This window comes from Lytechinus pictus, unplaced genomic scaffold (genome assembly GCF_037042905.1).
Source record: "Lytechinus pictus isolate F3 Inbred unplaced genomic scaffold, Lp3.0 scaffold_20, whole genome shotgun sequence".
NCBI classification, from domain to species: domain Eukaryota; kingdom Metazoa; phylum Echinodermata; class Echinoidea; order Temnopleuroida; family Toxopneustidae; genus Lytechinus; species Lytechinus pictus.
The window spans coordinates 15,825,021-15,894,299 of record NW_026974141.1 but is presented as its reverse complement, the minus strand read 5'-3'; the positions used below and the strand labels follow the sequence as shown (position 1 = coordinate 15,894,299).

Here is a 69,279-nt window from a genome sequence, read left to right as displayed (position 1 = left end):
TTTTTCATTCCTTCTCTTCTATTTTTTTTATTTCACCTTTGTATGTACCATCTCTCCCTTCTTTTATTTCTACCTCTCTTTTCTTAACTGCTTTAGTTCCCGTTTTTCTTCTACATACTGTACTTCTTTATAATAATTTCATGCTTGTTTTAATACTTTGATTCGGGGTAATTATAGTAATGTATTGTATACGCTATTATGTTAATGTAATCTATGTTATTTATGTATGCCCTGCTTGTTCTGTTACTCAGATATGTCCTGGGCGTTCCTTTCTTCTATGTTTGTATATATTTTATTCCTTTGTTTGAACGATTTGAATGTTAATAAAGTGATGAATTACTACTAATGCATGCCCAGAGATCTTGTGACCCAAGCAAGTACTCATATTCACCACCAAGACAAGTTATGATGTTGATGATGGGTTCTTGTAAAGCGCCGGTATCCGCCTCAGCTGGGCGCTCATGGCGCTTGCTCAGAAATAGGAAATATCTCACAAATTTCAATGTCTTCAAATTGTGCTTAGGATCATCATTCAGTTCAAGTACTGTTCTAGTAATGCTACAATGGAGTTATTCTTGGGATAATATGTTGGAGTGGGGAACAGAAAGGTACGACTCAAAAGTTGATTGGGTCTCTGCTCTCCTGGTAAATTGGGGAAGGCTATTCCACAGCTTTGGTCCAGAAATGTAGAAGGCTCTGTCACCCCAGGTTGTGTGGCTGAGAGATTCCCTCAGCAATGCTTGATCTGCTGATCTGAGACTGCGTGTTGGTCTATGCTGAGCTAAGAGCTCCGATATGTAGGGTGGAGATCTAAGGTTATAAGCTAAGTGGTGTGCTACAAGGACCAAATATTCGAAGCTAATGGGCTTTTATTTGTACGGGTGTGAAATCTTGTGCTGATCACTTGGCAATCCAGGAGCTTGCTAGCGTGGACTATACTCGCAAGAAACGCAAAGTCTCTACAAAGTCAAGAAGAGAGCAAGACTTGGATGGAAATAATGAAGCATTCAAGCAGTGGGATCCATGTAGAATGGAATCATCATTGTACAATATGAGTGGGGTAAATGCTCGTGACAAAAGTCAATATCAACCAAGCAAGAAGTGTAGGGAAGGTCATCATGGTTAATACACATAATCTACATGGAATTTTAGAGGAAAGTATCACTATTGTGTTTCCTTGATTATTTATAACATGTCGGATGCTTATTTGCATACTATGTAAATATTACACTTCAGATATTAAGCTGATAATTAATGTTTTTGCCATTCTTAGTGATCGCATCATATTGATCTAGACTGAAATGTTTTCATAACTGTTTTTGTGAAAAAAGTCAAAATTTTTGGATTTTTTTTCACATAAAAATGCTCATATACATGTATATGCAAATGAGGTAGATATATTTACGATTTCCTTTTTAAAAAATAACTAAATTTGTAAAACTTATCATGGGCTTCAGTTCAATTCATATTGTTTTCTGCACTTGATTTCCAATATTTGGATTATTTTCCTTATTTGTAATTTATTATGGCTAATTTGCATAAAATGCAAATTTTGTGATTTTTCTATATGCTTGTATATTTAAGGACTTTTAATATGGTGTTTAGGAAACCTTCCTGTAAGGTATTGCCATATTCCAATTTCAATAGATAATCTACTTGCAATTTTTGAGGGATGTATCACCAGTGTGTTTTCTTGAATATTTATAACATGTTAGATACTTTTATTTGCATAATATGCAAATTACACTACATACACTAAGCTGAATACAAATGTATTCAACGTCCTTAGTGATAGCAGCATGTAAATTTCAATATTAATGAAATTTTCAAGCAGTTATTGAGAGAAAAATCACAATACCTTTACATTTTTCCATATAAGGATGCTTATTTGCATATTATGCAAATGAGGTAGATTTTTTGCACTTTTGACAAAGAAACATTGAATACAGTTATTTATCATGGATGTTCGCTCAAATTAAATTGTTTTGGACACTAAATTTGTAATCTTTGGGCTATTTTCCTTATTTTTCTTACTTTTTATGGCTAATTTGCATAATATGCAAATTTCATAAATTTCCACTGCTTGGATTTCTTGGGACTTTTAGTATATTGTTTAGGGGACCTTCCTCGAAATAATTGCAGTGGAATATCTCGTGTTGCAATTAGTGGTGGGTCAAACTCTATATTGACTGGACTACATGGTGGGATTCGAACACACGACCCTCTGATTACAAGGCGAGAGTCAGAACCGCTACACCACGGCGCTTCCATATAATAAAAAAAAGTGTTAACATATTCCGTCAAAATATCAAAATGTCAATATGTACCAAATATATTTCTTCGCACTTCGAGTTAATATTGTTTTGTGTAGTGACATTATGCTTCTTTTTCATGACTACTTAAAGTGATTGCCCCATTTTAAGGTCTGCATATAAAAATGTCATGTCCGTGCTTACATTCGAATTAGTGTATTGGTGAGATATGTCTGTTTTTCATCATGTTCATGAATTCCTAAAATCAGTCATTAACAAATTTTGCCGTCCAATAGTATTAAAAAATCGTTTTGGTCGGTCTACTATATCGGGACACGCCAAACAAACGTGTTTTTTTTAGGTGGATGCCTCAACGTAAATTTTCATTCTATTTCCTCCTTTTCGGGCGAGGAAACTATTATAGTTCATTGTTGGTTTTGAGGTGATTATGTTTCCGTCAACTTTTCAATGCAAAAGTTTTCATCTGGGAGAGAAAATGAGAATGAGATGAACAGCTCTGAAACCTAACCTATTATAAATTCATTCTGTAAAATGACATGAATTAAAAAAATTGTTATTTTTTAGCCGATTCACCCCCGTCCCACAGCTCAAACCCTGCACCATAAAAAAAACACACATTGATGTCCCTGATAATATTATATATATTTTTTTCAAATATCTTGGTTTGGATGCTAACCATGGTAAGTGCCCCGGATGCGGGTTTTTTTTTTTTTTTTTTTTTTGTCGTAACGGGAAAAAAACTGGCCAGGTCGGTATTGATTCTTGTCTTTTCTACCGCGTTATTCGAAATTAAGAAAAGAAATTCGGAAAAAATAACAAACAAACAATATTAGAGTAGGTCAACATTTCCATGGGGGGGGGGGGGTGGGGGGCTAGGTCAAACAAGAATAATATTACCAATTCATCCCTTTGACAAGGGTCTGAGGACCGAGTTGCGACAAACAAACGTTGTGGGATTTAAAAAAAAAAGTAATCTAACCAAAAAATAAAGTCATGTTATTCTTTTAAGTAGATATTCGTGGAATTTTTGCAAAAGCACACTTTTCTATTCCCCTTTTATCTCTGTCTCTCTCATTCTCTCTGCCTTTCGTTCTCCGTGACATCTGAACATTTTGTCTATAATTTCCCAAAATGATTCTTCTTTCAACCCTATATGCATCATCACCCAGGGAACGCGCTTTTATGCAAAAATCACTGACGGTAAAAATTCATACGTGTCATAAGCACCTTGTCCTGTGTAGTCGGTAATTTTTTTAGATACGGTATGTATGTTGGTAGAAATAAAAAGAAAAAAAAAAGGTATTCATAAAATCTTTTTGTATTGTTAAGTACGAAAAGCATTCAATAGGTCATTCTGCCGATAAACACTAATCTTCCTTTTGTTCGGGGCGTTGACCATCTGTATCCTGCTCTTTTCGCCCGGGGGGGGGGGGGGGGGCACTTCCATTGACGAGTGGATACCATGCACGACCACGGGGTCTTGAAAAGCACCCTAAACACGTATTTTCCATATTCTGAAAATGCACCCCTTAACAAGTTTTGGCGTGTGAAACCCTACCCTTAACAAGTATTGGAAACAAATATTGGCAAGTATTCCCAGAACTGAGCCCCTAAACAAGTTCAGCGATGTATTTTCCATATTTTGAAAATGCACCCCTTAACAAGTATTGGAAACAAAACGATACTCTTATTAGCAAGTTTTATTGTTATGCCACGCGTCCGTCGGTCGTCGGTTTTACCTTTAGACACCATTATTTTGGTTTAGTACGGCCCCACCTTCCACACCTCGCGCAAATCGGACTCTAAACACGTGGTGTTGGGGCAAAAAGGACATCCTTTATAAAACATTTTGATTTTGTTTTATCATCCCCGCACATTTGACCCTAAACACGTATATTTTTCCGAGCGAAATAGATACCCTTTTTTCAATATTGTTGTGTTTTGACACCCTTATCACGTTACGTACGTAACGTGCCCTATCTTGAAAAAGACATCCTTTTTACGTGTTTTTTTGGTCGCGCATGGTATCCACTCGTCAATGTAAGTGCCCCCCCCCCCCCGGGTCTTTTCGGAAGGAATTTGTTTGAGTGGCCGCCCTGACAATCTTTTGTGCGGGTAGTCACAAGTGCCGATATCAAGAAATACATGGACGTTTCCCTTTTTAAAAGAGCATAAGATGAATGGTGTGCTACACTGCTTCCTTTTCTTTCTTTTTTTCAGAATAGTAGACAAAAATGATAACAACAATATGAGAAGAAGAGGGATGATGGGGAGGGAAAAAGTTCAAAAATGTACCGAGATCAGCTCAAGTACCAAGACATTACTCTTGTACAAGCTTGTTGTTTATCTGAAAATACAAGCGATTAAACCAAGGAGATATCATTCTAGAGTGATATAACCTTGATGAAACTATATTACCATGTTTACACTTAATCGGCATTTGAATCGGCTCGCGGTTCTGAACCGCGAGCCGATTCAGCATCGGCTTTTTCATAGCGTGTAAACGCGAGCAACTTGAATCGGCTCGCGGTTCAGAACCGGCAATTTGCACCACCAAAGTAGTATAGGTTCTGAACCGCGAGCCGATGCAGAATCGGCTTTTTTACTACGTGTAAACAGAAAGCCGATTCTGCACCGGCAATTTGTGCGCATTTCAATTACTTTACCATTGTGACGTAATTGTAAGCGCACTGATCCAGCGTTGTCTTTATTATGACGTATATTGTTGGTGTGCGTATCATTTTAGGTTTTTGCATCGGCTCGCGGTTCTGAACCGCGAGCTGTAACAACGTGTAAACGCAATCCAAATGCCGATTCTGCATCGGCATTTGGTTCAGAACCAATTGCCGATTAAGTGTAAACACGGTTAAAATGGTGAATAAACGCGTAGCTTATTATGTGATAAATCTTGCAGAAAAAATGTTAGATGGATCCGAAGAACAAATCAAGTGATCAGGTCTTGTGCGCACGCGTATGTGCTCGTCACAAAATTTATCCTCCCCGTCTGACTCCAACGAAAAAAATCGGGTAAAGTTAAAATGATTCCCAATTTTCGCGATTTTTTTCCCACGTAGCTGTATATTTTTTTCATTCTGTCATCGAAATAGGTTTATAAAGGAAATGTGGCAGATGTTTTAGTACATAACAATTACGAAAAAGCTGAAAAACTTCATCGAATTAAACCAAACAAATCTCGGCTTCTGTAGAAGCCCGTCGTAGCTAAGTGAACGACTCGCTGGGCTTCTGTGGAAGCCCGTCGCACCCAAAGTTTTTAGGAATCAATTAAGAGAATACATATCTCACCATACTTGAGTGCCAAATGCTTGCTGATTTTGTAAGAATTACATCTAAAGACATGAAACGCTTTTTGTAGTCATGTAATCATGATTAACATACGCATCTCACTAATACCGTGTTTACACTTAATCGGCATTTGAATCGGCTCGCGGTTCTGAACCGCGAGCCGATGCAGCATCGGCTTTTTCATAGCGTGTAAACGCGAGTAACTTGAATCGGCTCGCGGTTCAGAACCGGCAATTTGCACCACCAAAGTAGTAGGTTCTGAACCGCGAGCCGATGCAGAATCGGCTTTTTTACTACGTGTAAACAGAAAGCCGATTCTGCACCGGCAATTTGTGCGCATTTCAATTACTTTACCATTGTGACGTATTTGTTAGCGCACTGATCCAGCGTTGTCTTTATTATGACGTATATTGTAGGTATGCGTATCATTTCAAGTTTTTGCATCGGCTCGCGGTTCTGAACCGTGAGCTGTAACAACGTGTAAACGCAATCCAAATGCCGATTCTGCATCGGCAATTGGTTCAGAACCAATTGCCGATTAAGTGTAAACACGGTATTAATTGCGTGCGCGATGCGCGAGCTGAACATTTAGGAAATTCAGACCTGAAGAGAAGCATTTTATAAGGATTGTCTGTAGGAATTCACGAAGACCATACGTATTTCACTAACCAAGTGATGCGAGTGCGAAGCGCGATCTGAATATTTTTGATACTCTGATTAGAAAAAGAGACATTTAAAGGACTATTTTTAAATCCATTAAGAGGACATATCTCTCCAGTCATCTAATGCGAGTGCCAAGCGACTGCCGATTTTGTTAGAATCACATCTAAACACATGAAACACATTTTGTAGTCATATTAAATATGATGATTATACGCATCTCATTAGTGCAAAGCGCGAGCTGAGGATATTTAGATCTGAAGAGGGGCATTTTAAGGCTTGGCTGCAGGAATCTACTAAGACCATACGTATTTCACTAACGAAATGATGCGAGCGCGAAGCGCGAGCTGAAATTTTTTGATATTTAGATTAGAAAAAGAGACATTTTAAGGACTGATTTTAGGAATTTATGAACATGATGAAAAACAGACATCTCACCAATACACTAATTCGAACGTTAGCACGGACATGAAATTTTTATATGCAGACCTTAAAATGGGGCAATCACTTTAAGTTGTCATGAACAAGAAGCATAGTCACTACATAAAACAATATTAACTCGAAGTGCGAGGAAGTATATTTGGTGCATATTGATTTGAAAACAGGACGTTTTAGTGCAACATGATTATGTATCTCGTTAAACAGACAACGCGAGTACTAAGAATGATGAACAAATAGGCCCTGAGCATATTACGTTTTATAAAGTTATGAAAAAATATTTTTATGTAATATATCATAGCATATATAATATACAATATAAAATTATAATATACAATAATTTCTTCTTTCTTACTATATGCGTTTCTTTTTCTTTCTCCCTCTTTGTCTCCATTTTCTCCGTTTTTTTGCCAGCCGTATGGAGGGGGGGGGGGGGTGCACGTGCCCCCATGCCCCCCGTAGTTACGCCACTGGTAATGTATATTATGCATGTATACGTATGCCTGCCTTACAATAGGAAAACCGAGAGGGGTTTGTAAATCAAGGGTTTAGCTGGCTTTACTGCAGATCCGACTGATATGACTGTCCCAGCCCACTCATGTATAATGACAACAATGTACTTCATACCAGCATGGATCCATGATACCAGTCATGTTATCCAACATGTGACAATGCAGGTGGTTTAATGGGTCAAGTGGGTATCTGGTGAAAGACAGCGTTTCGTACGATGGAATATCATCTGAAATCACTGAAATTATCAAATTAAAGACTAAATACGAAAGTTTTTGTAAGTCTTTTTTTTTAGACAGGTGATAATTTAAATGCATGCATCATTCCAAAGTCTACACCTTCCCTCATGTATTTAGTCTTGTTTCACGACAAGTTGAGTAAAATTCTGTTTGGTTTAAATCTAAGATTTAGATTCAAATTCTAACAATTAAATATTAAATCTAGTTTGTGGCTAGTTCACTCATCAAATTCAATATGAATTAGGTCATACTAGTATAGTAGACATATTTTAAAGGCACATTTCTATAAATGTGAAGTTGTTTATACAAATCATATTATTGCTATGAAATCTTCATCAAGCTCTCTGACTTTGCAGCAAACCAAGTTTAGTTTTGGTTTAAATATAATTTATTTCATGCATGTTTGGTTTATTGCAATTTAGATTTTATTCTGATGGAGATATTGAATTGTTTGATACATGACAGCAGTTCTTGAATTGTTGAATGCTTCAGTAACTTACAATGTTTTAAGTTACATGAAATGCCGGTTTGAACAATGATTTTTTTTTTGTCATGTTTGTTGTAGAAATCACTGTATGGTATGAAGGGGGGGGGGGAGACATGACTGCGCACGGCGCACCTGTTTAAGTATGATTTAACATGAATTTCTTTTTATTTAAAAAAAAAAAAAATCAGTTGATAATGTTCCTTATTATGCTTTGAGTATGTGTGCCAAAAATCTCGTGAAAAATTGAAAGGAATATATATTTTTTGGATAAAGCCTCAACCATTTTCAGGGACCACTCACTTTCCTACATGTACATAAATTACCCAAAATGTCACTTTTCGCCAACGTTATTTAAAATTATATTTTTCATGAAGACATAAAACAATATTTATTTGTGTTATATGTTGATTAATGCCTAACTTTGCCTTGTAAGAGAAACACAATCCCTGATAATCAAGTATACAGACTTGACTCTACCACCTGTCAATTTTTTTTAAACAAATTACCAATTTTAAAAATTTACATGGTGCTATAGTCTTTGTAATCCAGCAATTAACTTTCTGATTTATTTCAAACTGTCACCATTCTTTTTTATTTAGTTTTCTCCTCTCACACACACAACATTGCCTACAATTCAAACAACAGCACGATTCGCTTATAAGATCGTAACAACCGTAGCATCCTCTCCTCGTATACCAGCACAGCTTTTCCCCAGTACCATCTGCTTGTGGAATATCCTGCCTACAATAGTGGTTTTGATTCCTTCAACTGAGTTTTTCAGGAGCCACCTGGAACCACTCGCCCTCAGTTAGCTCTCCAGTAAGTGTGGAGATGCATCATTTTACTTGCAATATAGTTTAAATTACCAATTTAAAATTTACATGGTGCAACAGTCTTTGTAATCCAGCAATTAACTTTATGATTTATTTCACACTGTCACCATTCTGTTTTACTTAGTTTTCTCCTCTCTCACACCAATGCATGGGTGGAAATCTGTCCCCAAAGGTGGGGGGGGGGGGACCAGGGGCTGGAAAATTTGACAAGCAAAGAAAACAAAAATAAAAAGGTTATCACCCAAAATGTAAGGTCAATTTAACCAAAACAAAATCTGATTGACAACCCCCCAAAAAATGAAAGAAAAAAAGGTTTTCACCCAGAATGTAGGGTCAAAATACGTGTATTATTTCCATTGTGAATGATGTATTTCTCTCCATCATGAAAGACCAAAAACAGAAGCAGGGGCGGATCCAGCCTTCGCCAATAGGGAGGGGGGGGGGGGATTTTTCAGCCATATATTTTCTCCGATCCGTCACTCGAAGATGATTTTTGGTTTCTTTGAAGGGGTAGTCCTAATAGTTACTTCTTAGCTTTATTCCTATAAATGAATATAAATATATAATATCATAATCCTTATTTAAACAATGCGAGCGCGAAGCGCAAGCTAAATTCTTTTGGAAATCTTATGTATTTTCCCCCCTAAAATTTGAACAATCTGGGCAATGTTTGTTATCCTGAAAAAGATGTATATGCAACTAAGTAATTACTACAAACGCGAAGCGCGAGCAGAAATGAACTGATGGAAAAGTATACCTGTTAAAGACTGCATGCAGTTAACCATGAAGATGTTAAATATTTAAAAAATCAAATAATGCGAGCGCGAAGCACGAGCTGAAATTTTTGATATTTTTACCTAAAAAATGGAAATTCTAAGCACTTTTTGTACCTTAAACAGAATAGGTATATAATTTAACAATTGATGCGTGCGAGCGCAAAGCACGAGCGGAAATTTTCGAGATTTAGACCTCCTGAACGAGACACTCTATTCATGTTTTGTAAATCATGAAAAGGATGAGTAATTGGGGATATTCCTTACATTAATAATGCGAGTGCAAAGCGCGACAGATTTTTTTTATATACGTTTTGAACTGATCGAAAAGGTACCTATTAAGGACTGCTTGCAATTAGCCATGAAGACGTTACATATTTCAACAATCAAATAATGCGAGCGCGAAGTGCAAGCTGAAAATTTTTGACATTTCTACGTAAAGAATGGAAAATTTTAATCAATTTTCGTAATCGTGAACAAGATAGCTATATAACTAAACAATATGCGAGCGCGAAGCGTGAGCGGAAACAAATCGAGATTTAGACCTAAAAACGGTCTAAATCATGAAAAGAATGAGTAATAGGGGATCTTCGTACATAATGCGAGCACAAAGCGCGAGCAGAAAATTTTTGATATTGTGATCTGAAACTGGAAAATGATTTAATCTAAGAGAACAAGTTGAGCATCTGAATAAATATGCGCGCGCGTGTTTCATATTTACACCTAGAATCTAGGCACTCTAAATACATCTTTTATCATGAAAATCAAATTGAGCGCGAAGCGCGAGCCTAAACTATTTGATATTCCGATCTGAAGAAATTTCAGCTCTATATATATTTTAAGCACTTTGTAGGAAAATTGTGAGGTGGATATATGGATCGCACTTAATAAAGAGCTGTTTATTTTTCATCATTACTTTGAGTTTTGACATAGGAACGGGACATCCTACATGTCATCATATGAAAATAATGACTGTCTTCTTATTCATCTTGCTAAGTGCGAGATGAAACAAAAGGGACAATTTAATTATTAAATAAATAGCTTATTCATTAATGCCTAAAGAGGGCGCGAAATCTGATGATATTAGTGCCTGAAAACTGGAAATTTCAAGCACTTTTGTAATTATATATCAAAAGGATGCATCAGTTAATATATTTTTAACCATTAATGCGAGCGCAAATTACAAGCCTAAATTTTGTATACACTGTCATGGAAAGGAGATTTTAAGTAGTTTGTTGTATAATCAATATTGAGACATACATAACGCGCCAATCAAATGCGAGCGTGCAGCGCTAGCTGATACGTTTTTACTATCAGACCTGAAAAGAGATATTGCGAAAACTTTATGGAATACACGAAAATAATACTTACCTGATAAATCAAAATTTTCGAGCGCGCAGCGCGAACAGAAAATATTAATATTCAGACCATAAAACTGACATTTTACAGAGCACTTTTTAAAAATCAATTTGTAAATCACACAAAATAATGAAAGTTCGAATTACGAGATAAAATATGTTTTGCATGTTGACTTCCAAACTTGATATTTAAACTCTGTATTGAACAAGATATGAAAATCATCTAACAAGTAATGCGAGCGCGAAGCGCGAGCGAAAAAATGTATATAGTACATGAAATATTTTTCTCATTTTCCAAGTCTTCCCCTCATCTTATTTTATTCACTCGTCTTTCTTCTCTTCTTTTTCTCCTCTCTTTTTCTCTCCCTTTTTCCTTTATTTTCTTTCCTTTTTTCCCCCTTGTTTTGCTCCGCCCATAGGGGAAGGGGGCCCTCGATCGGGCCCCCCTGGATCCACCTATATGAGTAGGGGGGACATTTGACATTGTGTCCCCCTACTATTTTTGGTAGGGGGGACATGTCCCCCCTGGGATTTCCGCCCATGCGCCAATGTAGTGTCTCACACACAACATTGCCCACAATTCAAACAACATCACTGTAGCATCCTCTCCTCGTATACCAGCACAGCTTTTCCCCAGTACCATCTGCTTGTGGAATATCCTGACTACAACAGTGGTTTTGATTCCTTCAACTGAGTTTTTTAGAAGCCACCTGGAACCACTCACCCTCAGTTAGCTCTCCAGTAAGTGTTGAGATGCATCACTTTACTTGCAATATAGTTTAGTTTTGTTTAACTGCACTAAAAGTCATATCATGTTTTTTTTTTTATTGCGGCCTCAGTCAAGTACCTTGGTACGACTTTACTCTATAAAAAGGACTGTACTCAACGGAATAAGAATATTTTACGACGAAGGTTGATTCACCAGGCCAGTGGTAAACACCAACTTTTGGAAGTATCAAAACATTCAACTTAAGGTTTCTTTTATTGTCTTAGATCTGAGAAAGGAAGATGGCAACTCTCACTAATAAGTTGATGGACATGGTCGTTGACCAACTGGACGACATATCACCAGCCAAAGTGACCATCGTTGGTGTTGGTCAAGTGGGCATGGCTTGTGCATACAGTATAATGACACAGGTAAATGTAAAATGGGAAGGTAACAAATATTTTTTTTTTACTTATTGCAGTAGATGGGAGGGGATAGTCCATTGAAAACTACTGCACACAGACCTGTATACATACTCATGAAATCATATTCTGTAGACCAGTTTAACATAGGTCATGGTCTTGTACTACATGCATGTTTTCCTAAATATTTTTACTGTCATTTTTCCACATGCTTTCCTTTTGGAGTTTACTATAGGTTTTCCCGTCCAATTTCATCAGAGTTGCATTTGAATTTAGTGAAAGGACGCTCGAATTCGAAATATTTCGTCCACCCTCTGCACACATGGTTCATTTTCATTTATTCAGCATTCAATTCCGTTCTATATCATTCCTTTGAATTTTAGAGAAATTCAATTTAAAGAGGAATTCGTTCAAATTAATGGCCCAAAGGTGTCATTTAATTTCGCGACGACGAACTGGTCGTTTAACATCGCCTAAAATGTCATTTTCAATTTCATTGATCGGCACACATATTTGCTCTTTAAACGTCCAAATTCAGATAACATGGTTTTGTGTTATTTTTTTATTACGTTATACAATACTTTTTTTTTCAAACTTTCCCTTATCTTTCTATTTTGTTAGAATCATTTTATTCCATTATGTTTGATAAAGACGTAATTCATGTAACGCTTATAGGATATGGTTGTAAACTCGTATTCTTTTAGAGATTGATGAGTGGGTGCAGGGGCTGATCCAGGATTTCCCAAAGGGGGGGGGGTACATTTTTTCCCGTGGAATTTGACGAGCAAAAAAAAAACAAAAGGTTTTAACAGAAGAATAAGGGTATTTTGTCCAAGAAAAAAAATTAATTGTGCCTCTCAAGGGGGGGGGGGGGGGGGCACAAGCCGGCTGTGCCCCTCTCCCCCCCCCCCTCTGGATCTGCCAGTGAGTGGGTGGATGGATGACCTATGCCAATGGTAGGTATTTTTATCATCATCTTGTTCTTTTTTATCTTACATAATTGCAATTTATATCCTTTTGGGGAAGGGATAAGAAACATGATATTGACCTCATGAAAGTGGAACAAAAACGAGTTTTTGTTTCGATGATGGTTTGTCAGATGGATGATACATTTCAGTAAAATTGTAAACATCCAATTTAGAAGTAAATCCATTTCCATATTTATTCAAAAGAAGTAAAAACAACAACGACGAAAAACAATGTCCATATCCTATAAGTAATTGCATATTAATGATTTTGAATTCCTAAAGGTACCGGTGCGAATTTGAAAACACTTCTTCAGCTATTTTAATTTGATCGTTCTTTGTACATGTTTAAATGAGATAACCATGAAATCGCGTGCCAATAGAATTAAATTGAATTAAGTATTTGGATATTTAAATGCTGATCTCATAGGTCATTCAAATTAGTTGGAAATTGAATTATTACATCATTAAGTCGGTTGAAATTTTGACGAAAATGGACGGGAAAACCTATATTTTAGTAATTATTTTTATTCATTTGTTTGTTAATTGGTTTAATTCAATCATTTATTTCATTGATTAAAATTCATAAAAATGTCTTTATATTCAGGCGTGTGTGTTTGTGTGTGTGTGTGTGTGTGGGGGGGGGGGGGCTCATTACTTTTTCCAAGAGGGAACCTGTATACACAACATGAAAAATTGGTGCCCCTTTTTATGTGAATTCATGAAAATAACATTCTTTTATCAATATAAAATTTTGTTTTGTTTCATGGTGCAGAATATAGCTAGTGAGATAGCGCTTGTTGATGTGCTTGCTGATAAGTTAAAAGGTGAAGTATATGACATGCAGCACGGTCTAGCGTTCGTCAAGGGATGCTGTGTAAAAGGAGATACAGGTATGATGATTGTTTTTAAAATACAATAAACAATTTAAGTTGATGAAGTGGATCCAAATCCAGGGGGAGGAGGAGGGGTGTTTCACAAATATTTAAGAGTGACTACTTAGAATTGCACTTAAATTCATATTTGCATTCTTTATGAAATCCATCACCATATTGATCAAAGCTGAGAGGTAGATATCTCTTCTAATATTTAATTTAGGGTCTCACACTAAATACTACAATGATTGCGATTGCACATTAAATATCACAAGCACATATCAGCACTAAGCGTGGCTGTAAGTCACACCTAAATCTTTGTGAAACACCCCCTCACACCCCCCCCCCCATCCTGAATTAATTAAAGGGTATTGAATGCCGGGTTCTCACAATCATTTATGTTAGAAATGCCTTGCCCTGAAAATCTAAGTCCTGTGAATCCAATGACTGGATGAGAGCATGGACTAAACAAAGCATTCACTGTGCTTCAAATCATTGGTCTTACGTGGTATCAGGGGATGCATATTGGCTGGGATATTTTGATCAAAAAATGAAAAGAGCAAAAAATTGCATCATAATGCATTTGTCCGGTCATACAAGTATATTAATCCATGTAGTGCAGGAATATACAGTTCTTGACTGTCCAATCCACAAGGAAGTTTCCTTCATCGTGTTGCAGTATTCCAAGGATAAAGAAAAAAAATTACATATGAAAGGTTTCAATTTAAATGAAAATAGGTGTATGTGTAACATGTAACTGTGACAGAAAGGCGTAGATAAAAGTGCAAGTAACTATGTATAGAATATAGAAAAATAGCGTATTACTAAGACAAAAAAATTTAGGGGGGGTCCACCTGATGAAATATTGGGATGGACACAGGTAAAAAAAAATGACAAGCAAGGGGGGGGGGGACCCACCTCAAATTTAGGGGGACAGGACCCCCCGTCCCCCCGCTTCCGCAGCCTATGATATTTGCCTTTAACCCAGCAGCATTACGAAACAAGCCATTGTTTTTTTTTTTTTCAGATTACAAAGTAACGGCTGGATCAAGACTATGTATCATTACTGCTGGAGCTAGGCAGAGAGATGGAGAAAGCAGACTTAATCTTGTTCAAAGAAATGTAAAAATATTTGAAGGTAATATTGACAATATTTATGTCAAGGTGTTTTTAAGTTTGGTTTCAATTATATTCAGATCTGAGAAACTTTAAATAGTACATTTTACATACCATTGGCATTTCAAAAAATAGTCAATTTTCTAAAAATGAGCTTTTTATTTGTAAACTTTGAAAACTAGATCTATGCTCGTTGATGGTGTTATTGCTTTTTTGCCTCTGTAAAAAAGGGGGACTGGGAAATGAAAGAGAAGAAAATGAAAGCTGCTGAATAAAAGAAGACAAAGAGCAATCAAAACACAATACCCAGGCTGAAGATGCTAGATAACAAAAAAATGTTTGTAATGCATATACATTATGGATACTTGCGTTTTTCTATAAAGATTTCATTTCATTTACATGAACTTCATTATGTTTTGTGCATCTCACAGAAGAAAACAAAATTTGATGTTGAGAACATTGAAATATAAGGTATTTGCATTTTAGAAAACATAAAATAACATAAATAAACCAAATTTCATGTACTTTGCACATATTAATTCTAAACACGTATTTCGCGATATCATTTCAACATCAATGATATGCCCATTAACGAAAAACAGGAAACAAAATTTTTAGGTGTATTGATCGATTCTAGCGTAACATGGAGTAGTCACATTCGTAATACTAGCATTATGATTGCAATGGCCATATTATCTATCTCAAAGATCATTACTAATGCTCAGGCGCGTAGCCAGGGGGGGGGGCGGTCGCCCCCCCAAAACGTCCCCAAAAAGAAAAAAAAGGGAAAAAAGAGAGGAGAAAAGGAAAAGGGAAGGGAGGAAAGGGAAGTAAGGTAGCTTTGTGTTTTTGTTTTTTTTTTTATTCTTTTTTTTTCTCAAAAGAGAAACTCCTTCACTCTTGCTTTAAATTTATATATGAATTTTGCTTCCGCGCTGCGCGCGGTTAAATGACAATATTGAAGATCTCCATTGTTTCCCCCACCCTTTCTCTAACCCTGTTTTTCTACCTCAGCTATATGTGTTTATTGCCAGTTAAAGCTCAAACGTATACATTAGGGCATGGAATTAGAGTAAGGTTTGGCCGAGGTATATGAAGTTATCTTTTTTTTTAATTGATCGCGCAACTTCTGGTCGGGTCGGCTCCGGGCGGGTAAAATCTTTATATCAATTTCTGCCGTCACCTCCAGAGAGTCAACTTCTCCCGCTTTTCAGCTCATTACTAAACAACCATAATTTTTGGGGCAAACAGGTTCCTAATCCAAAAAGAGGAAGGTATAAAAATCGTATCGTATAAGGGTATTAAATTAAAAAGTACAATATTTTTTATCAAATTCTATTAAACTTCATGTCATTTCCCTGTACATTCATCTCCTGTCCTGTTTTGCGCCCTCAGTTTGAAATTTTGAATGACTCTTAAGTTTCTTTATAATTCAAAATGAAGCGCTTCAGGATAAGTCAAAGAAATTAGCCATCCTTTTTATATAATTTCAATAAATCACAGAAGTTTCAACTTTTTGCGCACTATTTTCCTTTTAATGAAGTTCAATAATCTTAGAAAATTAATTGAATTAGAGCCGATGGGGTATTGGAGATATCTGCATTAGTTTGATGAAACATCCGCGCTTTGAAATTTCAGAGTTTCGTTGCTCTGCGCGGGGAGGAATATCTTCTTCCTGGCATATACACTTCTTCTCCTCTGTTTTGCGAGTTAAAGATATGCACTGTCGCTAAGTTGTTTGTAATCAAATCTGATCTTTCCAAGGGAAGTATTCAATATATGTTTGAGAATATCCTTTTCTCGGGACCCTTTTCATGGCAAAAAAAATGATAAAACGCTTTAGCTTCCGCACTTCGCGCGGGGTTATTATCATTTCAATTTCCTCCATTGTACTCCTTTTTTGTGCGTTCACAATCTTTTTTTAAAACAAGGTTGATGAAAACCAGGTTCAAAATCACAATATAGTCAACTGAATTGGAGCTGATATAGATACTAGAGACAAGAGAGACGGCTCCTTTTCATTTTAATTTATGAAACACCAAAAGCTTCGCGCTTCGCGAGGGAGGGGGAAACTCCCCCTCCCTGCACCCACCCCCTAGGGAGCGCGCTTCGCGCGCTCTGTAAGTGTTGGCACGCTTCGCGTGCAGTTACCGCCCCCTCCAAAATGAAATCCTGGCTACGCGGTTGCTAATGCTTTATAACTCCTTTATTTTGTCACACATATCTTACTGTAACATAGTATGGTGAAATAGTAACAAAAAAATAGACTCGATATTACGCCTTCAAAAGAAAGCTCTTCGTATTTGTTATCACTCATTATCTCACCCATACTGATCCATTATTTCATGATTTTATAACATTGAAAATTTACGATATTCACACTTATCAAATTGCCATTTTCATGTATGAATTTTCAAACAACACTTTACCAGCGTCCTTCCGTAATATTTTTGTTGAAAACAGAGATATTCATTTATACCCTACACGACATTCATCTGACTTACACCTAACAAATCCAAAACTAATAATTGCTCACAAAACAATACGTCATCACGGTCCTGAAGTTTGGAACACTTTGCCGAATAACATCAAACAAGCTACATCTCTTTTTCCTTTAAAGCTTTGTTAAAGAGGTTTCTTGTATCAAAATATTTGTAAAAATCTCACCTGCACGTGCACCCACATCTGCACCCACTTCATCTGACCCTTATTCAAATAATTACGTGACACCATTTTTCTTTACAATGGTTTTCAAATACCTCCCTACCCCTGCCTGCTATTCTCTTAAACATTTTGCTTACGATAGCTGGGCACTGCATTTTGTTTTATTTTTTATTGCTTACATGTATATATATATATATATATATATGTAAATTATTCTTCTATTATGTTATCGTCACAATTTGTAATTCTGTCATTTATTTTTGTATTTCTTTACATGCATTATGATTACTGTGTTTCATTTTTTGAATTATCAATAAATGCAGAAACACCTGCAAAAAAAAAAACTTGGGACTTTTATTATGAAACATGTAAATTTGAATGGTGCCATTCAGCTTTGTTCCTCTATATTTTTGGGTGCTATTCTTCTGAACATTTATAACCTTATTTTGTGGTAAAATGCTTTGAATGCTGCCCTCACACAGATTTTAGTAAAAATGTCATGAACAAGGCAGATTATGAAGAAGAATGGTAAATGTATTTCAGAATGTTATCAATTCTGCCTATGGGTATCAATGTTGGATTACATGAAAATCTCATAATGCATAACAAAATATATTTTGGCTGATGGACATGTAATTCCTCGCAAGATTAAGAGATATCGCTCTAAAAAGAGGTAGACCTCGACTGAATCCAAATTAAACGTCGTGTTGAGAGCTTCCTCAATTATACTTTATTAAATGCAAGCTGAAATTAAAAACATCTCATGGGATACAAATAAGGTTTTGAAAAACCTCTCCAAGTTTGTATCCCCAATAAAGATATAAAAAGAAAACAAGATATAAAGCATTTAAAATTATTCGCAAATTAGAATTTTAACATGATTTGAAATATACAAGATTGATAGATTTATGTTAGATTGAAAATAATTTATAAACAATGGTAAAATAATAGAACAAACATAATGATATGAGAAAATACAATAAATGAAAATCATGCGATATGGTAACAAAAACTGAATATAATATGACAGGATTTTATTTTAGTGATTAATAAACAAACATTGTGGAGTATATTTGTGGATATGGGAGGTTGTAGAATCATTTGATATGACTGATTGATTAAGCCTAGGGTTTGATAGTTGAGACAGCGAGGTAGCATGATCTTTTTGAAGTTATATAAAAAGATTTTTCATCATAATCTTATTTTACAAGGGATATGATCACCATAGTATGTGTTTTATCATGGTCATTCCTACCTACCCCCATGCTGGCTGGTTTATTATTATGGTAATTCCTACCTACCCCCATGGCTGGTTTATCATCATGGTCATTCCTACCTACCCCCTTGGCTGGTTTATCATCATGGTCATTCCTATCTACCCCCTTGGCTGGTTTATTATCATGGTCATTCCTACCTACCCCCTTGGCTGGTTTATCATCATGGTCATTCCCAACAACCCCCTTGGCTGGTTTATCATCATGGTCATTCCTACCTATCCCCTTGGTTGGTTTATCATCATGGTCATTCCTACCTACCCCCTTGGCTGGTTATCATCATGGTCATTCCTATCTACACCCTTGGCTGGTTTATTATCATGGTCATTCCTACCTACACCCTTGGCTGGTTTATCATCATGGTCATTCCTACCTACCCCCTTGGCTGGTTTATCATCATGGTCATTCCTACCTACCCCCTTGGCTGGTTTATCATCATGGTCATTCCTACCTACCCCCTTGGCTGGTTTATCATCATGGTCATTCCTACCTACCCCCTTGGCTGGTTTATCATCATGGTCATTCCTATATACCTACCCCCTTGGCTGGTTTATCATCATGGTCATTCCTACCTACCCCCTTGGCTGGTTTATCATCATGGTCATTCCTACCTACACCCTTGGCTGGTTTATCATCATAGTCATTCCTACCTACACCCTTGGCTGGTTTATCATCATGGTCATTCCTACCTACCCGCATGGCTGGTTTATTATCATGGTCATTCCTACCTACACCCTTGGCTGGTTTATCATCATGGTCATTCCTACCTACCCCCTTGGCTGGTTTATCATCATGGTCATTCCTACCTACCCCCTTGGCTGGTTTATCATCATGGTCATTCCTACCTACCCCCTTGGCTGGTTTATCATCATGGTCATTCCTACCTACCCCCTTGGCTGGTTTATCATCATGGTCATTCCTACCTACCCCCTTGGCTGGTTTATCATCATGGTCATTCCTACCTACACCCTTGGCTGGTTTATCATCATAGTCATTCCTACCTACACCCTTGGCTGGTTTATCATCATGGTCATTCCTACCTACCCGCATGGCTGGTTTATTATCATGGTCATTCCTACCTACACCCTTGGCTGGTTTATCATCATGGTCATTCCTACCTACCCCCTTGGCTGGTTTATCATCATGGTTATTCCTACCTACCCCCTTGGCTGGTTTATCATCATGGTCATTCCTACCTACCCCCTTGGCTGGTTTATCATCATGGTCATTCCTACCGACACCCTTGGCTGGTTTATCATCATGGTCATTCCTACACCCTTGGCTGGTTTTTCATCATAGTCATTCCTACCTACACCCTTGGCTGGTTTATCATCATGGTCATTCCTACACCCTTGGCTGGTTTATCATCATAGTCATTCCTACCTACACCCTTGGCTGGTTTATCATCATGGTCATTCCTACCTACCCCCATGGCTGGTTTATCATCATGGTCATTCCTACTTACCCCCTTGGCTGTTTTATCGTCATGGTCATTCCTACCTACACCCTTGGCTGGTTTATCATCATAGTCATTCCTACCTACACCCTTGGCTGGTTTATCATCATGGTCATTCCTACACCCTTGGCTGGTTTATCATCATGGTCATTCCTACCTACCCCCTTGGCTGGTTTATCATCATGGTCATTCCTACCTTCCCCCTTGGCTGGTTTAATTATCAAATTGACATTAATTTCTAGTAATATAATGAAACATTAACATGTCTAGGATACATACACTGTACGTCTAGCTTTCAATGATAACCATCTAAGTGGTAATATGATCACTTTATAGTGTCTATCGGGATAATCTTTGGAATTCTTTTTTTTTTTACAGGTATTGTTCCGAATCTGGTTCGCTACAGTCCAAACACAGTACTTCTAGTAGTGTCCAATCCTGTTGATATTCTTACATACGTTGCATGGAAACTGAGTGGTTTGCCTGCTAATAGGGTCATAGGTTCTGGGACAAACCTCGACACAGCTCGCTTCCGTTTCCTCCTCGGAGAAAAATTGGGTATTGCGCCCTCTAGTGTTCATGGGTATATCATCGGAGAGCACGGTGATTCGAGTGGTAAGTATTCCACAGGGGTGGAAACCCAAACGTTAGTGGAAAGTCTGACATTTTCTGTAAAAAATAAAAACTCAGTCGTCTCAGAAAACCAATGATTTAAGTGAATTGTGTGTAAGGTGCATTTGGGGGTAGTTACATATTTCAGATATTCTTGGTGGGTGATTAATAAAGCTGTTCATAAGTTAAGAACGAACGGCGAAGGTACACACTGATTAATCACCAATACACATTTTTGGTATCATTCATTTTTTTGTTGTAAATTTGTAAATATTGGGGATCACTGTACCCATGGAGACTGCAGATTGGCCGCATATGTGATGTCATGATGATGCAAGGCAAGGACTACTCTTCCTTGTACTCCAATACATAAAATGGCAAAAATGTCACTTTTGACAAAAGTTTTACTTCAAATTATATTTTTCTTTTATCAGGACATAACACAATATACTACCTAGGTTATATTTAGATTGCTGCCCCAGGGGAATAGGTATGAAGGAGAAAACCACAAAACCGTGAAGTACATAGCCAATGGGAAAGTTGTCCTTGCCCCTTGTCATAATTTACTTACCCAGTTGCCAATTTGAAATTTACATAGTCTTGAGGATCGTAATCTTAAGGCAGCTATAACTTTCTTATTAGTTGTCCGATTTCTTTCAAACTTTCACCATTCTGTTTTATATATTTTTCTTCTTCCCAACACAACATTTTATGCCCAAGGCTGGATTCCTCTTTAGTTTTTGAAATGACAGCATAATTTATATAGAAATTATAGTTCATGAAACGTGGCCATAAGGTTAAATGTCAAGTCCACCCCATGAAAGTGTTGATTTTAATAAAAAGGGAAAAATCAAACTAGCAGAACGCTGAAAATTTCATCAAAATTGGACGTAAAATAAGAAAGTTATGACATTTTATAGTTTTGCTTATTTTTCACAAAAGAGTGATATGCACATAAGAGACCGTCGATGATGTCCCTCATTCACTATTTCTTTTGTTTTTTATTGTTTGAATATTATACAATATTTCATTTTTTATAGATGTTCAGGGAGGAATTAATCGTTGTTTCACTTGACAATGAGGAGAAAAATGGAATATTCTTTATTTCATATAATGAAATACAAAAGAAATAGTGAGTGGATGATGTCATCAGTCTCCTCATTTGCATACCCATCAGGATGTACATATAAATGTTTTGTGAAATTAAGCAAAACTTTAAAATGTCATAACTTTCTTATTTTACATCCGATTTTGATAAAATTTTCAGTGTTATGGTTGTTGGATTTTTCTTTTTCATTTCAAATCAACTTTTTGTTGAGGTGGACTTGTCCTTTAATCAAGTATTACTGAACATCCTGCCTGAGTTTATCAGGTCATGTGACCAAGGTCAAAGGTCATATAGGGTCAATGAACCTAGACCATGTTGGGGGAATCAACATCAAAAAATTAACCTAAGGTTAAGTTTTTGAAATGTCATCATAACTTCGAAAATATAAACCTAGTTCATGAAACTTGGACATAAGGGGCATTTGCATAAAACTTTTGCCATAAAAAAACTATTGCAAATAGTATCACTGAACATCCTGTGCGAATTTCAGGTCACATGACCAAGGTCAAAGGTCAATGAACTTTGACCAAGTTAGGAGTATCTGTTGAATTGCCATCATAACTTTAAAAGTTGATTGGTCTAGTTAATAAAACTTGGACATAATAGTAATCTTGTATCACTGATCGTCCTGTGCGAATTTCAGGTCATATGACCAAGGTTAAAGGTCAATGAACTTTGGCTATGTTGGGGTATCTGTTGAATTACCATCATAAGTTTGAAAGTTTAAAGATCTGACTCATGAAACCTGGACATAAGAGAATCAAGTATCACTGAAAATCCTGTGCGAGTTTCAGGTCACATGACCAACGTCAAAGGTCATTTAAGGTTAATGAACTTTGGTCATGTTGGGGTATTGTTGAATTACCATCATAACTCTGTAAGTGTATTGGTCTAGTCTATAAAACTTGACATAAGAGTAATCAAGTATCACTGATCGTCCTGTGCGAATTTCAGGTAACATGACCAAGGTTAAAGGTCAATGAACTTTGTCTATGTTGGGGTATTTGTTGAATAACCATCATAACTCTGAAAGTGTGTGGATCGAGTTCATAAAACTGGGACATAAGAGTATTAAGCATCACTGAACATCTCACGCGAGTTTCAGGTCACATGACCAAAGTAAAAGGTCAATGAACTTTGGCCATCTTGTAGGTAATTATAAATTGCTGTCATAACTTTCAAAGTTTATAGATATAGTTTATAAAATGTGGATATAGGGGTATCGTAATCAAGTATCACTGACAAGTCTTAGGTCGCATGATCAAGGTCAAATGTCATTTATTGTCAATGAACATAGTATTGTATCATTATATGAATGGTGTATTTTGTGAATAATTATTTTATAGTAGTTTTCAAAGTCAGCACTGCTGCTATATTGAATCGCGTGATGCAGGTGAGACTGCCAGAGGCGCTCCACTTGTTCTCAAATGAATGCTCAGTTGCTGAATTCACACGATTTCTTGAAATATTTCACAGATTGCCCCCGAAGGTGTGCGTAGTCTTCATAACACTTCTGTCGATCTTTTACATGTCAATGGAACTTGTTACAATAAATCTTTGATTCATAACTACATATACCGACCCACACAAACGTTACGATCCTCAATATACCAACTTCTTGTTTTAAAGAAATCCAGGGGGAATGGGCTTTTGCTCATATATGGCAGACCCTGTGGAATTCTCTTCCACATGCAGGGCTTAATATTTCCAGATATCAGCGACAACCTTCAGGGGCAACCTACCTGTATAATGGTGCTTTTAACAGACAAGCATTTATTATCAATTGTTAAGCTCAAATCTGTATTGTATTTTTTCTTCTTCTCTTCCATGTATTTTCTCTGAACTGATTTGACCATCCAATTAAGATGGTAAGTGTGCATTATAATTATTATTATCCATTTTCTGTTTAGTTGCCGTCTGGTCAGCTACCACAGTAGCTGGAGTAAGTCTTCAGAACCTACACCCTGAGATAGGAACTCCTAAAGATCCTGAGAATATGAACCAAGTTCATAAAGAGGTCATAGATAGGTAGGTATACACCTGGGCCCAGTCTTACAAAGAGTTATGATTGATCCGATAGGAAATTCGCACAATGTCCTTTGAAAACAAAGAGAAGCATACTGAATTGTCAAGAAAAAAGTGAATTTATGAGTATACATTATATCTAGAAAATGTTTTGAAGAAACATGTATTTTAGATGTTGACATTGTTTGCTTTCCATAGTTGATGTTGATTGGATCAATTAAAACTCTTTATAAGTCGGGACCCAGGATAGTGTTTAATAAAGCTTAGCCGTTGATCATTGGACTAATATTCACAATTAATTGTCCTTTATAGGCAATGCAATCAATCATACAATCATATCCTTTATAGGCGATGCGATCAATCATACAATCATATCCTTTATAGGCAATGCAATCAGTCATACAATCATATCCTTTATAGGCGATGCAATCAATCATGTCCTTTATATGCAATGGAGTCAATCATACAATCATGTCTTTTATAGGCGATGCAATCAATCATACAATCATGTCCTTTATAGGCGATGCAATCAATCATACAATCATGTCCTTTATATGCGATGCAATCAATCATACAATCATGTCCTTTATAGGCGATGCAAGCAATCATACAATCATGTCCTTTATAGGCGATGCAATCAATCGTACAATCATGTCCTTTATAGGCGATGCAGTCAATCATACAATCATGTCCTTTATAGGCGATGCAATCAATCATACAATCATGTCCTTTATAGGCGATGCAATCAATCATACAACCATGTCCTTTATAGGCGATGCAAGCAATCATACAATCATGTCCTTTATAGGCGATGCAATCAATCATACAATCATGTCCTTTATAGGCGATGCAATCAATCATACAATCATGTCCTTTATAGGCGATGCAATCAATCATACAATCATGTCCTTTATAGGCGATGCAATCAATCATACAATCATGTCCTTTATAGGCGATGCAAGCAACCATACAATCATGTCCTTTATAGGCGATGCAATCAATCATGCAATCATGTCATTTATAGGCGATGCGATCAATCATACAATCATGTCCTTTATAGGCGATGCAATCAATCATGCAATCATGTCATTTATCGGCGATGCGATCAATCATGCAATCATGTCATTTATAGGCGATGTGATCAATCATACAATCATGTTCTATGATGATTGCTAAGCTGTGTGTTACAGCCTCAGGATGCTGTTTTATAAAGCTTCGATGAGATCCCTCAGTTCTCAATTCAATTCAGTTCAATTTTATTCTGATCACCGTATAAACACATATTGGAAAGTTCAAGTTTACAAATCAATTACATTATTCATAACATCTGAACAGAAATTGTAAAGATGAAGTGTGAACGATGTGGGGGATAAATGAAAGGCTATTGGCCTGTCCCCGAATTTACCCCACTAATATGGTTACTGTGGTTACACTTCGTAATTCCGAAGGTTCGTAATTCCGAAACACGCAAATTGCCTATGTATACCTCGATGTTCGTTAATCCGAAAACGTAAAAGGGTTCGTTAATCCGCACATTTGTGGCGTTATTCTGAAGGTTCGTTGTTCCGAAGGTTCGTCAGTCCGAAAACGATTTAAGGTTAGTTAATCATTTAGTTTTCGGACTAACGAACCTTCGGAATTACGAACCTCATTTCTTTTTCGGATTAACGAACTTTCGGAATTACGAACCTCATTTCGTTTTCAGACTAACGAACCTTCGGAATTAAGAACCTTCGGAAATACGAACCTTCGGAACAACGAACCTTTGGAATAACCGAACCTTCGGAATAACGAAGCTTCGGAATTACGAATGTATGCGCACTAATACAGCGCGTATCAAAGAAAAGTTTACATTTAGAAAAAATCCTGTAAAATTATATATTTGTAATATCCTGAAGATTTTTACACAATTTAACATTGGTACAGATCCATTTAAGCAAATGACGATAATAACTGTCGAAAAATGTTTCCGCTTGAGTGAGCACCACTTACTTTTGAAAATTTAGTGAAAAATGATTTGCGCAGAACTTTGAAATAGTCATGCGAATTATAGTAGACCTTAATCATTAAGAACACGTGGAATCTAGCTAGTAAATCAAATTCAAGATATGATTTGGAGATATATTTTACCGGTTTAACTTGTTTCCTTGCCCAAAACACTTCGAAGAGTGCATTGCGCCACACCCATTCCCCCACACACCGACGATATTTGCTTTACGCTGAGCTGTGATTTACATGAAATGGCTTAGGCTTGATTTTCATTTTGTTAATCATTTTCAAGCTTGGAAAATGTGTGGAGAAACAAGTATTAAATGATAATAGAAATGTAAACCCACTTTAAATGATAAAAACTTAGTGAAAAAATATTGAGATGTCTATATAAACTTTTGTTCAGATTCAGTTATGTCCTCAGATCCAGCTGGCACTAAAAGGGTAAAGGTTGTGCTTACTAAGTGTTGAAATTTCAATTTGGGTGGCAAATTCGTTACAAAATGCTTTATAGTATCCGTTTTATCTTAATTGACTAAAAGTACAAGGAAAATGTATGAGAAATGTCTCGCAGGGTAAGTTTGATTTCGCCCTTTCCTCTTGACACAGCGTGAAAACAAGCATTTCTGCACAGATTTCTGCGAGCTTTACAAAAATGGACAATGCTCACTCAAGTGTAACATTTTGTCAAAACTTTTACTTTCATTGGATAGATGAGACCCAAACCCAAGAATATGTGTGAGAAAATTACCCACATGTTGCATATGTTTTAATTCCCAGGGCTTTTCAAAGTGTATCCTTTTATTTGATACGCACTTTGTAGACAATAACATGTTGACAAATAATATAGAGGTACACAGCGTTCATATTGATCTTGTTTAGCTCCTCAAATTGGCAACAATTATTTTATTTTTTATCTTCATACTTCAAAAATATAAATGGCATTGACCTATCACTCATTGGAATTTACATACCGAGGACATACCGACATGCCGAGGTTTACCGAGGTTTTACATTACCTATGTAATGCAAACTTGTTTTATTCTCAATGATTGAACATTGTTTGTCTTGACAGTGCATATAAGATCATCAAGCTTAAAGGCTATACTTCATGGGCTATTGGAATGAGCTGTGCCACATTAGCTTCTGCTGTGTTAAGGAATCAGAAAGGAGCCTATCCTGTTTCTACTGTTGCTAAAGTAAGTAAACACTGATGAGGGGTATAAGACCTTCAGTACATGCTGGAGTAATTCTTAGCAAATATTTTTTTTATTTCATCTATTGTATTTTTAAAAATGGCTATAGCAAATTGCCACGAATATTGCATTTTTGCTCTAAGCATTGAAGCCAGTAGCCTATAACTTTGTAAAATACAAAAAGTGGTTATTTCTTTATGGAATTGCCCATATTATTATATTTTGTTGGTTCTCTGGTGATTTAAGGTAATAAATATTATGAATACACAGGGGGACAATTGAGGTACTAGATTTCAAACATTTGATAACCTAGTGATATTAAATGGCTTCTTAGACTAGAGATATAAGGATATATCATACATAAAGTGAAGGTCAACATGATGTCAGGTTGATTTGAATTAAAATGGGGAAAACAAGGAATTAGGAGATTGAAGGGTTGTCAAAAATTCATCAAAGAATAGCAAAGTGGTGCATTTCTACTTCGTGACTTTATTTTTCACATACAATCTGCCTCCATGTACTATGTATGTCATGATCTAGATTCCTTAAAAAGACCATTATCCTTGAAAATTGAAATTGGTTTATTCATTCATCATCAGACACATGCTGTTTATATTAGTAAACTCATCATGAATCACGAAAAAACAACAAATTTAATTTATTGAATTCATATTACATGACATGACATTTATGTGTTTCATGCTACCTGCATGTGGGGACCCACTATTGATATTTTAAAATTTTAAATTTACCATTCTTTGATGGATTTTTATCAAAACTTCATCGATATTTTCCACCAATTTTTGTCTTTATTACAACCAACACGATATCATTGTGATTTCACTTAACCTTTGGATTATAGAGTGCAATATGCTCACCGTTATCCTTTAATCCTAGCCATAACCATTTGAAATTGTCCAAAACTTCTCAAGAAAAATTCTGCAATAAAAGTTTGAGAGTTTGCATGACCTGCTGCTGTATTTTTATATCTTAAACTTGATGTTATCAATGAAAGGTATTTATTCTCTTGCACAATCTATTGTCATGTGTTCCACTGGTTCACAAAAAAAATGAACAGCTGAATAATGTATCTGAAATTTAACTGTTGCAAAATATCTGATTTCATTCAAAACTTGTTTTGAGGATTTTTTTGAAAAAGGAGGATTTGAGGGTTTTTCTAAAAAGAACTTTCAAACGTTTCTGGCCTTTATTGTTTTAATGAGTTCAATGAATTGGTAGGCTGCACTCTAAATGTATCAAATGAACGCTAACCTCATTAGATAATTATGTTAATAATCAACTCAAAATTTTGCTTTTGACTTCATAGAAAAGATGGTTTTCTCTTCCTGAGAAACCTGTTTTATTTATGCAGGATATCTTCATGTATTATTGCCCCAAATATCTTACAAGAAATATAGCAAGTCTTTTGTAGGCAATACATGTAGATATCAATCATAATCCTTATGATTATCAATCATAACCCTTGAAATCCTTCATAATCCTTGAAATTGCAACTTTGACATTAATTGTTGGTCAGCTTCTTGCAACAAATCAAATGGATCTAAATTAATAATTCTGTAGTCTTGTAATCAAATGAAATCAGTAACATTCTTTATATACTCTCACAAAGCTTATTGATTAATCATCGGAATTATGTTGGTCATTTATGTGCTATTGATCATGACAAAAATTATATAATTGATCGTTAAGCTTTGTGTGTGTAGAGGCCTATTTCATATTTGTATTAACAGTTTAAAGCTACTGAAATCCATTCATTTGATTGGCTGATAGTAAACTTGTTAGAAATAATTCTATTGTTATAGTCTTTATGAAATGAGACTGGCATGTTTTACTCATCGATTGATTACTCAGTCATTACAAACAATATCCATAGAGAGATGCAAAGACTCTAATGATTGATTGCAGAACTTTTATTGAGAAGTTTAATTATTTTCTCTTCAGGGATTCCATGGTATTGAACATCAAGTATTCCTAAGTCTCCCATGTATTCTTGGTCAAGATGGAATCACTCATGTTATAAAGCAGACATTGAATACCAAAGAACAGGCTCAGCTTCAATCCAGTGCTAATACCTTGTGGGACATCGCCAAATCGTTGGAGCTACGAGAGCCATCGAAGTAAGGGGCCTAGCTTCTTTATGAAACAAGGTCAATATTAATAATTCAGAAAACACAAACCCCTAACATAGCTTTCTAAGTCAAAGAGCTAAAATAACTCAAGCAAAGTAACACCACTGCCCTTGCTTTCGTAATAACTTGCTACTACTTTATAGAAATGCAAACTAAGTTCTTCGCAGCATTTTTAATCCTTAACAGGACAAGTTTAGTGAGAAAGTCAAATCATTTTCTTGTCATTGTATAAATGTTTGCTTATTAAGCAAATATCACTTTCATGTATGTTAGTTAGGTTTTGTTGGTCGTATTTATAATCTTTTCTTCTGTTTTTACAAATTGTTGTGTTAATGGTCTGTTCATAGGGTTGTGCAGCACAGAGAAGAAATTGGTGTGCTAAATGTATTTCAGCAATCTTTCTGGTGTGTTTTATTTTTGTGAAAAATAATTTTTCTTTGATACTTAGGCACCTAACCAAAAGTAAGAGCTCATTCTTTCCCTTGTAAATCTAGCAAGCAATCTCTAATTGACCAAACAGCGATCTTATTATATCATTCAAGTGGGTCTATATTACTAGTCTACACTAGCACTATGGGTCAGGAAACTGGCCAGGTATGAGTAGTTGAGGACTCGAGATTGCGCTATTGGTTCGTGTCTACTTTAATGAAACATGTAGCTTGTGTAAGTGTAGAGGTTCACTTGTGCATATCCTAAATTCCGGTTTACCTATAGACACAATCATGGGTGGAAATCTCTCCTTAAAGGTAGGGGGGGGGGACACAATTGAGTTTTCCGTTTTTTGTTCTACAGAATTTCTAACTCAAACACACACACACACACATACATATATATATATTGTAACAAAATGAAAGGTTTATTTAATTATCAACATTGTTTTGGAACGGCAAAGACTGTAGAATAAGTTTTAATCCATACATATAGTTGTATAGCAAAATTCAGTAATCGCTTGTAATCGATTATGTAGTGATTTTCTTTAAAAATGTAATTAGGCCTTTTTGCTGAGTAATAACGAAGTTTACAACTGTATAATTGTGTTAGTTTTGTATCTTTAATAATTTTACACTGTTTGAATATACAAAAGTAGTGACAATCACAATTTTCTTAGCTGAAAAGATTTATTATATGATTTTAACTATTTTTAAATAGTGATAACATTTTACTGTCTGACAAGCTCCCTCTGCGATCGTTGAGCCAGATCGTTACAGGTTTACTTTATGCTCGATTACGAACCAGGCTACTTGGCCTACAAGTAGTATTTCCTGCCCGAATATCTCTGCTGAAATTCTGTTTAAATCCTGCTGCGACAGGGTGAGCGAGCATGTATTCTAGTAAAGTTTGAAGAAAGAAATACTCTGTGTTCATGTCTGTCGATATGATGAGTACGGAGCTACAGAATGCATGGTCTGAAAAGCAGAAGCACGAGTGTTGGAAGTACTGACTGGAAGAAGTGAGAAGTACGGATAATACTGACTTTACCGAAGTACGGAAAATACTGACTTTACTGAAGTAGGAAAATACCGACTATCCTGAGATACTGAAAATACTGACTCGAGAGAAGATACGGAAAGTACTGAGACGGGAAATACTGACCTTACCGAGATTCCGAGATGAGTGAGGATGCTTGAAAGTTCTGATATTACCGAGATACTGAAATTACGGAAATACTGAATGCTGGGTATTCGGTCTTCAACATGGTTGTGCGGTTCCATGAGATATGATATAAGATATTGTGAAGGAGTAAAGAGTCAGAAGTGAAGAAAGACGGACTATACATCAACTGGTTGTATATTGCAGCCGAAACGAACCAGCTCGTCAGGAAAGAAAGTCGGTTCGGCAGTGGCGTAACAGGCGGGGGGGCAGGGGGGGCAAGCTGCCCCCCTGGCGGAGCTCACCGGGAAAATAAAAAAAAAACGGGAAAAAGAAAAAAAAGGGGGAAGAAAGGGAAAGGGAAAGGAAAGAAAAAAGAGGAAAGGGGAAAAAGGAAAGGGGAAGGGGTAAAGGAAAGAGAAAGGGAAAAGAAAAGAAAAGAAAACTAAAAAAAAACATCAAAGGGTAAACGGGAAAAGGAAGGAAAGAAGAACAACTGAGAAAAAATAATTCTCCCCGATATACAAATACATTAGCATGATCGGTAATACAGGGAAATAAATTAAAGATGACAAAAGGCAAACAAAGCGGGAAATGAAGGCAGAATGGAATTAGCCAAAATCTAAATTGGAAAACAAGGAAAAGGGACAAGATAACGTCGTACACTACGCTGCCGAGGATTTAAGATAACGAGCGGGAAGAAAGATGGATGGTATATATAGCATAATTTCGTATGAAAGTCTATCATAAACTTGCTAAATCTCCAAAGCTACCGGGGGCTCTGTCCAAGAGTAAAGACCCCGTGCAGTGGGGGCTCTTCATCTGTAACCTTTAATGGGTTCTATAGCGGGCCCCTATACGGACCCTTCCTGCATTAAGCTTTGCGTTGAAGCACTGGCGTACGGGGGGGGGGGTGGTTCCACAGCCAAGGGCCGGAAAAGAAAATAAACGAGGCAGCGAAATTACATGAATGAAAAAATATATGACATGATATTTGCTATGATGTAAAAATCTATCACATAATTATAATTTCATTTTAACAGGCCATTTTTCTTTCTGGCTCGCTTCGCTCGCTGGTGACTTTTTACAAATTTTCCCACATTTGCTATGGTGTGCCCCTCACAATATTTGGATGATTACGATACACAACTGCATTGAATTTATGTGTTGTGTGAAAGCTATACAAATACACACGCAATTTGATTAAAATAAGTGGCCATCTGTTAAGGTTTAAAATGGCTTTAATATCAAGAGGTTCCGGGACTCTGCCCTGGACCTTACCCATAAAGCACTGCTATATGGATGAGTTTGGACCAAGGCCCCCAAAATTCTACAACCAAAGGAAAGTGTATTATATATTTCTGAATATCACGTTAAAATCTATCTTTATGTTAGATTCTCATGAAAAGGTGATTTTTTATCTCGCTCGCTTCGCTCGCTCGGGCGTACAAAAAAAGAGAGAACAAAGGAAAAGAGAGGAGGGTGAAATATGATATCATCTTTTTAACATTATGTAAAAATCTATCACAAAATTTGATTTTTGCAATAAAAATGTCAATTTTTTTTTGCTCGCTCGCTTCGCTCGCTCGCATTTATATATATATATTTTTGCCCGATACGCCATATCGCCCCCTCAAAATTTTTGCCTTATGACGCCATTGCCTGTTTCATGATATGACCGGGGAAATTTTTGGCTCTTGCCCCCCCTGGCCACCGACCCCTGTTACGCCGCTGCGGTTCGGCTACAATATATTTCGAAGAGGGGAGGTATTCCTAACTAAAGATGAAAGGCCTCATATGTTGATATTTCATAAATTGTGACCTAGAAATTGAACATTCTGAACATTTTTTGTGATCATGAACTAGATTCGAACCTACCTAAACCATTAATGCAAGCGAGCTGAAAGTTTTTGATTTCCAACCTAAAAACTAGACATTCGTAACACTTTTTCAAATCATGAACAGGATAGGAATTTAACTAAACGATAGATGCGAGCGCGAGCTGAAATTTTTGATTTTCCAACCTAAATACAGGACATTCATAGCACTTTAAAAAGAATATGAACAGGATAGGAATCTAAACAATCAATGCGAACGGGAAGCGCGAGCTGAAAGTTTTTGATTTTGCAACCTAAAACTGGACATTCATAGCAATTTAATAATGAACGGAATATGAATCTAAATAATGAATGCGAGCGGGAAGCGTGAGCTGAGAGTTTTTGATTTTTCAACCTAAAAGCTGGACATTCTTAGCATTTAATAATGAACGGAATATGAATCTAAATAATGAATGCGAGCGGGAATCGTGAGCTGAGAGTTTTTGATTTTTCAACCTAAAAGCTGGACATTCTTAGCATTTAATAATGAACGGAATATGAATCTAAATAATGAATGCGAGCGGGAAGCGCGAGCTGAAAGTTTTTTATCTTCCAACCTAAAAACTGGACATTCATAGCATCTTAAAAATAATATGAACAGGATAGGAACTAATCAATTAATGCGAGCGCGAAGCGCGAGCTTAAAATTGTTTGATTTGCCAACCTAAATACCAGACGTTCTTAGTACTTAAAAAAATATGAACAGGATAGGAATCTAAACAATTAATGCAACCGCGAAGCAAGAGGTGAAAGTTTTTGAATTCCCAACCTAAATACTGGACATTCTTAGTATTTTTTTAATATTATGAACAAGATAGATATCTAAACAATTAATGCGGGCGCGAAGCGCGAGCTGAAAGTTTGTATTTTCCAACCTAATAACTGGACAATCGTAACAGTTTTTCAAATCACGAACAGGATAGGAATTTTACTAAACAATATTAGATTCGAGCGCGAAGTGTGTGCTGAAGATCATTTCCAGCCTAAAAATTTGTATTATTAGCATATTTTAAAATCACGGACATGGTAGCTATCTAACTAAAATTTAATTAATGTGAGCGCGAAGCGTATCCTATATTTTGTTTTATTTTCCGACCAAAAAATGTCATCTTTTTTCACCTTATAGCAATGAACAGGATAGTATCTGACTCATTCATATTACTGATGCGAGCGCGAAATAAATTTTTTTATATTCAGATCTGAAAACTGGATCTTTCAAGCACTTGTGAAATAAAGAACAAGCAGTTTATCCCAATAAGCAATGCGAGCGCAAAGCGCGAGCTTCTTTTTTTAAAATTTAAACCTACAAATTATGAAAAGATGGATATCTTCCTAAATAAATAATTTGATTTTATATACTTAGATCTAAAAAGTAAAAAAAATTGAGCACGTTTTGAAATAAAGAGATGGCTGTGTATTAATGCAAAGCGAGAGCGAATTTTTTGTATTTTTATACTATGACCTGAAAGTTTTCCTTTTTTTTTCAATTATTCCTCTCCCCTTCCATCATTTAATTTTCTTCCTCGTCCTATCTTTCTTAATTTTCTCCTCACCTTCCTATTCTGCGCCGCCAATAGGGGGTGGGCCGCCGCTTCGCCCCCTTGATCTACCTATGATGACCCCTCCCACGGCAGGAATTTTGTGTAAAAATGGAAAATAAAAAAAAGTCTCGTTAATAGAGTATCTAAAAACAAATTTTGGGGGATTAAACATAGTAAAAATTCACTGCGAAGGATTAATCATAACTCAGGAAAACTATTCTTTTTTACTGAGTACGCGAACTATGAAAATATATTCCAAGTAAATTTGGAATAAAGGGATAATGAATTGGTTTAACAAAGGTATGTTTTTACGGTGTATGGAACATTCTCGTCTACCATCTATGCACTAAATTTACTTATAAGTATCCAAGGGGCGATGCGAGTTCGAGAATTGTCGTGGCGGTATGCCTTTTCTTTTCCTATCCAAGTTCTTAACAAAAACTATCTGTTTATATATAAGGATACATGTGTATAATTTCGATTTTGAATTATTTATTTTTTCTATAATAAAAGACCACAAATAATAGGGGGGACATTTGATATTATGTCTCCCCTTTCCAAAATGGTAGGGGGACGCGTCCCCCCTGTCCCCCCTGGGATTTCCGCCCATGGACACACTTAAAAGCATATTGCGTTATATTAGGAGCCGGCTATACATAGGTCAAAAATACTTTTTTTGTCAGTTTAATATGGCAACAATTTTTTTCTATTCCTTTTAATATATCTCAACATGAAATGACAATATTTTTCGTTTCGTCTTGTTGAACTCGCATTGTCTTATATCCAAGAACCACAAGACGATAAAACCTTCTGGCTGAAAAGGGGTTCTAAAATTTGCAATTTTAAGTAAAATCAACTCTACATTTAATGGTTTCAAAGTATTAATTTTTGGAAAAAATAAATTGCCAGCCCCCCCAAAACAGACACCAAAACCAGAGAAAAAGACCACCAAATAAATAAGTTGTGGCCAAAAATGTGATTTTGGAGGGAGTTTTGGCGGCCATTTTGGATTTTGGCCCGGCACACTTTTTTCTCGGACCTGAGACAAAAAATATTGTCATTTCATGTTGAGATAAAAGGAACACAAAAAACTGTTGCCACAGCAAAACCCAAAATCGCCCATTTATAGCCCACTCCTAGTTATATTGCAAATGAACTGAAAAAATAGCAGAAACAAACATGATTCCTGTGACAACATTTGCAGATCTTCCCGGTTGTAGAGTGGATGGTTGAACGATTCCCTCTATCATTATGCCGACAACTGATAAGCCGGACTTGGTACTATTCTTCAGAGATATACCCAAATCAGTGATGGTTGAGCTCACAGTACCATTTGAGCCCAATATTCCAAAAGCTGGAGTGAGGAAACTAGAACGATATGCACAACTGAATGAGGACATTAGGGCAGCCAATTGTGAAACACAGTTGATTTGTTTTGAAGTTGGAAGTTGACGAGTTATTACTCAAGAAAACAAACAACAGATTAAGAAGATTATCCGTCCTGTAAATAGAAGTACGGAGCCTTTAAAGTGCCATCGACTTGGCGAGATACTTTATCTTGCCATGTAATACCCTTATTATATCGACATGGCGAGATACGTTATCTCGCCATGTCGACATGGCGAGATACGTTACCTTGCCAAGTTGACTTACAAAACATTATATGTCAACATGGCGAGATATGAAGTGTCCAAGGCCCGGCGAGAGTCCAGATATCTCGTCAAGTTGACATATAACTTTTTATAAGTCGACTTGGCTAGATAAGATATCTCACCATGTTGACCTATAACTTTTCATAAGTCAACTTGGCAAGATAACGTATCTCGCCATGTCGATATATAACCTTTTATAAGTCGACATGGCAAGATAAAGTATCTCGCCAAGTCGTCAAGTCGATTGCACTTTAAAGGTTCCGTATAGTAGAGTATATGTAAGGGCATCACCATTCGTACGATTAGCAAACTAGCTCTTGTGGGGGTCATATGTCATCTTCAATGCTATAGGGCAGAGCCGCAATGGACATATACGACTCCTTTAGATTGAGAAATCACGACATGTACAGGAAGGCTTCTTCTCTCTTCTTTCACTCACCTTTCCACTCTTCCACACCTCTTTCTCTCAACCCTCTTTTTATCTTTCTCTCTATTCCTCTCTCTCCTCCTCCTCTCTCTCTCTCTCCCTCTACTATTTCCCTATCTTCACCGTTCCCCTTCTCATCCATGTAGAATACTCTATGGCTGCTATCTTGTCTCTTCTGGATGTATAAGTAGGTAGATGATTGTTGTAAAGAAGTAAATTATATGCCAATAATGCGATATTATCTCATTCACAAAACTTTGTATTGCACTCTCTTACTTCTTCTTATTCCTCATTTTATCCTTTCTCCTTCGTTGCCTTCTTCCCCCTGTGTTTTCCCTTCTTTTCGCTCGTCACACCTTTTCTTCTTCCTATCTCTCTTCATTAAGTTCATTTTTTTCTATCTCCCCTCTATCCTCTCTTCATTTCAGTTGTAAGGGTGTGTGCTTGATCTATTTCAATTTTCTTTTCTGCAATCACCAATGTATAATCGTTTTATGTAAATTGTGATTGTGATATGTTATATATTGTGTATCTGTGATTCTTTTATTAGTCCTGTACTTATGTCATAAAAAAGAACGAGTAACCTGGACTTATTTTCATTGTTTGTAACTTCCTTTTGTCTTGTTTTGAATAAAGGTGATGTAGGTGCACTTTAATCCCGGACTTTCATGCTTCGTATTAGACACTTTCACACGCTTCCGTTCGTACCCTCCTCCGTTGTCCTCATCCTTTTGCGATCATCAAATCATCATCACAAACGTCCCGTGGCACAACAAACATCAAAACTTCAAAGATGAAACCTCACTAAGTAAATTTAGTTCGATGATCTATAATTCTAGTCATTCTGCAGGGTTCCGTTACACATTCATCGATCCAAAAATACACAGAATCAATCAATTAAAGTATAGAAAGGGAGTCAAATTCGGAAGGTTGACAAATCGTATGCCTTCGCCGGGTCCCATCTTGTACACGTTTTTTATAACAAAATACTGCCCCTCGATCGTCAATTTTAAGCCCTTACCAAGTTTGAACAAGAGATTGCGCTATTTCACTGTTGGCAGTAACATTTCCGGCCCCTTAATTTTCATAAAACAAGTTTTTTTTAAATTACTTCACTTACTACGCCCCTGAATACTAACAAATCATCGATCAATAAACAAACATTCAACAGAAACTCGGTATAAAGAGGTTTAGTAAACAACACTCCCCAAAACACAAGAATGATGAATCCTTAGTTCTAACTCTTGTGTTAAAATACATGTATAGTATATGTTAACACCAAAACTTTGCCAAAAATGGGAGATAGTTTTAAAGACCTCATTAATTCGAGTTGCCACTATAACACATAAAGATGAAATACTCGCATAAATCTAATTCACTAAACTAAAACTACTAGCAAAATTATTGTAAACGTATCAACCACATCTAAAAGCTAATTGCTTTAAACACTTGCGGAGATAATAAACAAACACTTCATAAGTAAAAACTGTGCTGGTAATAATGATTTCTCCAAGCTAATTTTGCTAAAATTTTAACTACGTTTAAATATAAAAACACTTTTACATGCAAAAAGTGCAGATATGCAGAGGTGTGAGAACCAGTGTGAAAATATTTCTTCAAGACAAACACAAACAGTCATTTCTAGGCATGCAATTTGCAAAACGAGGTTCTGAAATGAGATTGTGTTAAATTTAAGAATTTTGAATAAGAAAATGTTCAGAATTCTCACATCCCTGAAATATTGTGAAGGTTATAAGAAAACTGTTTTTATTCAAATAAAAAAAGAAAATGTTGTGTTTCCTCGGTATACATGTCTTGTATATCATACCAATTAAAGGGCAAAGTCTAACATTAATGCACTGCATTTTATTTCCCTTTTATTATTATTTTTTAAACCAAAGCCAATTCATGCTTTTATTTGGCATACCTGACAGACATGTACATGTATATAAGGCTCGACAAAACAAAAACATTAGTTACCATACATTTTCAATCATCAAAAGTTTAGTCATTTGTAATGAAGAAAATTAACAACAAATTTAGATCAAGATATAATATGAATAATCTAAAACATCATGAGACATTATTGATATTACGTACTCGCATTTTTGCCTTATTTGTTTTCTATGTAGTCGCCATACTAAAACATTTATCCAATATAAATACCATATGGAATTAATCTGTAAAATGGCTTGTAAATAGATACAACTGACTTAAAATGGCTATTGTTTCAATCTTTTGCATTGTGAAAAAACTATGGTAATTGAAATCGTCTCAAACTTCATGAGTGAATACGCTTTACATATCAAAACAAATTTCACTATTTCATAAACTATTGTATATTCTTTATGAACCACCTCAATGTAAAGAGGAAACATTTAAAACTTCGAAGTTTGAACACAATGGGACTATTAAATATCATAAAATATTTTACCCTGTAAGATTTGTACTTCATAATAAAAAGAATATTACAAGCAAACAAAAACAAATGTAGCATTTTGGTAGTTATAAAGGCCCCGTAGACTTTGTCAAATCAATATACCTATATAGTAAGTATTTCAAAGTCAAATTGCATATCCTTAATAACACCTTTAACCCTAATTCTCCCGGGGGTTTTAGGGTTAATACTGATATATTCTCGCTCTGAAAAATATGTGCAAAAAAAAATAAAAATGTGATATACTGCATTTGAAATTGAAGCAAAAATATTCATTTTTTAATGTTAAACTATCAAAGAAATACCTGCCATCTCTTCCAATTTTGTTCCTAAAATATTAAAGACAATTTTGACATTTCTTCATATCAACAAAGTACTTATATAACTGAGAAGAATCACACTTTTACAAACATAAATCATTATTTTGAAAGCACCCTTATACATGTAACTCGTATAACATAAATCTGTAAGGTATGATTTCCTTTTAATTTTCCACTTTCCATTTATGAAAGGACATTAAAACCATTTTCCAAATACATGTAAATATTTGTACTAAGCCTCTAAAAGCATGTATGTCTCAGAGGCAGATTTTCAATGGAAAACCTAAGTTTAAAACCATGGCAAAAGACAATTCCATATTTGCATCTTAGATTTTATCAAATCTTATTAAGGCAAGATTTTGAGTTACACGTATAAGTGCATCAAATAAACACATGATCACAACATAAAACAATAGCAAAATATTCATTATCCTGGATATCCGATTCTTCACTGAGTTCTTTCAGTTTTAACGTCAGAGTTCTTTAGAATGAATTCAGCTCTAGTCTTTTCTCATCATAAACATATTGAATGTTCCCATTGTCCTGCTTTCTGTTGCTGAATATTCAGTAAGCGTTCATAAAGTCTGGTACATGTATGATATCTTCAAAATGCAGCGAAGGTCTGCTGATCGTTTGGTAGGCGAAAAATGAAACGTATGTTTGACACTCGGCATCCTTTCTCAAGAACGTAATTATTTCTCACAAAAGTACAACAAAATCTTGAAATTGATAACATGAAGTAAATGACAATCGTGGTTGTGAACTTCTGATTTATGATCCAACTATCGTATGCTCAGCTGATCAAATTTCAAATATCATATATTTGTGACGGCGCTAGGCTCGCATCACATTATGCATTAAAAATAAATCGATCCAACAAGGTATCCAAATATTTCACATTGAGCTTCATCACAAAGGTGTATCCAAATATTTCACATTGAGCTTCATCACAAAGGTGTATCCAAATATTTCACTGAAGTAACTGAAATGCTGACAAATTTTGTGGTGGCGTTATGCTCGCACCACTTTAAGCAGAAATAGATCACTTCAAGAAAAACATCAAAATATTTCTTGCTGGTTGTCATTAAAGGCATTCACATGTCCAAGTGTCGCTTATTGAAATGATGAAACAAATTGTGGCGGCGCTAGGCTCACACCACATCATATTCATATAAAACTAATCCAGTATCTGTTAAATTCTCAACGGTCCAATAACTATCCATTTATATGTCTCCTTCTAAGATGAAACACAGCTTGCTAATTGGCCTTAAGTAGACACCCAACTTTGTTTTCACCTCGGCTTTGCGAACTAAGCCCTCATCATCCGCATACACTTGAGTAACTCGTCCCAATAACCAAGAGTTTCGTGGTAACGTCTGATCTACAACAAGCACCAAGTCACCTACTTGAAGGCTGCGTTGAGGCTCCACCCACTTCTGCCTCTGCTGTAGTTGCGGTAGATATTCTTTCACCCATCTGCGCCAGAATATTTTTGACAAGTATTGCACCTGCCTCCATCTCCTTCTAGTAAAGTATCAGTCTCTCTTGTTAGCGTCGGAGGTAGTACAAGTTGAGACTTCATCAGGAGCAAATGGTTAGGCGTTAATGCTTCCAAGTCATTTGGGTCATTTGAGGCCTTTGTCAAAGGCCTTTTATTAATGATACCTTCAGCTTCACACAGCAAGGTGTGTAAACCTTCGTCATCTAGTCTTTGCTGCCTAACCAGATTGAATAGCAACTGTCTGACAGTACGAATTTGGCGCTCCCAAACGCCACCATGATGAGAACCACCTGGAGGATTAAAGGTCCACTGAATGTTACGTTGCAACAGAGTGTCGCTGATCTGTACTTGATTCCAGTTATCAATTTCCCGTTTAAGCTCTCTTTGTGCTCCTATCAGATTTGTTCCATTATCAGACCTCATATTTTTTACTGTTCCCCGCCTGGCAATAAATCTCCTGATGGCTGCGATGCACGAGTCTGTGTTTAGACTCTCAGCTTTCTCGATATGCACCGCCCTGGTAGCTAAGCATGTGAACATCACTCCATATGTTTTAACTACAGATCGTCCTCTCTTTACCTCTAAAGGACCGAAATAGTCTATTCCAACTGTGGTGAATGGAGGTTCATCAGGTTTGACTCGATCAGAAGGTAGATTTGCCATCTTTTGCTCCATAATCTTGGCTCTATGCCGTCGGCAAGGAATACATCTGCTAATCATTTTCCCGATGGCTGCGTCAGCGCTTGGCATCCAGTATTTCCGATGTAGGCTTGACAGAATGTAATTCCTTCCCATATGTCCTGACATCTTATGTAAGTTTTTCAGGATCAAATTTGAGACGTGCTCATTCTTGGGAATGATTACCTGGTGCTTAGCACTGTCTGGCGTTGAGCTCCTATGCAGCCTTCCTCCAACTCTTAACAAGCCCTCATTGATCACTGGGTCGAGTTTGTATATTCGACTTGTTTTCCTGATTCCTGAACTTCCTCTTCTGTTTTCTCCAACAGCAGATTCCTTTCTTTCTAGACATCAAAGTTGTCCTTCTGCACAAACTTTAGGATCATACTCTCTGCTACCTCCATTTCCTTGAGTGTAATCCTGGCTTTCAAGCTGTTGTCTTTAGATACATCTTTGGCCTTGTTCTTAGACTTCAGTACTACCCATCTTAAGAATCTCCTGAACCAGCACACTGCCTTTTTTAGTCTGATCCAATCTGAATAGTAATTCACCAGTTCTCTTGGTTTGCTTCTGTTGCTAAGCATTTTCCTTTAACTTCCAGCTCCACTGTAATGTCATCGGGTAACACTTCACACTTGTTCATCCATTCATTGTCTGGATTCTTCAGGAATTCTGGTCCATCCTTACAGGCTTTCCATTGAAGGAACTTGCTAACCTCGACTCCTCTTGAACAGCTGTCGGCGGGATTCATTGATGACTCCACATAACGCCATTGACGTGGTTCTGATCTGTCCCTTATTACTGCCACTCTGTTAGCGACGAATGTCTTAAATCTGGCTGTTTGATTGGTTACATATCCTAAGACTGACATACTATCTGTCCAGAAATATGTTTGGTCTATGGGAAATTCTAGCTCTTCCCTGATCATATGATTAATCCTGACTGCTAGAGTCGCTGCTGCGAGTTCCATTCTTGGGATAGAGACTTCCTTCAATGGTGCTACCCTTGCTTTGCTTGTTACCAAGCTCATCTGAATCTCGTCTTCCTTTTGCCATCTTAGATAGGAGACTGTCCCGTACCCTTTCTCACTAGCATCACAAAAATGGTGTAAAGTCACTGCTTCTGCATCAAACCTGCTAGGCTTAAGGCATCTAGGCATCTTAAATTGCGAGAGCATGAGTAGCTCCGCCTTCCACTTCTGCCACTTCTTAGATATGTCTAATGGGATCTCTTCGTCCCAACCTAGCTGAGATCGGCACAGTACTTGGAGCAACTGCTTTGCTGGCAATATCACTGGAGACACACATCCTATAGGATCGTATATCGAGCTAACTGTGGATAAAATGCCTCTTCTTGTGCAAGGCCTATCCTTCAGGTCGACCTTCACACCTATGGTGTCGTCATCAGTGGACCACTCAATTCCAAGAGCTCTTTCTGTCACATTATTCTTAATATCCAGATCCAGCCCTCTGATGCTCTTTGCTCTTTCCCTTGATGGGACCGATTTCAGCACTTCTTGTTGGTTACAAATCCACTTAGTCAAATGGAATCCTCCACCTCGGCATACTTCTATTAGGTCAGACATCAGCTGAACGGCTTCTTCTACACTGGATGTAGAACACAGGCAGTCATCTACGTAAAAATTCTGATGTACTGTTCTTACAACTTCTTCAGGGAATCTGTCTGCTTGGTCCACTGCCGCTCTTTTCAATGCGTAATTGGCACATGATGGTGAGGACACAGCGCCGAACACATGAACTTTCATCCTGAACTCTGATAATGGTTTCTGAATATCGCCCTGGTCCCACCACAGAAATTGCATGAGATCCCTTCGTTCTTCGGTACTCGAATCTGCGAGAACATCCCTTCTATATCTGCCATGAGTGCTACCCTGTCCTGTCTGAATCTGGTTAACACGCCGAACAGTCGGTTAGTTAAATCCGGCCCCTGTAGCAGCTCCCTATTTACACAGAAACCTCCATATTCTGCCGAACAATCAAATACGACTCTCAGCTTTTTCTTGTGAGGATGAGTGACACCATCATCTCTATCTCTTTCCTCTTCAGGTACCTTTTCCATGTAACCTTTCTTCTCCATCAAGTCCACAAAGGCAGTGTATTCTTTCTGAAATTCAGGTTGTCGTTCAAACCTTTTCTTTAAGTGGCCTAACCTTTGAGCTGCTTGGGGTCGGTTGCTGGGCAACTTGATATCTTCTCTCTTAAGAGGGAGGGCGATCTCGTAGTGACCATCTTGCAATTTGATTGAATGCTCCACCTTATTCATGAAGACCTTATCTTCTTCCGACTTCTCCTGTCTCTCTTCAATGATCCTTTCATTGAAGTCTTGATTGAAGAGCCTTTCAAATTGAAGGTCAAGGTTTGCTTTCGCCTTCACCCTGTGAGACTGAATTCTGCGAGCACTATTTGCATGTTCCCTAACGGCTCCATAAATCAGCCAGCCTAGCACGGTCTTGCAAGCAAAGGGTCCGTTAGGGGTTTCACTGTTGATCACCTCAACTGGCTCCATTGCCTTTGGTACATTGCTTCCTATTAGTAAACCAACATGAGCTTCTTGAATGGCTGGTAACTCAATACCTTGAAGATAGGGCCATTTCTGTATGTCTTCCTTTGTTGGTACGTCTTCCATTTTCACTGGTATCTTTTCTTGTGAATACACCTCTGGAAGCTGGACAATATTTTCGCCTGTCAAATCTGAGACTTCCATACCTGTGAACACCTGGCTGCGTACTACCTTTTCATCAGTCATGGTAGACACGTGGAGATTTATCTTCCTTTTCTAAAGATGAAGGGTGCTAGCGAGCTTCTCTGTGCAGAAAACCGCATTACTACCCGAGTCAACAAAGGCATATGTTTTGACTTCCATTCCAGTCTCACGTGACCTCACAATCACTGGGATAATGCCTGGTAGAGTATCTGTCCGAGATGAACTAGCGAAACTACACTTGACGTGGGTTTCCTGGTTAATGTTTTCATGGATTGTCTGCTGACTCTGACCAGCATGTGTAGTCCCAGCAGCTGATGCCTCTGGCTCCAGCGACTCCTCCGAGACCTGGCTAACCCTACTGATGCTATTGTTCGTGGAAGGATTATCTTTTTTTCTCCCTGTGTAGCACTGTAGGATGAGATTTTCCGCATACACTACACTTCAGCCTCCACTTGCAGTCTTTTGCCATGTGTCCAGTCTTGCGTAGACAGCTGAAACAAAGACCTTGCTTCTTACAGACTGTTATTCGTTCATCATAAGGCTTGGATGCTAATGCAGGGCACTCCGCAAGTGAATGGCTCCTCTCCTTGCAAATTATACAAGATTCCTTATCCTTAGACCCCTCAGGAGTTGCTGATACACCCAAACTGGTTCTGTGTGTGTTTGACGCCTTACCACCAACAGTTCCAGATTTCCCTGTCTGTTTGGTCTGGTACTTCAGGAGATCACCATACACAGGGTTGGTGGCGATTCTGGCCTGTTTTGTGACAAATTTCACGACATCAGCAAAAGTAACATTCCTTTCCTTCTCCTCCAAGATATCATCAGCTAAAACTCGCCATCTTTCCCTGAGCTTGTATGGGAGTTTTCCTATAACCTGCTTAATGCTTTGTGAGTGATCAACTTCACATAGCATTTTGAGATCCTTTGCAAGATTGTGTAGCTCAGTTACGAAAATCGAAAAACGATGCAGTTCCTCTCCATCTTCAGGCTTTATATCCTGCCACTGGAAGGCTCTATTCATCATGGTTTCGATGATTCTTTGGGTATTTCCAAACTTTCTCTTAAGAAGATCCTTTGCCTTCTTGTAAGCCATGGACTTGTCTTGGCCATACATGCAGCTTTTTACAATGGCATTCGCATCTCCTGTGGTATACTGGTCTAAATAATAAAGCCTGTCGACATCGTTACTGGTCTTGGCCTCTACTGCATGTTCGAAGGCACTTATGAATGAGTAGTATTCAATTTGATCCCCATTGAAGGGCTTTATGCGCTGAGGAGGCAAAGCAGCCTTCATGTTACAATCAACAAGCATCCTCATCAGCTAGTTCTGTTGTTCAAAATAGGACATCATTGATGCGCTGTCCATCATTCTTGTACCTGGAGCAGCATGATGTGGAGCTGAAGGTGGTTGGCTCCCATCCATGGCATAAGCTATATATTCCTCTTCGCTTGTTCGAGACTGGCTATCATCTTCCATGAACAAGCCTGCACTAGATGCAGGTTGACCTGCTTGCGACATTACTGGATCTTGTAAAAGTTTGTGCAAATCAGCACCCCGTCTCACCTCATCCATCTTGCAGATAAAAGTTAACTTGTGCAGGTCTTACATCAACGTCTTAGCCTTCACATATGAACTTCTGCACTTTAATATGACAAAGTCTTAGAATCTTGAGTATTCCTGGTATCATGTACTTGAGATTGTTGCAACTCAGCTAACCTTGTACTACTTGCAGCATCATGATCTGTGGTATTCCTTCTTGTCTAGTATCATGAACTTCTTTATTGATTTTCCAAGGTTTATTCAAGCCTCCTGAGTTTCAGATCCACTGTTAACTCTCTATAGTGTGTTTTAATTTTCTCCTTCTACTTTATTATATTCCTGTTGTTGTGTAGGCTGATTGTTAATTAGTCCTGGCCTCATTAGATCTCTGTCTTAATCTCGGACATCTAGCTCAGAGATCTACCTCGAAATTGATATGTTTTTCCAACACCTTACAACTACGAGTTACGGCCCTAGCCTTCATTTTATTCAGATCTTTTCCAAGACTAAAAACATCCTTTTCACTGCCTTGTTCATCTTCAGGAATGTGCTTCTCATTTTGATTACTTCATTTCACTAGGATGCTCAACTTCATCTACATTCCCGTTTATAATATAAAATCTAGCTTAGATTCCGTATTGAAACTCTAGGGTTGACTGCATTCATCTCATTAGCAAAACCAGTTTTATTCCACCACCATGTCATGACTGGTAATTTTCATTTCCTTTTGTCTCAACTTTGTTCATCTAGTCTAATTCAAGTCTCAAGAAACAGGCTATGCATGTATTCCAATACAGAACGAAATAGTCTATGTTCTATAACGCTTCCCTGCTTATAGTTATAGCGTCATCAATCACGATCGTTTACTCACATACGGTACTCAGCTACTGTCCTTCTTAACTGGGTGAAGAATCCTCCATCCTTGTTTGATTACTGAGCTCAGAACAAATCTACTACAGTCCAATGTTGAAGCGAGACCAATTTTTCAACTGATGTAGGTGCACTTTAATCCCGGACTTTCATGCTTCGTATTAGACACTTTCACACGCTTCCGTTCGTACCCTCCTCCGTTGTCCCCATCATCCTTTTGCGATCATCAAATCATCATCACAAACGTCCCGTGGCACAACAAACATCAAAACTTCAAAGATGAAACCTCACTAAGTAAATTTAGTTCGATGATCTATAATTCTAGTCATTCTGCAGGGTTCCGTTACACATTCATCGATCCAAAAATACACAGAATCAATCAATTAAAGTATAGAAAGGGAGTCAAATTCGGAAGGTTGAAAAATCGTATGCCTTCGCCGGGTCCCATCTTGTACACGTTTTTTATAACAAAATACTGCCCCTCGATCGTCAATTTTAAGCCCTTACCAAGTTTGAACAAGAGATGGCGCTATTTCACTTCTTGGCCAGGGGGGTGAAACTCCGCTTCTGCATCCGGTCAGAATTGAAGAAAATTTTGGAGGGTCAAAAGTGCACACTGCTCCCATTTTTCGTATACAAGCCTATGGACACCGCCACTGTTTTGGTACACCAGCGAAATGAAGGCGTGGTCACGGAACGTCCTTCGCGCATAGCGTAAAAATATGTAAATTAGTATTTTATCACTAATTAGCATAATGCGCGACCTGATTAATATCGTTTATGGTGTCTGTCAGTGATTACATCATGTCAGATCATTCGTTTTTTTCCTCCTCAGAGTTTTATTATTCATCTATTTTAATGATCTATTTGTTATTGCTTGTTACGATTATTACTGCATCTTTGCTTTGTTTTAGCTGCAAATGGCCAGGATCTTTGCTAAAAAATATTACAGAGGAGGTTCCCAAAGAAAATGTTGCCATATACGATGACATCTCTTTAAGTTTCTGGAGCCCTTTTTTCTTTTTATTGCAGAAAACGAAATGAACCTCTTTTCATAATATAAACAAAGATAATAACAAATCAAATTCTTTTCCATAATTGTAGTCTCCAATATAAGTCCTATTATGAATAGTAGTCCTCGGAGCACTTAATTTTAAATGGCGACTTCTATGTCAAACATCAATAATCATGACCTAGGTATATACCATATATTAGGGGGGAGGGGATTCTCAAAATTAAATAGGCAAGAGAGCAAACCGATCGTAGGCTATTTCTTTTTTATTTTCAACTGAAAATGAATCTGGTGTAATTTTCATTTGGAAAGAAAAAATACATTTTATATGCAGGTTTCAAAAATTTGGAGAAATAATTAGCCCCCCCCCCCCGTTACCCGTCATGAACAGTAAGGTCTTATAATTGCTTCTTTCAAAACAAACTGAACTTTCACCCCCCCCCCCATCTCTCTCTCTTTCTGTCTGTCTCTCTCTCAGAAACTGACATAACTATATGCATACAAGCAAATAATTCTCCTGTAATTTTACTTTCTTTCCCACTCTTATCCTTATTTTTTTTAAATAATATTTTAATTGACTGCTGTTTGATCTCATGTAACAGTGGCATCATCACATTTCAGTACAGTGCAACATCTTGTGCCATTTGTGCATAACAGCTCAGAAGCAATACATCATCACAATTAATTGATAAATGAAAATTACCAAGATAAAAAAATTCAATTCAAAATTAACATGTTTATTAAGGAATCCATTTTCTAAAACATTGACATTAACATAAAAATAATAATTAGCATCTACCAAGCATTAAATTGTATTTTAAAAAATGAAGGCAATGCATAGCTAAAAAGGGCTGTTACTGGGTAAGGGTAGTATGGGGTGGGTATATAAATGTACAAAAATAGGATTAAGTACATTTTTCTACATTGTACAATGTTTGTTAAAATTTCATTCAAAGGATCTCGATGAGCCTATAGTTAATATTCCATAAAAGAGCATAAAAACCTTTGATATTCGTTTATTTTCTTCCACAAAAGTTTGTCACTCAAAAAAATTGGTAAATTCCTTTCAAATTTGCTGACAAGAAATAGTCTACTGATGTGAGAGCACTCCTCATAAGGGGGGGGGGGGGTGGGACACAATGCCAGAATCCTAAAGAGTGCCTTCCCCAATCAGTAATAATAATAGCAGGGCCCGCTGGGAGTAGTTTTCGGAACTGAAGCGGCTTCCCTGGGTAAATATACCTGTATTATTATTATTATTATTAATACATTAGCGAATCATTAACAAAATTTGATTTGTCTACTGTCACTGTGATTAGAATTCAATCTATTTTTGAAATATAGTCTATTTATATATTATTGCAGTGGTAGCCCATTTCACTTTTTTTTTAAATGAAGATAACAATAAATGCAACTTAATAACCCTACATAACATATGAAGACTTGCAGTGGCGTACCGTGGGTCACGGCATCGGGGGGGGGGGGCACCAGCAAAATTTTTGAGACCGTTTCATATCTCTTCTTGGCACTTATGTTGTGATACCAGTACTTAAACAGCTTAGGAAGTGGGAAACCTGCATGGTAAAAAAGAGAAAAGAACATAATAAGCTGTAAATTATTTTTACTCATCTAGTCCAGTTTAGTAAAAAAAAAGATGTAAACTCTATTTTATATCTTCAGTGATAAAACAAGTTTAGCACATGCAGTCACTTTCGTCCCACATCCAGATAAATTAATATATCAATATAACTATCTACAGTATGTTTTGAAAATAAAGAGTGCAAATTAATTCAAATATTTATCAGAATTTTGTGATAACTGTTAATATCTTGGTTTTTTATGCAAATGCATGTATAGACAGGAGATATGGATAATTAGTATGCAGTGTTAGAAATGGAAATACTGGTGAATCTGAATTCAAACAAATATTAACTCACAATGGAACTTTAACATTACATGATATCGCATCATATTTCAGCACAATTGGCCATAGCCCACCCCCTCCCAAAAAAGGGGAAATATTCATTTATTTATTTTTTTTTTTTTTTTGGGGGGGGGGGGTGATGGGCTTAGATACAGCCTGTACATTATCAAAACAGTAAGCATACCTTGCAATTTTTCCATTCAGATATCCTGTTCCTCATTAGATTGTAACTAACACTTGCTGATCGGCATGGTTCTCAATTTTGTACTTCTGACTAGGTGTGAACTGCTAAGAACTTGGTCCCATTGGATCTGCAATTGACAATTTAAATTTGAGAGTTTTAGAGATAATAAAATTACTCTTCTTAAACAATATTTTTGAAATTTCCAGCTGCCCATATCCCAGGTCTATGAATGAATATTCCAAACTAGAACAAAAAAGTTATCTGGACCCGAAACTTCATTCTCTATCACATAGAGGCATAGGCCTACCTCACTCTGTTTATAAAAGTAAAATGATTCCAACCACATATTTCTACAGCTGTATATAGCTGAATCTGGTCTATGCTGGGCCTGTATAACTTAAGAATCACATCACATTTGAATGAAGTAAACACTAAGAACGTTTTCAAATTACCACCCCAGGCCGGGCCCAGGGTATCCTGTTCAAATAGACTTGATTTAGGTCTAGGGTAGGCTACGCCATTTCATTCAAATCTAAGACTAAGACAAGTAACACTTAACATAACAGACATTAATGCTAAGTCAATCGTATTTCAACACTGATTATTCTGAAGTAAAGCGTTCCTGAATAAAAGAAACTGCTGAGAATTATACTTATATTATGAAGATGAAATAGAGGGGACGGACTAGGCCTAAACTTCAACTTTCAAGCTTGAAGTTTGGGCCTAGTCCGTCCCCGCTATTTTCATACCCCATGACTACATCGACAATCTCGCTAGCCGGCTAGCACCGGCGATATCAAAGGCCGGATCCCGCTCTGACCATATCCCTACATTGACCTAAATTTGAATAGGCCTAAAATCGACAGTTTGTCGTTACTAAAAAACAGGAGGTCGGAAACAAGTCCACATCTACCCCTGATAATTGTCTAATCACAATAAAACTGAAATAAAGGTTAACTTTGGACCTACATGAAGCATTCCGATGAATGTCTAGATCTACGACAAACTATAGACCCCTAGTCCAAGATATAGGCCTAGTATTTTTGAGAAACTCAATGATCACACTGTACTTATTTGGAAGTAAGTCAGGCAAAAGAAATATTGAAATTGAGGTTTACATAGTGCGTAATACAGGATGAGCCCCGAACCCCGGCAAACACATTACAATTTGCAAGTGAGATCAAAACATGAAAATGAGCGTAACTTACTTTTATTCCTATGGAATGTCATTAGAATAGTATTGATGTTCCCTCCAAGATTTTCCGCTCCAATGAAGTTCACTCAGAAACCATGATTTCGAACATCAATTCTATAAACAGATAATTAGTCTAGCTATTTTGTTTCAGAAACTTCAAATTCGCAGAGTCCAAAAGAACGACACTTCGCACAGATATCGTAGGGAATTGTGGGACGGAAAAAAATGTTTAATGCATGAGTACATGAATAAAACATTAGCGTTCAATCCAATCATACAAGTGCATTATGCGTATTTTGACGTCATTCTCATGAATAAAACATTGACCCTCCAAAATCATCCTTCAAATTGTCCGCCGGCAGCCATGTTGGCTATGTACAAAACCTATGGGAAATAAAAACGCGCGGAAAGAGTTCCCTCTCTAGCTCCCTTCGGGAGCTTATACGTAAGATCGTATCTCTGTGTTCTTGGCAGTAACAGGTGATATAAAAATAGCTTTGTCTGACCAATGCATTCATGTATTATATACCATGTATTATACATTCACTATTTCTTTTGTTTTTATTGTTTTAAATATACAATATTGCCTTTTTTACAGATTTGACCATAGGGACCGACTTGACTGAACCATTTAGTATAAAACAAAGCTAATTCCACATGTTCAGGGAGGAATTAATCACTGTAACTTTCACTTGACAATGAGGAGAAAATTAGAATATTTCATATCTCATATAATAAAATACAAAAGAAATAGTGAGTGGATGACGTCATCAGTCTCCTCATTTGCATACCGATCAGGATGTGCATATAACATAACTGTATTGTGAAATTAAGCGAAACTTTAAAATGTCATAACTTTCTTATTTTACATCCGATTTTGACGAGGTTTTTAGTGTTATGCTTGTTGGATTTTTCTCTTTTTATTCAAATCAACTTTTTGTTGGGGTGGACTTGTGCTTTAAGGCTTCTTGGGTGGCCAAGTAAATGTCCAAAAGGACCCATGTCATCATTCATTCATAATACATAACATACAGTACACAATGGATTTTTAGGATATTGTTAAAGGTCAAGTCCACCTCAGAAAAATGTTGATTTGAATCAATAGAGAAAAATCAGACAAGCATAATGTTGAAAATTTAATTAAAATCGGATGTAAAATAAGAAAGTTATGACATTTTAAAGTTTCGCTTATTTTTCACAAAGTATATATAGTTATATGCACAATTTAGTAACATGCAAATGAGAGAATTGATGATGTCCCTCACTCACTATTTCTTTTGTTTTTTATTGTTCGAATTATACATTATTTCAATTTTTGTAGATTTGACAATAAGGGCCAACTTGACTGAACCATAAAATGTTAAGCAGTGGTAATTCAACATGTTCAGGGAGAAATAATATTTTGTTTCATAGGAAAATGAGGAGAAAATTAGAATATTTCATATCTCATATAATAAAATACAAAAGAAATAGTGAGTGATGTCATCACTTCCCTCATTTGCATACCGACCGGGATGTGCACATAACTGTTTTGTGAAATTAAGCGAAACTTTAAAATGTCATAACTTTCTTATTTTTTCATCCGATTTTGATGAAGTTTTCAGTTTTATGCTTGTTGGATTTTTCTCTTTTAATTCAAATCAATTTTTTGTTGGGGTGGACTTGTCCTTTAATGAATGGCGTTTCAATAATAAGCAATTTGCAGCAAAACTATGAAATGTAAAAAACTTAAAAAGTATGAAATTACTCTTTAAATGGCAATGATTTTATATCGGGGATAGTGGATGAGTTTGCTGTTTTAGTAATGTCACTTTGCATTCATGACAATTTGAATTATAACAAATAACAATACAGTATTGTAAGAATACACTGCCAACAGATCAAACATTAGAACGAGATTTCACAACATGACTTAATTTGGCTTTATCTTTTTTGCTTGGTGATATTTTAAAAACGATATCATTAAAGCTTGATTACAGGGCTCTCTCTATGCAGGGCAAATACCATGTTTCTACTTGTATGTTTATTTGAATTGAAATCAACTATTTCAATTAATCATAAACTCACTTTTGTAGTAGAATCATTCAGAGCTTAACTTTGAAAATTCAGTAAGTGGCCTCCCTCTTATGGAATAAGCTGTGTATCCTAGAGTAGAATTAGACACAGATCGGGGGGGGGGGGGGTGCCGGAAGGTGTGGAGTGTTGATTTTTTTTTCACACCCCTTTTAAAACAATCCTGGGACCGTTAATGGTGATAATCCTAAGCATACTGAAAGCCAGGGTATATATTTTATTCTGTTTAGGGGTTTGATTTGTTTGGTTGAACTGTATATTCAATCCAGTTTTCACTAACATGTGATATAATTACCGATAGAACCATTTCTTAGCTAAGGGAGTGTTGATTTGTTGTTTTTCTTTCTAGTTTTTGTTTGCAGAGCAGAGCTAAAAATGCTGAATTTATGTGCAAGGATTTGTGAAAAAGAAAGCTCATACAACAATAAAGACAAACATCCAGTATTCAAGTTTTGTGTTACTTGTAAGAAAAAAAAAAACCTACAATTTATATAAGAATTACTTTTAATCATATGCAGCAAACAGCAGAAGAGGCAAGAAAGGGTGTGATTGAACCAGCTTGAATCAAATATATTTGTTTACTTGTCAAAATGCTCCTCCAAAATGAATTTAATTTCTGTCGTGTTTGGTTCAAACGACACTTTTTATACGCCCGTCCTAGACGAGACGTATGGTATTACGCTCGGTGTCCGTCCGTCTGTCTGTCCGACCGTCCGTTAACTTTTCCTTGTAAACGCGATAACTTCAGTGTGACTTTACCTAGGCTCATATAATTTGGTGTGTATGATACTAGTATGAATCCCAATAAGCCTATTGATTTTGATATCAGAAGTTCAAAATTGAAGTCGCCACCTTCCACTTGTCTTGCTTGACCAATAACTCAATTTTCCGCTTATTTTTTTAAATATTTATTTCTGTAGCTTCTGTGTTCCAACTCCTTACGCTATCAGGCTGTACATCAGTCCTTCTTGTATTCACTTTCTTTCATTTAGCACAATTAATTTTTAAGAATTTCATTTTTTCTTTTTATATTCCTGGGGCATTTAACACAATGCTTAGCAATGGATTTCATTTGATTTTTATAATTAGATTCTACAATATGGCCAGTGCAATCAGTTGCAAGAATCACTTCTTTGATCTTTGCTAAACTTTGTCATGATATAGGGACCCAGTAATCATCTTGTTTTGTTGAAAACCTGTGAAGTATAGAAATAAACTTGGTTGCTGTATTTCTTATTTCGTTTGGAGTGAATTCTAGTTTCTGCTGTGAATGTTTACCCTTACATAAGTAATTTGATTAAAGTTGATATATATCTTGTAAGTTTGCAGTTCTTCCATATTTGGACGAAAGAAGATCAGTGATCAGGGTTAGATGGCGAATCATAATTATGCATACACTTTCGTGTATCAACAATAATTATCAAAGTAAAAATCTTGGGATTTTGTTTGGGTTGGGTCGAATGAATATCTTTTGCCTTCCTACCTTCCTGGACCATTGAACAGTTTAGCGACCTCTACCATCAAAACCATTCATGATTCAAGCGCCCTAGCTATGTACTGATGTGTAATAATCATTTTCTTATCTCCCCCCCCCCAGATGATTTCTTGTTTTATTTGCAATTTAGAAATTTTCTTTGATAAAAGAGTATTAGCTCGGCTACTTTTTCAAGACAAATCTCGATTATGAATTGTGACCTCTTTGTGTCTAATAGAAAGATTCACTTCATTTCAAATAAGGATAAATTAAACCCGTAGTGCATTTCCAGCGAAATTCTGTGAATTACTAAAAAAGCATTTTGTATACGATATTACACGTTGCAAGGGAATTCCATAATTATTAATGTTCTTCCTTTACTTAAAGCGCCTCCAATTGATAACAGTTTATACACTTCATGTACTAAGGATGAAAATGATTTGGCGATCACTCTAATACGGGGGCACTAGACTTTTTTTTAAAGGATTTTAAGGTTCATTACTTGGATCATTTCTCTCTTTCTCTTTTTTTCATCTCTACAGGATTACTTTTTTCGAGTATCGGTGTTATGATTATAAATACTAGTGGTAGTAGTAGAAGACGAAGTAGCAGGAGGAGTAGTAGCAGTGGTGGTGGTGGTAGTAGTAGTATACCCAGTTGTTGTGTGTCCGGACAGGTTGTGTGTCCGGACGATCAGTTTTAGAAAGTCATTTGGAAAACTTTACAAGCAAAGTTTCATAAAATGTTTAGTACGAAATGTTAGGTAATATTATAGAGAACAAAACAGAAGATGATTACAACTATTAAATTCGTATTTTTAGTGTAATCCAAAGACAAAAAAGAAGGCTTCAAAAATATTAAGTGTCCGGACACCCCACCCCCCATCCTAGTACATGAATTTTAAAGCATTATTTTTGCAGCGGCATCAGTCATGCATGTGATTAGCGGTAGAAGTATAGCATGAGATAATACAGTGGAGGGTGTAGTAGGTAAAAAAATAAAATCGTAGCGGTCAAAGCTGCAGTTCAGTAGTATTGGAGAGCTTTTCTTTTTGGTTTTATCATCATTTTGAAGTGGAGGCGATGGAGGTTGAATTTATCAATAAAACAGTCAATGCACACTAGTATTATGACGGTCGTAAAGAAATGATTGCTATTGACCTTGAAACAAAAGAAAACCCTTCTTCCGAAATTAATGAACAAAAAAAATCGTCATAGTTATGTGTTTATTATTTACCTCATAAACATTCTGTTTCCCTTCTTTCTGAAACGGCAAACGAATCTCAGTTTCCTAATAAAGACGTGTGATAATATGAAGTCCCGTGATTAAAGGCCCAAACCCGTTTGCGAAGGTCATTTCAATGAGAATGAAATATTCGCATTATGCAGAGTAAACAAACAGGTGCGCCGTGACCATTCCCTTGGTTACGGCGCAACGATTGGATGAAAGTTTTATTTCTGCGCAGATCACATTGTGATGTCACGTCAGAAAGTTCGTTGACTTCACAGATTGGCCTATTTTTAGTGACCGGTGGCCCTCAGAAAAGGCGGATACTGACCGTGATGGGCAAATTCGATCGTCTTGTATGACGAATTATTGTGTGGCATCCTCCTTGTTTTATATCTTGGTTTTGGGGTGTGTTATTTTGGATGCTGAAGATTGATTTGGGATGGAGGGGGGGGGGGGGTATAATGGAAAGACATCACATTTAATGGCCGTGGTATCTATTGATATTCAAAAATCTAAATACTTAATGAAAAAAAGTGTCAACGCCCTCGGTCACTTTGAATGATCGTCCAATCTATATGCCTTTATATAGGTGAAAAAAAGTTAGTTCCCTTCGTGAAAATGTAACAATGTTTTGCAAATGTTGCAGGGGGTGGTGAGTGATGGTTTCATAATTTTGTCGACGACATACTTTAATTTTATTGTTAAAAGAAAAAACTAAATTAAAAACTTAAGCAAAATTTTTCTTGGCCTCCCCATTTTAATAATATTCTCTGGAATTTTTCATAAAAGGACCTGTACGTTGGACGCTTTATCAGCCAAAGTCTATATTTTAAAAGTAAAAACGATTACAGTGAAACCCAATGGTTCTCACAATCAACGAAAAAGTAAACTAATGTTTTTGTTTTTCTAGATGGCAAATGTTGATGAAACGATCTCCTGGATCTCCCAGTTCGGTGTTGTTCTAAAAGTCGTAAATTTGATCATGATTTTCTAGCGCTCTAAAATAATAACCATCTATAATGTTTTGTCGGCCTAAAACGAGAGCCACGACACTGACGGTGGTTTACGCATGCCTGAATAGTCATTTCGTCGTGTACAGATTAATAATCAAGTGTTTTTAATCTAGAAACTCGAACTCCCGTCTCTTTCCCTTTGAAATAAAATTCTCAAAACGCCAATACTTGAAATGGCCTCGATAATGTTTTTAAACCTTCTTCTTCGCTGCTAGGACCATTCCAATACAACTCGCAATAATGATCGCATCGAAAGTGATATTAATTAGGTTTCTTGGGCGACTGAGAAAGTTCCCGTGAAATTCAAACTTGTAAAATTGTGAAACTGAGAAAGTTCCAGTGATTATTAAAATAAGATATTGTCAATTTGTCTGTCTGTATTTGGACTACATTGAATCGTACATTACCCCTCTCATACAAAAATAATGTTGAGCAATTATTATTACGTCTGGTAAGTTATAAGATATCTGAACTTGCACCAGGAGAGTAAACATTCCGAATTTTCCCCACGAACATGTTTGTTAAAATAACGCGTTAAAAATCTTTAAAATAATGATGAAATTACAGGGACTAATATTTACTACCAGCTGATGGAAAATATATCTGAATTTTTATGATTTAACCAAAAAAGCTTATGTCGAACGACCGCATCACTTCGAATATAAAAAAAACGACGTTTAAATCAAGAGAGGATCTGTTGTGATCCTGCTTGAACATAAGGAAATGCCATTCATCAACTGGCAACCGCGTAGCCAGGATTTCATTTTGGAGGGGGCGGTAAATGCACGCGAAGCGTGCCAACACTTACAGAGCGCGCGAAGCGCGCTCCCTAGGGGGTGGGTGCAGGGAGGGTGAGTTTCCCCCTCCCGCGCGAAGCGCCAAGCTTTCGGTGTTTCATACATTGAAATAAAAAGGAGCCGCCTCCCTTGTCTCTAGTACCTACATCAGCTCCAATTCATTTGACTATATTGTAATTTTGAACCTTGTTTTCAAAAGTGATTGTAAAAGAAAATGGTCCCGAGAAAAGGTTATTATCTAAGTTATATTGAATACTTCCCTTGGAAAGATCAGATTTGATTACAAACAATTTAGCGACAGTGCATATCTTAACTCGCAAAACAGAGGAAAGGAAGGATATATGCCGGGAGGAAGATATTCCTCCCCGCTAAGAGCAATGAAACTCTGAAATTTCAAACGGGTGGACATTTCATCAAATGCAGATATCTCTAATTCAGTTGATTTTCTAAGATTATTGAACTTCATTACAAGGAAAATTGTGCGCAAAAAGTTGAAACTTCTGTGATTATTGAAATTATATAAAACACGATGATGTATAATTTATTTCACTTATCCTGATGCGCTTCACTTTGAATGATAAAGAAACTTAAGTGTCATTCAAAATTTCAAACTGAGGGCGCAAAACAGGACAGGAGATGAATGTGCAGGGAAATGACATGAAGTTGAATAGAATTTGATAAAAAAATATTGCACTTTTTTTTATTTAATACGACACGAATTTTATACCTTCCTCTTTTTAAATTAGGAACCTGTTTGCCCCCAAATTATGGCTGTTTAGTAATGAGCTGAAAAGCGGGAGAAGTTGCCTATATGGAGGTGACGGCAGAAATTGAGATAGAGATTTTACCCGCCCGGAGCCGACCCGACCAGAAGTTGCGCGATCAATTAAAAAAAAGAGATAAATTCATATACTTCGGCCTAACCTTACTCTAATCATGGACTTAATGAATTTTAACGGGAAAGAAACACATATAGCTGAGGTGGAAAAACAGGGTTAGAGAAAGGGTGAGGGAAACAAAGGAGAACTGCAATATTGATCGGAGTCATCGTCTCACGTCGCGATCAGGAATGTCAGAAGGTGCCAAGCCTCGTGTCATCATCATGAAGTTCGCTCGTTATAACATCAGGAAAATGATCTACAGTAACAGAGCAAAGTTGAAAGGAACTAAGATCTTCATCCATGAAGACCTTACAAGACATCGTCAGTCCCTCGTCAACGCTGCTAACAAATCTGATCTGATATCGAAGGTATACACAATTACTGATGGTAGAGTCAAAGCCCTTGTGAAGGCAACACAAATATGGGTAACTATCACTTCTGAAAACCAAATAGAAAAACTATAGACTCATGAAATCTACACTAGTTCAAATATGAACGTAATGCTCAGATTATATGAACCTAGCTTTCCCATGCATTTTTTGTAATAAGTCCGTTAGAAACAATCAGAAAGCTATCCTTTGTGTTAAATGTTCAAAATGGTCTCATTTGAAATGTGGAGATGGTAGAGTCAAAGCCCTTGTGAAGGCAACACAAAGATGGGTAACTATCACTTCTGAAAACCAAATAGAAAAACTATAGACTCATGAAATCTACACTAGTTCAAATATGAACGTAATGCTCAGATTATATGAACCTAGCTTTCCCATGCATTTTTTGTAATAAGTCCGTTAGAAACAATCAGAAAGCTATCCTTTGTGTTAAATGTTCAAAATGGTCTCATTTGAAATGTGGAAATGTTTCAGATAATATTTTTATGTCGACGATTGACTGGATTTGTAATAAGTGTTTAATGAATGAACTTCCTTTTTACGTTGAAAATTCACCTCAAAAAGATATAAATGTACCTCTAACAAGAGAATCTCAAGATAATTTTAACGAGAACTCTAAATTGCAAAAATATAAATTCCCAACAGAGAGGGGAATTAAAGTATCACACCTTAATGTTCACAGTTTAAGGAATAAAAAGGATGAAATAGAGTTGTTTTTAGATTCTAATCCATATGATATTTTTTCAATGTCTGAAACCTGGTTGGACAATGATTTTCCCTCTGGAAGTTTACATATAAATGGATATAACTTAGAGAGAAAAGATAGAATTTGTGGAGCTGGTGGTGGTGTTGGTTGCTATATTAAATCAAATATTACCTATAAAAGGAGAAATTACCTTGAAAATATTTCTTTGGAATTAATGTGGATAGAAATCCAAATAACCAACCAGAAATCATACCTACTAGGTATTGTGTATCGCCCTCCCAAGGCAACAATAGATGTGTTTGAAGAATTAGAATATAACATTGAAAACGTTTGTAATATAAGTAATAAAATACTAATCACAGGAGACATGAATTGTAATATGTTAACAAACAACCTTTTGTCTCGGAAAATCACAGACTTGTGTGATTCCCTTCAGTTTAGACAAGTGATCACAAAGCCAACTCGCATTACTCCATACAGTGAAACACTAATTGATCTTTTTCTTATAACTGATAACCTGGGTACATTGCTGTGTGGTGTTCAATCGGTCGGTATAAGCGATCATTCATTGATATATATAAATCTCAAAGAAAAGAAATTGAAATCCTATCCGAAGATTACAACTATGATATCTTTTCGTAACTATGATTCAGAAAACTTCAAAGATGATCTTACTTTATTAAACTGGGATGAATTATTTTCAGACAAAGAAAACGTTAATATGATGTGGTTAACTTTTAAAGATAAGTTCATTGAACTGTGTGACAAACATGCGCCTTATGTTAGTATCAGAAAAAAGAATAAACCTGCTCCATGGATAACAAATGAATATTTAATTCTTAGAAGAAACAGAGAATTTTACAAATCTAAATTCGACTATTTTAAATCTATTGGAGATATAGAGAAAATTAATTACTTTTGATCTGAATATAAACATATTCGTAATAAAATAAACAATATGAATAAAAAATTAAAACGTGAATATTACAGCTATAAATTAAAAGATTTCTCAAGTGATCTGAAACTAAAATGGAAAACAATAAAAGAGCTTTTGCCAAAAAGTAAAACCAATGATAAATATAATCTACAATTTGAGGGTAAAATCATAGAGAATAGTAATGAAATTGGTAATGTTTTCAATCATATATTCAATACTGTGGGAGACAGAATGAGTAATTCAGACACACAAAGGACAGAAGTAGATGTTGAAGGTGTAGATGATCCATGCACTAGAAATATACCCAATGTTGATACGATATTTTGTTTTACAGAAATAAGTGAAGAATTTGTTTTGAAAGAGCTTAAAGATATTGATACGACTAAAGCATATGGTCTCGATGACCTTCACCCTCGATTAATCAAAGACGCTGCAGATTTTATTGTAGGACCTCTATAACCAACGAACGTAGAGGGCAGCAACACACAAGCGTGTTGCTCTAAGGAAGGTCAACTCCACTCGAATTTTGTGACCACTTTAAAAAATAAGGTGGGGTTTTGGGAAATTTGTCGAGTTGATTTTTTTTCATTTGTTAATTTCAAATATTTTTTTATGAACAATTATTAGATCGGTTATTCTGGGTATAAATATTAAAAATATTACTTTTATTTTTAAAGAAAACATTTAGCTTAAATAATCATGATTTTGACATTTTTCCTAATTTTGGAATATTAAGTCTGTTACGAGGATACCTCATATCTCTTATTTTCTTCTGCTGAATTTCGCTGCACCACTAATAAATGCATAGACAACCACCGTAATAATCGAGGTCATTTTTCTGGCCTGGGTGCCCCGAGTCTGGGCCGGTCGCGCAGCTAGCTAGTGACGTTGATGATGCGCTGGGGTTTCAGGCGACTCGTCATAGATCTAGCAACTTATCCCAATGACGTCTAATTTGCCTGGCCTGATTTGAAGTGTAATGGCTTCAGGGCTGATGTTTATCAACGATGATTGTTCAAGGTTAGATTTCAAATTTTAAATGTCATTTGACTTTTAAGTCTATAAATCTGAAATAAAGGCGCTGTATCCCCGAAATCCGGGTCTAAATTTCAACTCTGAGTCCGAGACCATGGCATGGACGGCGAAAAAACAACCCATGCATCGGATGCATTGCATTGGCTGCGCGCTGCGCTGCAGCTGCACTGTGATGATGGGTTCAACGAAGAGCTAGCTCAGAGAAAATAAGGTGGTTATATTCAATCCCGAAATGCTTTGCGAGTGGTCACAAAATCGTCTCGACGCAAATCACCTAATACAGCCGTCTGGTGAAATCGCTGATAACAACAATCACCGATTTGGTAATGATTTTAGTTTCCTGAAACTTATATTTGTAAAGTTTTAAATATCAAAGTATGTTTTTATATGTATGTAACTATGTATATTCCTCAACATATTTTTTAAGTTATCTTTGATATTGTTGTAGCCATATTCTTTCATATTCGTTTTTTGATCGCTACTAATTTGTTGTTGTATTTGATCGGCATTTGATTTCGTTGGCATGAACAATAAAATACGCGCGCAGCTCAGCTGCATGCGCGTATCGAGTTGACCTTCCTTAGAGCAACACGCTTGTGTGTTGCTGCCCTCTACGTTCGTTGTCTATAACCTATATATTTAATTTCTCACTTAGAACTGGTTGTGTTCCAAATGATTTTAAATAAGCCAAAATAATACCAATACATAAAAGTGGTGACACGTCACAACCAATGAACTACAGACCTATATCGATTCTGTCGGTAATTGGAAAAATTCTTGAGAAGGGAATTCATAAACAGTTGTATAAATATTTAAACGACCATTCACTGCTTACTGATAATCAATCGGGATTTCGACCATTTCATTCCACAAATTCTTGCCTCTTTGACATTACTGAATATATTTTACAAAATATGAGCTCTGGCTACCTAACGGGTGCTGTATTTTTAGACCTTCGGAAAGCTTTCGATGTGATTCCGCATGGTAAACTATTAAAGAAAATGTTATTGTATGGTATACGAGGTACTGAATATAACTGGTTCCACTCATATTTAACAAATAGAATACAACGTGTCTCCATTGATAATGTTTTAAGTGATCCTCTCTTTGTTAAAACAGGAATTCCCCAAGGCTCGACCCTTGGGCCATTGATTTTTAGCTTATATATTAATGATATTTGTGAAATTGTTAATATGCCACTTAATAAAATATCGTTATATGCAGATGATACCGTTATTTTTTGTAAATCAAAAAATAAAGAAAATTTAGAAATAACACTTCAATCTCAATTTAATATGATAGTTGAATGGATGAGGGTAAATCAAATGTATATTAATGTCGAAAAAACCAAAGTTATGGTATTTGGTACTACTAAAAAGATTAATAAATGCAAAATCAATATTTCATGTAATAACTCATACTTAGAAACAGTTGACAACGTAAAATACCTAGGAGTAATTATTGATTCTTCGATGAAATGGTCAAAACATATTGATGCACTTGTAAGCAAACTCTCACGTTTCACTGCATGTATACGTCGAATTAAGATTTATCTAACACAGAAAACAGTAACTGATTTATATTATTCTATGTTTGTACCACACCTTGATTATTGCAGTATTATTTGGGGAACCTCAACGAAGCATAATATTACCAAACTACAACGAGCTCAAAATAGATACGCTAGAACGATTTTGAATGTCGATAGATATACACCAACTAAGGTTCTGTTACATACCCTAAATTGGCAATCCGTCCAACAACGTATAAAATTCAATTACTGTATAATGATGTATAAAATAATTAATAACCTTGTACCAATGTATCTAACAAGACTCGTTTCCTAAAGACCAATTTACTACTCTACAAGATATGCTGCAACCAATCCTTTACATGTCCCAACACCTAGAACAGAATATATGAAATCAACTTTTTCTTATCAAGCAATCGTCATTTTTAATACGCTTCCTTTAAACATACAAACTTGTGGATCATTTATTATTTTTAAGAAGCATTGTAAACAACTAAGTTTAGAATTTTAGTTCATTTTTAAAGTAAACTGAATACATTTTAACTGAATTCCGATATAATCATATGTGATAGTCATAGTGGGCTTTATAGTGGGGTCGGGGATGGGGAGGGATTGTTGTTGTTGTTTTCTTTCTTTAAATATATTATTGTAATCTATATTTTTATATATGTATACCTGTTTAGCATTTTTTTTTCTTCTTTTTACTTGATGTTAATAAAAAAAAATCGAGGATAAGACCGCCATTATGACATAACTGGCGTTAACTGATTTTATTGTATTACTCTATTTTTAGTATTTCTATTTTTTATCATGCTGGTATAATTTGTTGTTCTCTGGTTTTTATAGTTGCTTTCTCTGTATATTGTATGTAATGTTTTACTCTTTTTACATTGTATGATATTGTAATATTTTATTGTTAACATTTGAACAGGGCTCTCTTGTAAAGCAGTTGTATACTGAAGAGACTACCCTGGGTAAATAAAACAAAATAAATAAATAAATAAACCGCGCGCAGCGCGGAAGCAAAATTCTTATATATAAATTTAGAGCAAGAGTCACGGAGTTTCTTTTTTTAGAAAAAAAAAAAAAGAATAACAAGAAAAACCCACAAAGCTACCTTTCTTCCTTTTCCTCTTTTCGCTTTTCCTTTTCTCCTCTCTTTTTCCCCTTCTTTTTGGGGACGTTTTGGAGGGGGCGACCGCCCCCACCGCCCCCCCCCCCCTGGCTACGCGCCTGTCAACTGGAAAGGTGAAATCGCTCTTATCCCTCCGCCAGTCATATATAATATAGTTTCAAAAGCTAAGTGACATTTCTTCCATATTCGGACGAAAGACCCTGATCAGTGATCAGGGTTAGATGGCGAATCATAATTATGCATACACTTTCGTTTCATCAATAATTATCAAAGTAAAAATCTTGGGATTTTGTTTGGGTTGGGTCGAATGAATATCTTTTGCCTTCCTTCCTTCCTCGACCATTGAACAGTCTAGCGACCTCTACCATCAAAACCATTCATAATTCAAGCTCCCTAGCTATGTACTGATGTGTAATAATCATTTTCTTATCTCCCTCCGATGATTTCTTGTTTTATTTGCAATTTATAAATTTTCTTTGATAAAAGAGTATTAGCTCGGCTACTTTTTCAAGACAAATCTCGATTATGAGTTGTGACCTCTTTGTGTCTAATATATAGAAAGATTTACTTCATTTAAAATAAGGATAAATTAAACCCGTGGTGCATTTCCCGAGAAATTCTGTGAATTACTAAAAAAGCATTTTGTATGCGATATTACAAGTTGCAAAGGAATTCCACAATTATTAATGTTCTTCCTTTACTTAAAGCGCCTCCAATTGATAACAGTTTATACACTTCATGTACTAAGGATGAAAATGGTTTGGCGATCACTCTAATACGAGGGCACTAGACTTTTTTTAAAATGATTTTAAGGTCTATTACTTGGATCATTTCTCTCTTTCTCTTTTTTCATCTGTACAGGAGTACTTTTTTCGAGTATCGGTGTTATGATTATAAATACTAGTGGTAGTAGTAGAAGACGAAGTAGCAGGAGGATTAGTAGCAGTAGTGGTGGTGGTAGTAGTATAGTAGTAGTAATAGTACATTAATTTTACAGCATTATTTTTGCAGCGGCATCAGTCATGCATGTGATTAGCGGTAGAAGTAGCATGAGATAATAAAGTGGAGGGTGTAGGATGGGGGGTTTGGTGTCCGGACACTTTATATTTTTGAAGCCTTCTTTTTTGTCTTTTGATTACACTAAAAATATGAATTCAATAGTTGAAATCATCTTCTATTTTGTTCTCTATAATATTTCCTAACATTTTATACTAAAAATTGATGAAACCTCGCTTGTAAATTTTTTCAAATGGCTTTCTAAAATTGATCGTCCGGACAGACAACCTGTCCGGACACACAACAACTGGGTATATGGTTGGAAGTACCCCTTATCGACCACCTAATCTTCTAAGCATCGTATCTGCGAAAATATTCATCAATTTTACCCAGTTTTCGTCTCATTTGCGCAGAAAATTGAGCAGATCAGATTCCCATGTTTCGCTCGGCGACTCCGATTCAATCCGCGTATATATCGACGAAAAACGAATACGACGATTTTACATTTGCTCATTTGCACCCGTCTTTTGAAACCGACCACCCGCGGTACACTAAGTTTACGGCCGATTCTTGTCGCGGTGGCGAAATATTTTTACTCTTCCAAATCATTTCTATGATGTCAACATGCTAAATGATCGTCTCACTACTTCCAGTGCGAGCTCCGGCACATGATTCGACGATTGACGACGGGTATTTGTTCTAAAGCCGTTTCCTATCGGATTTCTTGGTTTTTCAGCGGGGTTTGGGTTTGGTTAATACAATTTTGATTAATTCTACTAAATTTTTACTTTTTGTTGCTTCTTTTTTTCTCGTAAAATCGATTCATACCGTTTCTATGGACACTGCGCATACTTTCCCGCGCGTATCGTTTGTAATACGCAATAATTTTAACGCGCGCAAGGTGGTCGGTTTCAAAACAGGTGGTCGATATGTGGTAGTCTCACCATATGGTTGGAACTACCCCTTATCGACCACCTAATCTTCTAAGCATCGTATCTGCGAAAATATTCATCAATTTTACCCAGTTTTCGTCTCATTTGTGCAGAAAATTGAGCAGATCAGATTCCTATGTTTCGCTCGGCGACTCCAATTCAATCCGCGTATATATCGACGAACAACGAATACGACGATTTTACATTTGATCATTTGCACCCTTCTTTTGAAACCGACCACCCGCGATACACTAAGTTTACGGCCGATTCTTGTCGCGGTGGCGAAATATTTTTACTCTTCCAAATCAGTTCAATGATGTAAACATGCTAAATGATCGTCTCACTACTTCCACTGCGAGCTCCGGCACATGATTCGACGATTGACGACGGATATTTGTTCTAAAGCCGTTTCCTATCGGATTTCTTGGTTTTTCAGCGGGGTTTGGGTCTGGTCAATACAATTTTGATTAATTCTACTAAATTTTTACTTTTTGTTGATTTTTTTTTTCTCATAAAATCGATTCTTACCGTTTCTATGGACACTGCGCCTACTCTCCCGCGCGTATCGTTTGTAATACGCAATAATTTTAACGCGCGCAAGGTGGTCGGTTTCAAAAGAGGTGGTCGATATGTGGTAGTCTCACCATACTAGGTAAACAAATAAAATCGTAGCGGTCAAAGCTGCAGTTCAGTAGTATTGGAGAGCTTTTCTTTTTAGTTTTATCATCATTTTGAAGTGGAGGCGATGGAGGTTGAATTTATCAATAAAACAGTCAATGCACACTAGTATTATGACGGTCGTAAAGAAATGATATTGCTATTGACCTTGAAACAAAATAAAAACACCTCTTCCGAAATTAATTTACAAAAAAATCGTCATAGTTATGTGTTTATTATTTACCTCATAAACATTCTGTTTCCCTTCTTTCTGAAACGGCAAACGAATCTCAGTTTCCTAATAAAGACGTGTGATAATATGAAGTCCCGTGAATAAAGGCCCAAACCCGTTTGCAAAGGTCATTTCAATGAGAATGAAATATTCGCATTATGCAGAGTAAACAAACAGGTGCGCCGTGACCATTCCCTTGGTTACGGCGCAACGATTGGATGAAAGTTTTATTTCTGCGCAGATCACATTGTGATGTCACGTCAGAAAGTTCGTTGACTTCACAGATTGGCCTATTTTTAGTGACCGGCGGCCCTCAGAAAAGGCGGATACTGACCGTGCTAGGCAAATTCGATCGTCTTGTCTGACGAATTATTGTGTGGCATCCTCCTTGTTTTATATCTTGGTTTTGGGGTGTGTTATTTTGGATGCTGAAGATTGATTTGGGATGGAGAGGGGGGGGGGTATAATGGAAAGACATCACATTTAATGGCCATGGTATCTATTGATATTCAAAAATTTAAATACTTAATGAAAAAAGTGTCAACGCTCTCGGTCAATTTGAATGAACGTCCAATCTATATGCCTTTATAGGTGAAAGAAAGTTAGTTCCCTTCGTGAAAATGTAACAATGTTTTGCAGATATTGCAGGGGGGTGGTGAGTGATGGTCTCATAATTTTGTCGACGAGATACTTTAATTTTATTGTTAAAAGGAAAAATTAAATTAAAAACTTAAGCAAAAGTTTTCTTGGCCTCCCCATTTTAATAATATTCTCTGGAATTTTTCATAAAAGGACCTGTACGTTGGACGCTTTATCAACCAAAATCTATATTTTAAAAGTAAAAACGATTACTTAACGAAAAAGTAAACTAATGTTTTTGTTTTTCTAGATGGCAAATGTTGATGAAACGATCTCCTGGATCTCCCAGTTCGGTGTTGTTCTAAAAGTCGTAAATTTGATCATGATTTTCTAGCGCTATAAAATAATAACCATCTGTAATGTTTTGTCGGCCTAAAGCGAAAGCCACGACACTGACGGTGGTTTACGCATGCCTGAATAGTCATTTCGTCGTGTACAGATTAATAATCAAGTGTTTTTAATCTAGAAACTCGATTTCCCGTCTCTTTCCCTTTGAAATGAAATTCTCAAAACGCCAATACTTGAAATGGCCTCAATAATGTTTTTAAACCTTCTTCTTCGCTGCTAGGACCATTCCAATACAACTCGCAATAATGATCGCAGCGAAAGTGATATTAATTAGGTTTCTTGGGCGACTGAGAAAGTTCCCGTGAAATTTAAACTTGTAAAATTGTGAAACTGAGAAAGTTCCAGTGATTATTAAACAAAGAGATTGTCAATTTGTCTGTCTGTATTTGGACTACATTGAATCGTACATTACCCCTCTCATACAAAAATAATGTTGAGCAATTATTATTACGTCTGGCATGTCTGGTAAGTTATAAGATATCTGAACTTGCACCAGGAGAGTAAACATTCCGAATTTTCCCCACGAACATGTTTGTTAAAATAACGCGTTAAAAATCTTTAAAATAAGGATGAAATTACAGGGACTAATATTTACTACCAGCTGATGGGAAATATATCTGATTTTTTATGATTTGACCAAAAAAGCTTATGTCGAACGACCGCATCACTTCGAATATAAAAAAACGACGTTTAAATCAAGAGAGGATCTGTTGTGATCCTGCTTGAACATAAGGAAATGCCATTCATCAACTTGAAAGGTGGAATTGCTCTTATCCCTCAGCCAGTCATATAATATAGTTTCAAAAGCTAAGTGACATTTCTTCCATATTCGGACGAAAGACCGTGATCAGGGTTAGATGGCGAATCATAATTATGCATACACTTTCGTGTATCAACAATAATTATCAAAGTAAAAATCTTGGGATTTTGTTTGGGTATATATAGGGTCGAATGAATATCTTTTGCCTTCCTTCCTTCCTGGACCATTGAACAGTCTAGCGACCTCTACCATCAAAACCATTCATGATTCAAGCGCCCTAGCTATGTACTGATGAGTAATAATCATTTTCTTATCTCCCCCCCCCCCGATGATTTATTGTTTTATTTGCAATTTAGAAATTTTCTTTGATAAAAGATTAGCTCGGCTACTTTTTCAAGACAAATGTCGTTTATGAATTGTGACCTCTTTGTGTCTAATAGAAAGATTCACTTCATTTCAAATAAGTATAAATTAAACCCGTGGTGCATTTCCAGCAAAATTCTTTGAATTACTAAAAAAGCGTTTTGTATGCGATATTACACGTTGCAAGGGAATTCCATAATTATTAATGTTCTTCCTTTACTTAAAGCGCCTCCAATTGATAACA

General features: G+C 36.4%; 2 protein-coding genes and 1 long non-coding RNA gene across 3 annotated transcripts; 1 reads left to right on the top strand and 2 right to left on the bottom strand.

The window, feature by feature from the left end:
* Window positions 1–11,434: 11,434 nt before the first annotated feature.
* On the top strand, window positions 11,435–30,783 carry LOC129282975 (L-lactate dehydrogenase-like). Its single transcript, XM_064114979.1, has 8 exons — window positions 11,435–11,615; window positions 11,868–12,011; window positions 13,743–13,860; window positions 14,870–14,980; window positions 20,731–20,967; window positions 23,983–24,100; window positions 27,162–27,285; window positions 29,245–30,783. Exons 2-8 carry the CDS (start codon window positions 11,883–11,885, stop codon window positions 29,422–29,424), a joined length of 1,017 nt encoding a protein of 338 aa, XP_063971049.1. The 5' UTR covers window positions 11,435–11,615; window positions 11,868–11,882; the 3' UTR covers window positions 29,425–30,783.
* Window positions 30,784–42,002: 11,219 nt separating this feature from the next.
* LOC135157819 (uncharacterized) lies at window positions 42,003–43,220 on the bottom strand. Its single transcript, XM_064114763.1, has one exon. The coding sequence runs from the start codon at window positions 43,218–43,220 to the stop codon at window positions 42,003–42,005; it is 1,218 nt and encodes a 405-aa protein (XP_063970833.1).
* Window positions 43,221–49,044: 5,824 nt separating this feature from the next.
* On the bottom strand, window positions 49,045–51,367 carry LOC135157854 (uncharacterized). The gene is made up of 3 exons (XR_010296779.1): window positions 50,921–51,367; window positions 49,713–49,839; window positions 49,045–49,178 (listed from the first exon to the last, which is right to left on the bottom strand). It is a non-coding gene; the product is annotated as an uncharacterized LOC135157854 (long non-coding RNA).
* Between the last annotated feature and the right edge of the window lie 17,912 nt (window positions 51,368–69,279).

Bases quoted from the DNA above. Each gene is read 5' to 3' on its own strand.
- LOC129282975 (XM_064114979.1), top strand. From the start codon at position 11,883: ATGGCAACTCTCACTAATAAGTTGATGGACATGGTCGTTGACCAACTG. The intron at 14,981-20,730 runs GTAATATTGACA...TTTTTTTTACAG, and splicing joins AAATGTAAAAATATTTGAAG to GTATTGTTCCGAATCTGGTT. The intron at 24,101-27,161 runs GTAGGTATACAC...TTGTCTTGACAG, and splicing joins CATAAAGAGGTCATAGATAG to TGCATATAAGATCATCAAGC.
- LOC135157819 (XM_064114763.1), bottom strand. From the start codon at position 43,220: ATGAAAGTTCATGTGTTCGGCGCTGTGTCCTCACCATCATGTGCCAAT.